This window comes from Onychomys torridus, chromosome 6 (assembly GCF_903995425.1).
Source record: "Onychomys torridus chromosome 6, mOncTor1.1, whole genome shotgun sequence".
NCBI classification, from domain to species: Eukaryota; Metazoa; Chordata; class Mammalia; order Rodentia; family Cricetidae; genus Onychomys; species Onychomys torridus.
Window position 1 is genome coordinate 92,857,329 of NC_050448.1, and position 72,089 is coordinate 92,929,417.

Sequence of the window (72,089 nt, forward strand, 5' to 3'; positions counted from 1 at the left end):
CTCTGACTAGCACCAAACCTTTTATATGCAGGCTCTTTTCATAATTTCTTGTTATGAAATAATTATACACTGCATGAAGATATATTGCTGTGATTGGTTTAATACAGAACTAAGTGGCCAATAGCTAGGCAGAAGGTATAGGTGGGTGTTCCAGGCAGAGAGGGTTAGTTGGAGATGAATCTAGGTGTGGGAGTCACCAGGAGATATGGAGAGGAAACAGAAGGTACAAGGTGGAAGAGAGGTAAAGCCATGTGGTAGAACACAAATTAATAAAAATATGGGTTAATTTAAGTTATAAAAGCTAGTTAGGAACAAGCTTAAGCTATAGGTCAAGCTTTCATAATTAATAAGAAGTCTCTATCTCATTTATGTTTTTTTTTTTCAAGACAAACTTTTTCTGTGTAACAGCCCTGGCTGTCCTCGAACTTGCTTTATAGATCAGGCTGGCCTCCAACTCACAAGGATCTGCCTGCCTCCTGAGTGCTGGGATTAAAGGCATGCGCTATCATCACTTGGCTTCCTTATGTTTCTTTACCTATAAAAGTGGGGTGCTACACCATACCTGACTCACAAGCTAATCTACATTGTCAGGATTGCTATCAAGCATGCAGTATACTTAGTATCATACAGCTACCATGATAAGCTTTAGAGAGACTAGTTCAGAAGAGTCGCCCAACAACCCTATGATTCAAGGGATGATTTCTAAGCTTAGAGTTGGGGAAAATGAAAGGTGATGAGGTCCCACAACTAGAGCTCTACCAGCCCTTTCTTACTTTAGTCTCCATGGAAAGAGACCCCAGATTGAAGTGGGTACCTTGAGTGCTCTTATTCATGTCAAGACTGGTTGCCATCTGAGTATGTACAGTTTGCCCTGTTCCCACAGCCTCTATCCAAGGCTGATTATATTGTAGTCAAAGTAACTGAAAATTAACAATTTTGATATCTACCACTTAACATTCTCCTAGAGGCAATGTGCCTCAAAGCCTACACAGAAGAATAATGGGAAGAAAGCTGGTTTTTGCTCTGTACACATATGCAAAGTTCAATTTAGACCTTGTATTTGTATTTTGAAGAGTTTAATATTAGCAGCCCTATAACTTGGCTATAGGTTGGAAGATGCTTGGTTTGTAGGAAAGTGGATAGTGCTTGTCAGAACCATACTGTGAGGGACTATGGTTCGAACATGCACAGCTTGGTTTGTCTTCCTCAATAAAACAACTGAAGGCTTTGAAAGATCTCTGAATGGCATTACTCATCATTGTGATGTTGAAAGACTTAAGACAGGGAACATATTTGAATTATGAATCCAATGAAAATGAGTAATGTATATTTGTTAATTATTTAACCAAAATTGATTTGGCTTGTAACAGGGGAAAGACAGCATCTTTGGGATGTAGTTGAGAGTAGAGCTGTTAGGATTTGGTTGGGCAGAAAATGGTAATAGGAAGGAATGTATTAAAGGCAGACGGAACTTTTCTTCAGCAGATATGGTGGGCATGGGACGTTGCTAACAAATTTGGGCATAGAAATCATACCAGGAAGTACATTTCAAAAGTATGAAATCTAAGATAATTATAGATGTTTAATCATAGCTACAAATCAACAAGGCAATATTTTTGAGCTCAGACAGCTATGGAGAGGAGAGGACTGGAGATTTGAAAATCACGTAAGGGAGGCTGGAGAGAAAGCTAGGAGGCAGAGAGCATTTGGTGCTATTTTAGAGGACCTAAGTTCAGTTCCCAGTGACCACATGGCATTTTACAACTGTCCATAACTTCAGGGATCCCATACCTCCACACTCACCAGGAATACAGACATTGCACGTACATACTTATAGACAAACATTCATACATATAAAAATAAGATAAATGAATCTAATTTTTAAAAAATTACCTAAGCATGGGACTGGGGAGATTGCCCATTCAATAAATGACTAAGCATAGCCAACTATACAAGCATGGGGACCTGAGTTTGCATCCTAGTACACAGTCTCTCTCTCTCTCTCTCTCTCTCTCTCTCTCTCTCTCTCTCTCTCTCACACACACACACACACACACACACACACACACACTTCTAAGTGCAGAATGCTTTTGCTTGTAATTCAAAATTAGGAGGGTGGAGACAGGAGGCTCCCTGAGGTTTACTGGACTATCTAATTGAATCAGTGGCTTCCAGGTTCAGGAAGAGTCTCTGTCAGACTCTGTCTCTAAAAAGTATGGTGGAAAGCAATTAAGGAGGACACTGGACATCACCTCTATCCTCTATACTTATACTTGTATGCACACCATATATGCATGCACACATACCTGTAAACACATGTGTATACATATGCCACACACATTTACATGCAATGTAGTGAGAGCTATGCAGCATCGTAAATGTATCATCCATAGTTTTCCATTCCATTCTCACAATTGCCCTAGCTATAAGAATTCTAAGCAGAGTGCTCCAATATTAAAGAAATATTAAAATCTAGTGTGATGTCCTACCAGAGAAGGTGGAGTGCACCCAGCAGGCACCAAACTATAGAGAAACCAATAGGTACTGCACTTGGATGTCTGATTTTGGCTGCTTAAGTACAGCAGTGTTTCTCAGTCTTCTGGGTTTGGTGTTTTACACAGTAGAATGAGAAGGTTCTGTTTACTTCCATTCACCTTCTCTATGAAGTCGACTATGGAGGTGGCAACATTTGAACAAACAACAAGCTAAATCATAAGCACTGTGAGAAGACAGCCTGTTCCGACAACTCTGATTTATACTATGTAAACACTCTTTAAAGAGCATGCTTCAGATGAGAAACAAAGAGAAAAATACAAATCATACAAACTCAGCTTCAAAGTTTTGAGGTGGATTTTTTAAAGTGGCAGAACTCCAGTGCTAAATCACATGGACAAAGATTTCTTTTTCTAACCTTTATTTTCATATTTTTAATTTACATGTATGCACGTTTCTTTCTGTGTGTATGTGTACACCATGTGTATGCTCAGGTGTCTGTGGAGGAGAAAAAAAAGATGGTGTCATATTCCCTGGCGCTAGAGTTACAGGTGATTGTGAGCCAGTTGAGGTGGGTGATGGAAACTACACTCAGCTCCTGTGCAAGTGTGGCAAGTGCCCTTAGCCATTGGACCATCTCTCCCTTCTAACATCTACTTCAAATTCTCCTTTTCCTCTATAGATAAAATTAGATCATTTGCTTACTTCAGTGAATTCTGAACTCAATTCTTCTGCCTTCTGAACACCTGTGGTGGTGGAAGCTCTTCATAAGGACCTTACAGTACACGTGTGATAAAAGATATATGCCTCATTCATCAAAACGATTGATGATATAAACTGTATGATCAAGAAAATTCACAGATCCTATCCAACAGAGACTTTTTTAGCATTCTCCAAAGGGTGGGGGTGGATAAATTCTTTGAGAAGAAATGTGTTTGGTCTTGTGTTCAAAGATTCAGTCAAAACAAATGAAAGACAGAATTCATTGCCCAATGCAATGGAGTGATGTAATGACCAGGGAGGGACTTAAATGTGATCAACAGACCATGTCCCTGTCCTCAGTGTCCCCCTGACACATGACAGTTGTGTAGATAAATAAGTCTCTCCCATATATTCTGTTTTCTCATGTGTGGAACATGGGTGATTACAGTATTTGTTCACAGAAGTCGGGATTTCTCAGGTCTTACCAGGTAGGATTAAGATATAGCCTTTAAGAGTAAAGAGGATTCAAACTGATGATATAACCATCAGTACTACACCTGTCTTTCACCTCCTTGGAGAAGACAAAGAATTTTAGCTGAGCCCAGGCCTCTTCCTTTGCTGCAAGGTGATACAGATAATGCCCATGGGGCAGACTGTGAACACTGGATGCTAATTATGTATCATTTTGAAGCCAGAGCTGCTTTTCCTTGACTTTATTCTGCTGGGAATTTGCAACAATCAGAGTGACCTTAGAAGTCATACATTAAAGACTGTGAATCCCTCTCTCTAAGTATGGGCTTTTTAATATCAAAATTACTTACCTCATATGATAGAATTATATAATATGTGACAGTTCTGTGTTGGCTTGTCTGCCTAGCTTTTAATGGCCAAGCCATCTCTCTGGACCTGTCTGATTATTTTCTGCATAAGTTCCTGCAGAATCATTCAAGTTAGATACATTTTTTTTAAAGTTGCAGAATAGTATTCCACAGGATGGATGTATAATGTTTTAACTGTTCACACATAAAAGGCCATATGGGTTGGTTTTGGTCTACTAATCATGAAGCATCTTTGAATAACTATGTGCCAGACTTTTGATGTGGAAGCACAAGTTTCCTTTTCTATGTGCTAAATGGACAAAATTATAGTTCCTGGTCTACATGGTAAGTATATGTTTAGCTTAAAAAGAAATGGTCTGTGGTGATCTGAATTATAATGACTCCAGTAGGCTCATATTTGTGAATTCTTGGTCTGTAGTTGGTGGAACTATTTGGGAAGGATTAGGAGATGTGGTCTTTTTGGAGGGCATGGGCTTTGAAGTTTCAAAAGCACATGCCATTCCCATTTAGCTCTCTCTCTCTGCCTCATGGTTGTTATCTCAACAGGTAAAGTTCTCAGCTACTGCTGCCATGACAATCCTGCCTGCTACCATGTTCCCCACCATGATGGCCATGGACTCATCCTCCAAAACTTTAAGCAAGCCCCCAATTAAATTCTTTCATAAATTGCTTTTGTTGTGGTGCTTTGTCACAATAGGAAAGTAACTAAGACATGACCAAACTGCATTTCAGAATGGTTGGACCATTGTTTTCCCACTAGATTAATTATGGCAACAATTTCACAACATATATGTGCTAATATATCAGACACCCCTGAGTATACCTTAACCACATACAATTTTCATTTGACAATTATATATCAATAAGCTATGCATCCCTGAAGGTGGGTGGAAAAGAAAGAGCTTATTCAAAATATGATAAGACAAACTCCAGGCTAGCAAAATACATTTTCAAATCAGCATTCAAAAATCTTAGATTTGAAGTATTTTTCTCATATTCTTAACACAAAGTTATATATTTTATATTAAAGTGTTTGAGTTCTTCTGAGACAGTTTTTGAAATTTCTGTCATTATTTAACTTAGTCTCACAATGGGGGAAACTAACCGGGAGGTGGAATAAACTATATTTTCCAAAATGCCAAGACAGCTACCTTATCTATACACCACAGGTTATCAGGTGGACACATAGCCACAGAGAAGAAGGCAGGGATCCTAGCTTATAGAGTGTCTCAATTTCCAAAAAAGGCATGGCCATTACTCCCTACAAAGCACCCTGAATTCATTAAGGGAAAGGGTGAATTTGTATGACTATAGAACATTCATATTTTTTCAGACTCATGCATTTAAATGTTTGTTTTACCATTTTATAAAGAGAACTTTAGACTTTTGATAGATTTTCTCATGGCAATGACAACAACATCTTAAAATAGTCAATACAATGAGATGAAATGGACACACTACAAGCTTGGAAAATTGGATTGGCAACAGAACTATGGTTAACCCAGTTCTCTAGTCTTTGACATCGCCTATGAGGCATGGATACACACAGCTAGGAACTTGTGACTTCATTTCTGGAGTAGTGAAATGGCTCCTCTCTGTATTAATGGTTCACTTAGATATTTTCTTGCAACTAGATGGCATGGTTACTAAAGAGTTCCTATAACTACATTTTATACACCATAAGCCACATACTATTACTGGAATCTATGTTGTCTTTTAACTGGAATGTTTGATCCTAGCATTTTAAAGCTTTCTACCAAATAAATGCAGGATACATCTTCAACATGCAGAGGAAATGAAGTACAGGGTCATAAACACGTCATTCCCTGTTCTGCAGGTGTGTTTCCCTCTTAGACAAAAACATTTCAATTCCTTTTGCTTGCTTTCAATGATATTAACTAGATTACTCTTGCAGCCACACATGAATTTTTGCGTTCCTTTGCTCTAGGGTGTGGACTAGAACACCATGAAGCACTTGACCTATATAAGAAAGAAATGATACCTGTGATGACAGCTCCTTAGGTGTACAGAAGCTGCTCACTTGAGTCCTCACAAGATGATGTTTGTTCTGGGGACATAACTACACAAATCACCTCTTTTGATATATTATATGGTAAAATGGTTGACACAGACTCTCAACATTCTATATTTGCTCCTTTCTCCTAGCCTTGTAGCCAAAGAGGGCAATAATAATTAGATATTTGAGCAGGCAATTTTCTGTTTCCACATCAGTAGTTTTATTTGCTGGGTAAAACAGTATTGCTAATCCACAGAAACTTATAAAGTTTTGTTGGATATTCTCAGAAATTCTTCAGAAAGCTGCTATAGCTGATTCAGAAATGTAGATTTAAAGACTCAAAGGAGTTTAAAACTGCACTTAAATCATTATGAGATAGACATTGTGGTTTGCATATTGTAAAACCAGAATATTTCCGTAATTTCACAGCAGCCTGCATTGGCTATTGTCTCTGCAGCAGTAATGATCTCATCCCTTGGTACCCATGAAAATGATTGCTACTGAACAGTTGTACAAACTTAGTGGCATTTCTAGATAACTGCTACTTTGTGTTCATAGAGCATAGTGCTTAAAGCCATTGGATTAAAGCATAAATCTTGGTTATAATCTAAACCTTGTATTAACAATTTCTAATGGGATATAGAGCAATAAAAGTCAGAGAGTGGGCACTTAAAGCTTGAAAGAAAATATGGTTAATTGTCAAGCACTTTTTAAAGAAAAACTGCAACATTTCTGCCTACAATAGTGTGAAAGGCAATAATTGAGAAGGCTATATTGACAACTTTTAGACATTAAGACCACTTGACTTTCTTATTTCAATTTTTATAGATTATAGTATTAAAGAGTGGAAAAGTATGTTTAAGTTCAAGAGACATCCCATAATAAGCATGGCACAAAAATTCTTTTTTAAAAAAGATCTATTTTTACTTAATTGTATGTGACTATGTGTGTGCCACATGTGTGTAGGTGCTCAAAGAGGCCAGAAGAGGGAGTGTAGTTACAGGCAGTTGTGAGGCACTTGTTGTGGGTACTAGGAACTGAACTCAGGTCCTCTGGAAGAGAAGGAAGTGTTGATAACCTCCGAACAATCTCTCCAGCCTCCTGAGATAAAATTTCTAAACAAACAAACATGTAGCTTGACAAACATTTCTTTCTTTATGCAATACTCTTTCTTCTCATCAACTATGAGTTTAACCAACTCATATTTATACTTTCCTTAGCCTTTTCCAAGTTGTTATCAATTCTTATTCTATCTGAAATAAAAACCCAAATATTCCAGTTTTGATGAAGAAATCTAATCTTTATTTCTATGATGTTAGCACAATATACTCACACGATAGCTTTGATCTGTACTTAACAAAATACATTTATAGCACTTTACAAACTTTATCAGTTTGGAAAACATTGCATAACATTTTATTAAACACAATACTTCATATATATTATATAGTCATAATTTTATTTACTTTAAAAAGATAATTAACTCTCTTTATTCAATACTTGGTTTTATCAATAAAGCACAGCCTAACAAAAGAAGAAGTGCTCTCATTAGCAAATAAGATAAATAGAACACTAAGGAGAGATAACACCTGCTAGTCTGATTTATTTTAAATTAAGGTACCAGTGGAATGTAAACAAATTTTTTGTAATTATTTATTTTTTACAAAAGATGTGTTATCAAATATACATGCAGAGGTCTGAATTCTAGTGTCTATCATTATACTTCCTTGACAATGTGGTACAATTTGTTAAGTCATTAAAAACTGTAGCCTTTGGCACTTTGAGTAGAAAAAAATATATCAATAGTGTGAAGAAAAAAATTCAATGACTAGAGAAGTACTTTAAAATCTTTTCGTTAAGAAATAGGAAAGGTTAGGAAATATCATACTGCACCTCAAATACTGCAGCTTGGTTTTTCTTCAGAGTACTAAAACCCGTCCAGCCTTCCCTCTAGGAACTGGCCAGGCCAGCAGGGACGTCCTGACAGTGTGATGTAAGAAGTGGGGAAGGCAACATTTTACTCCCACTTCCTTCTCTGAGAAGGAACTTACCAGAAGGGTTACTGTTGAGTCTGTATTTTATTGCCAGAGTTTTCAATTCTGCTGGTTTCAACTAAATTCCTAATGCCTTAGGAGGTGGAGTTCTCTAAAAAGCTCTGCCCTTTGCATGGAGAAGCTGATTAATGGGATGGAAGAATTCCTTGCTGGACGGCTGTTGTTCGCATTGGAAACTGCACTGAGTTCAGATCAACCAGCTCTGTGTTTTCTTTCTTTTTTCCCTCTTGGCAGTCATCAAGTGTACATGATAATCCTTAAGATATGGCATAACAGTGTTTAACACCAAATATTTCTCCACCCTTTAAATATCTAACTTGGAAAAACACTTCAAAATAATTTGTTGGTATTCTCCTTGCTACCAATAATATGGTTTCCTTTGATTTAGGCTCAAGGCTTTTGATTCAAGACAGGCAGCCCAAACTGCCAATTACACTCTAAGCACAAAAGCCAATGCCTAGTCTGGTATTTTGAAGATACACTTCCTTGATTTATACTGTGAGACATTTTGATTTATCAGTTAGCACTTGCCTAGATTCTTACTGTTAGTGTCTCATTACAGGTATGTCACGAAAGAGAGTCAAGCTCACCCCACTGTGGCTCCAATTTATTATCAGGATAATGCAAAAATGAAATTCTCTGGATCAATATCAAAATGAAATTTTGTGATTACTCACTGACATCATAACCTATGCCATCAGGTTGGAGATATCCTGAACTTGACCGACATGTCTGGCAACGGAACCCACAATCTCTCAACTTTTGGCTCAGATTTCTTGTTTATGACTTCACAGCAGTGTAGTTTACACAAGGAATGTAAATAGTCATTTTTGCTTTTCAAAATAGAAGAATATATGTATAACCTCAAAACACCCAATAAACCAAGGAGAAGCCATAAAATGGAAAATATAATTACAGTAATTACAAAATATTCTCTAAAACAATGTTTTAAGTATGCAAATGTACTCACTAAAAATACCAGAAATCAGCATTACCAATACTTAAATAAAAAGCAGAAAAATGGTGCAGATAACTAGTTATTCCCTTTCACTGAAAACATTCCTACAGAGTTTCAGATGTTGAAAAATGCATTTTTTCAAAGAAATGCTCAGAACCTTTTTCAAAACTTTTTTTTTTTTCACTGTGAGAGAGCCACTACAGGGAAGCCGAGGACGGTCTACTCTACCACATCTTCAGAACAAAGGAGCATTTCTCTGACGAGGGGTTGCACGCCACTATGTCACAGCTAAGTAGAGTTTGAGAGTTTACATGGTATATGAACTGTAATAATCAGCACCTCCCAGACTGCGCTTCTGGTGCAGATTCAGCAAAAAATGAATAATATATAATACTGCATGGCCTCTGCTGTAGGGAAAACCTGTGTGTTTTGGATTCCCACAGCTAATTATAATGAAAAAAAAATCGCAAAGTTGGCACATTCAGAAAGTTAAATACTATACATAGAAGGAGACCGCTTTGTCTTAATACTGCCCTCTGTGAAGCCTCAGTCTTAAGAACTGTTCAGGTGATGAGATTAGTTCTGGTCTTGCGTTGTGCTTTCCCTTGGTGTAAAAATGCCACGATTTCTGTGGTAGTTCAATGAGAGTTCCGGGCTGATGGTGAACAGTCTTCTAGTTGGGCAGGAAGGCTTTCCAAATCCTCCTGAAAAAAAAAACAAAATAAAACAAACAAACAAAAAACAAAACAAAAAGCACAGGTAGAATAAATGTGTGGTCTTGAGGGTGGTGGTGGTCCCCGGTATGATGGCAGGAAGGGCCATCATCGCTCAATCCTTATAAGCCCGCGTCGGGGACGTTCCTTTGTAGAAGATGTTTCTCGTGTTTTCAGGGCTGTTGCTTCTTTCGGGGATCAAGATAATGTTGCCCTTCCTGCGCAGGGTGGAGTCGCGTGAGGAGGACACCGACAGCGTCTCTGAGCCTATCTCGCTGCCCTCCACCGGGGTCACTCGGATGGTGGTGATGCCGTGGTGGTGGTGCTCATTGCTGTCGATGTTGCTTCTCTTGCGATCTCCAGAACCAAAGCTGTCTTTGAGGGACTCGCAGCTTTCCGAGTCCCTGTTGAGATCGTTGAGCTCATAGGTTTGGCGCAGGCTACCCTTCTCCGGAGCTTTCCACTTCCAGGAGCCGCTGCCTTCGCCCTCGGTGGATGGGATCTGGATGATGGGCCTGTTGTTCTCGGGGTGGGCCTCCACCCGCACGATGCCGCCTGGCTCGTGGTCCGTCAGGGTTTTGTAGCGGATGGAGCCCGTGCAGGTGACCGTGCTACCCTCAGCGTTCTTAGGGCTGCTCTGCAGCACGCCCTGTTGCTTAGACATGGCGATGACCTGCATGATGCGTGGCTGGCTGTTGCTCCTGTTACAGGCCACCGTCTTCTCTGCGGCTTTCAGCCACTTGGCCCGTGCAGAACTGCTCTTGGGCGAGGTGCTTATGTTTTCCTGGGTCTCCTCGGGGATGTGCACCAGTTGGGAGGAGCCAGGGCGGGACTGGATGGACACGCGTGGCCCTCCAGGCATGCTATTGTTGCACCCGGGGACAGTGCCAGGCTGGATCTTGAGGTACTGATTGCCTGGGACGTGGTGGTCTCCATTCACCCCCACCCTCGAAGGCTCTGAGCTGGACCTCATTTCTATGGACCTAGGTGGTGACTGCCCTTCTGGCTCAGTGTCCATAACCTGCAGGGACATCTTGCGGCTCTCGTTCTTGCTCTTCCACTGAGTGAGGAGCTGCTTGGACCTGGCAGAATCCATGGAGGCATGGATGCTCGCGTTTCTTCTCACTTCTCGGTCTTCCACCGAGGGGGTGTTGGCTCTGGGCAGCGTGTTGCTGAAGGTCACCATGCTCTCCTTCCCCATGGGACTCCGAGGAGTGATGATTTCTACGTCAGCATTGGCCCTCTTGAGATTTGTTAAGGAGCTTGCATCCCTGTGATTTCGGTTGAGGATGCCCTCTGTGTGAGCAATTCCATCACCGCTGCTACCATTTTTAGCTGATAAAACCCTGCTGGGGTCTTGATTGAGGTCTGTCAGTGACCTGAGGGCATCTCTCTGCTGGAGCATACTCTCTTCACTAGGCAGAAAATTCCCCACAGCATACAGGCCCTGGTGGTGGTGGTGGTGGGGGGGAAACAATAAACATTACAAACTAGAAGACGCAATTAATAAGTTTTCCCTTAGAATGCCCAAAGGAGCACGCAGCTGGGGTAGATACTGTGCATATGCCACGGACTAAGAAAACAACAACAAAAAAGTCCAATAACTCAAGGGTGTGTGTGTGTGTGGGGGGAGTAGCTTTCAACTGTCTAGCTCACTGAACTAATTACTTCGAAACAGGGATGATTCCATTCAGTCCCACCAGATGTTGTTGTCACACTCTCTGTGTTTTGAAAAGAAAAGATAGACAATGAGAGAAATAAGGACATTTTCCTGCCTTTGCAAAGCTATTCATTTTTTTTTTCTGGACTAGAAGCTTCATTTTGAGTGACAGCCCAAGAGGCCTAAAAAATTTATGTTCCCTTCCATTTTCACTCATACCTTCTGATGGCAAGCAGAGGAGCTGCGGGAAATAGAGAACAATGGACCATTCATAAAAATGCCGTGTGGGGTTTGGAAATGAGGGCAGGGACACACAGTCTTGCAAGTCACACGAACGCCAGCCTTGCCCATCTGCTTTAAACTTGACCTTCAAACGGGAAAGTTGGACTAAATTGCTGCTTTATTACAAATGTGGGCCAAATTTTATTTGATTTGCCTGCATACTTAGTCCACCGGTTTTTGTTTGTTTTAGATTTGGAAAAGGTTAAATTTCAGTTTCAAAACTGTTACCCTGGTTACAGGAGATCTAATGCCTGCTGGATTTCCAGAGACACAATCGTGAAGCAGGTGTCTGCCTGTGAGCTAATTTCAATTGAAGGTGGCTGGGTCTACTTTTTAAGTCTAAGGAATGCAATTTCATGGTTTCAGTATTTTACAGAATGCTTGACATTGAGGAGCAGCATATGCTTAGGAATGATAATGTTCCATTTTTGGGGCACAGTGTGCAAATGGAATAAAATAAATTCTCCCTCCTCCACTCTGCCGTGTGTGTGTGTGTGTGTGTGTGTGTGTGTGTGTGTGTGTGTGTGTGTATTGAGACAGGATCTCACTATGTCACCCTAATTGGCCTGGAATTTGTTATGTAGACCAGGCTGGCCTCAAACTTACAGCCATTTATCTGCCTCTGTCTCTCAAGTGCAAGGATTTCAGGCATGTGCCATCATATTTAGACTGATTTTTGTTGTTGTTTTTTGAGAAGGTTTCACTAGGTAGACCAGGCTGGTTTTAAATTTGCAATTCTGCTGCTTCCTGTAATTCTTACAATTACAGGAGTGATCATTGCCCTGGATACCCTACCTCTTAGTGTCTTCTTTTAAATACTGTCTACCGGTGCTCTTACTGCCAGGAGGAGCTTCCCAATGCTCTATTAATAATAGCATTAATTTGGCAAAATCTGCCACTGAACCTCAAGTTCTGACCCTGTTGTATAATATTTAGTGCTCAGAATGATGATATAGTTATTTAATTCTTATTTTGAAAGAAATATGACACAAGTGGTTATTATCTTTAATTAATTATTGTGGCACTGGGAATCTAACCAAGGGTTTGTGTACTCTACTCCTGAGTGCTCTGCTTCTCTTGTGCTTTGTACCTCCTCTTCAATATTTTTATTCTGTAGGCAAAGAATCAAGCTTCTGAGTGGCCAGGAAGAGTTGAACTTCATACATAGATCCTTTGGGTTGGTTGCAAAGCTCTATGAATGTCAGGGTACCATGGTCTTACAGGAGTGCAGTGGAGATGCACAGACTAAGTGGGGGATGCTCTTCTCCCTTTCTTTTGGAATACTCACTGTCAGTCCACACTCCTGTAGCCACCCTGGTGTATGTGTCATTGTTACCCACCTACTTCAGTGTGTCCCATCCCTCTCTGCTGAAGAAAGCTTGTAAGAGTACAATTTAAAGTTACATCACTAGCTCTGCTTATTTATAAAGAGGAACTCATTACACATAATCATTTGTTTTTGCAATTCCATTCTTGCAAGTACCAAGATCACATGATTGAGAACTATGGCTATGACAATTGACTTTTTTTTTTCTGCCAGCCCCTCTTAGTTTCCTTCTTGTTGCCTGTTTCTGTCTTTCACCTGTATATTGATTGACCTGGGATCCTTTGCACTCTGTGACCTGACAATTTTGTATGCCCTAAATAATTACAATGCTACTTCTATAAATAATGCCCCTGACTTCCAAAGTACTCATGGCTCTTCTGTCCTTCAGACATAACTATTTGAATGTCTATTAGTTTATCATGAACTCCTCAAATGCCTTTCTACTCAGCAACCTATTAGTTTCATAATTTTCCTGGTCTACTAATGTGCTCACCATAAGTCCACTCTTCAAGTTATTAATTTGGCCATCATTTCTCACTCCAACACTCCCCTTTCTGTCCAATTGCTCTTCCACATAGCTCTTTCTTTGTATGATAATATCTTCTCTTGAATGAGGTTTCTACTTTATTTACCTTAAAATATTTTTTTAAAGCATACCATTTCTAGAAAGGCTTCTTGATGTTCCTTTGGCAGTTTCCTATTCTCAAGGAACCACATTCCATCACTAAGCATGTTGTAACCATTTATGCTGATGCTTCTCATTACACTATGAGGATGCATCTTATTTTCCTTTGTTTTATAGTGGATAACAATGGGTAGATAATGAATAAGTAAGATGAATGAAAGGATGCATGCATGACTGAGTTCAATAGGCACTATTAGTTTCTTTATAATTCAGATACTCATCTTGGAGATATTTAGCATGTTTGAGAGATTTGAAAATGGTAAAATGATAAAAATTCACTGTTAGTTGGAACATAGATACATTCAGGAAAGTGATACATTTGTGTTGTCATAGCAACTTTCACTAAACCTTCACTATCCCTCCTTTTGCTTATATCCACTTTCCTCTTGTGTAAAATTCCAGTAAACATGGTATTTCTCTCTGTGTGCTTTCTTTAAGATAGAACAATTCTCAGACCAATTTTGGCTCATAAGAAGAACTCATTAAATCATTTTATTGAAAGTAGAGTATAATTTGGCTTAGAATAATGATGCACCCTAAGATTTTCTCATGAATATAAAGTACATCATGAGTAACTTATTAATCTACAAAATATTCTAGGCATGCCTTTCTGTATTAAACTGCACTTCACTAAATAGTAATAATGTTATTTACCAAATACAGGGCGATTCCTCCTCCTATTAAAAAGCCACAATAGACATCGACTGGGTGGTTCTTATACTGAGTTATCCGTGTTAGCCCGCAGATGATTCCACAGATGATAAATGTGAAGACCAAGAGAGGTTTCAGGAGCTTGGAGGAATCAGTTAATGTGGAATTGAAGTACATCTTTAAAATGAAAGACGTGAGTTAAGCATGCTGGAAAGGCCATTGTGTTAGAAAAGTCTAAGCAAATAAAAATTCAACTCAAAAGTCTGACTGATAGACCTGACGTAACTTTCACCCATTCCCCTTGCCATGGCTAAGTTCTCAACCTGCCAAGGCGGAAAGCACATTACAATATCCATAACATCAACAGCAGAGCTCTCATTTCATTGCGGGAAAGTTTGAAAAACATTGAAGCAATAGATTTGGCCAGAGCATCTGAATATCCCTCTTATATACCACAAAATCTCAGGACATTTGTCTCACAAAAGACTGCTCAGGCTGTGGTGTCAGGCAAACACAAGGACTCTTCATTGTCTAACACTTATCAAATTGACAGTGACCTAGAACTCACTGTCGTTACATAAACCCTGAAAGCTGTGTTCCTGTCTGTGTTTTTGTACACTTCCTTGATAAAAGCCCTTTGATTTTTTATCACATTCATGTATTTCATAAATATCTTCCAACAAACTATTGCATTAAAATGGTCCAAGGTTAAGCAAGTATTATGACTCACTGGGGAAAAATTCTTTAGTTCTACCATTTTTTTTTTTTAGAAGTAGCATCTGATAATTGCTTTAGATGCTATGGTATTAAAGGGAAGCAGACTAAATTATAATCTAATTAGTCACCTGGAGAAAACACTCATTCCTTGGCTTTTCTATAGGTCACATTTTACAACAAGGAGCCCATTACTTACCGACACATATACAGCAGCAAAGGCAGCAAGGGTCGCATGTTGGGATGGGAATGACTTTCTGCCAAAGAAAGACAGCCACATTGCACATTTTAGTTTGAATGTGATGTCAGCAACCATCTCAAGAAGGCTGGGTAAGATGTTCAACTTAAGGCCACAAAACAAGAAGCCGTAGCCTTAATTTATATTTAGTTTACTGAGAAAGCCAAAGTGATTTGAACACTGCTGGTCACCATTAGCATGAAAGAATAGCAGTGATGTACTTTTCAGTAACAATTAAAATGAAAGGAAGTAGAGAGTAAGTATGACATTGTCAAAGGAACATGTGATGTCTGAAATGAGTTGGAAGACAACTTTGTTTTATATCAATTATGTTTATAAATTATATCAATTTCTTGTTAAAGTTCATAAAATGTAGGGTTTTGATGTTTTAAACATTTTTATGCTCCAAAATAGTTTCATTACATTAAGTAATGAAGTTATTTCCCCATACCAGTAGATCACAATGCACTTTCATACTCTAAAATATATAGAAAAGTCCTGTTTTAACAAGCTGCTTCTCTGCTTAGCTCACTTAAATATGACTGTCACCTCTAAAATCTTAAGGAGCAAGATTCATTTGGAACACTGGTCAGTAGAATACACACAGAAAAGGACACACAGAAAAAGGACTAGACATTTCTTTCAGTGGAATAAAATCATGGAAAAAGACTCATTTATATTATTGCTTTTCTAATTATTTGATACTTGCTATTCAACACAGGGAAGAAAATATAGAAGTATTGAGAAAGATTATAGGACATGGTTCTTCAACATAGATTCAAAATTACTGAATGGTCCATGGGAATTTGCTTGGTTAGGAAGTCATTAATAACAAATCTAGTTTTCACAATAATTATTTAGTGCTCTGTTATCTCTCTACTTATTTCTTTTGAGCTTCTCAGAAACTTTCTCTTGTCTTGTAAGTTTATTTTACTTTGTTGGTTGAAAAAATTAATGTTTTAGTAGTTTCTTGGGTTTTCGTGTCCTTAATTTTCTGAAATGTCAAGTCAGGAGCTGTTCAACATTTCTGTGTTCATTCAAAGAAAAGAGATGCAACTGTAGGCAGATGCTACTTCTTTGCAAACTTGAGCAAAAGCAAAATTTACATGATTTTAAAATAAATGATAAAGAAGTGATATAACACAGATTTTGGGTATTTGACTTAAGTGAGTCCAATGCAGCTGTCAGCTATAATGGGATGGATCATTAATGTCTTAAATTAGTTGTGATAGAACATGAAATATAAGTTCAGTAAAAGAAAGGCTTGTAGCAAGAATGTGAAATTGAAATTTGGAGACTTCAAGAGAAAATTTTGAACAAGTTACTAGCAGATCTCTGTGTTATAGTCATTCAATTGATTGTTGCATTGAATATAAAAGTAAAATACAGATCATTATGACTGAAATGGCATGGTTGGATAGTGCAATGATTATATGATACAGGTATTGGCATGGAATAGTTTAGAGTTTTGTTTTCAACCTGCCACTGTTGATAACTGTAAGGTCAGATCCTGAACAAATATCTTCCACGATGTAGGAATTTTCTTTGCAGGATACATTCAGAGAGGTGTAGTTTGGCTTGCACACAGTCAGAAAGTATGGTGCCTGATATCCTGTGGACAGCTGTATGATATCTGTAATGAGAGCTGTGGAGCACAGTCCAAACACATGGACACCTAGAAGCAAAATGGAAAATATTGTTACCTACTTGATGGCTAAATCTAGGTTTATGTCAGAATTAAGAATGTTTATTGCATACTAATATGTTGACCTTATAATGTGCTGTCATTTTCTCTAAGATAATTTGAGAGGTAATACAGAAATTTTCTAAACATCTAAGTTGTTATTTAAGAGTAAAATAGTACAATGAGAATTTCCCAACTAGAAAGTATACTATAGTCACTCTTGTTAATTAGGGTAAATTTTTATATATAAATATTTACTTTTAATTAAGTGTGTCTCTGTGTAGGTCTGTACACCTGTTTGGACAGATGCCTGCAGAGTACAGAAGACAGTGTCAGAGTTTCAGAGCTTGAAAGTTACAGGCAGTTGTGAGTGGCTATATGTGGGTACTAGAAACTGAACTTGGGTCCTCTGCAAGAACAGTGTGTGTTCTTAACCGATGAACCATGTCTCCAGTGTCTAAGGTCAGTTCTCAACACGATTTACCATAGGTCACTTGCCATCCACCTGGGGAAAATTGAGGAATGGTTGGAGAGGTACAGAATATGAGAAATGTAGTAGAATTAAAAATGTTTTTTACATTAATATATTGTTGTTTTGTGATCAACTGAACTTATTCAGGGCCATCTGTGTGATCATGGGTTTGAATCTATTCATTGGAGTTTGGTGGTTTTGGAACTAAGACAATGACTGCCCCCCCCCCCCCCCATCCATCAGTAGCTGAATAGTTCAGTAATCTAGAAAACAAATTTTAAGGAAGAGGAGGAGCTGACAGGGATGGGGAGGAGATAAAAGTGAACAGGAGGTGAGAATAGTCAGTATGCATTACCTGTATGTATAAAATTGTTGAAGAACAAATTTAATAAATGTTACTTAAATTTGTAATAAAATGCACACAACACATTTTTTAAAATAATAATTTAAAAGTTCTGAGCATTTCTGAGTTGTTAGGACTCTTTTCTCACCTATTTGCTATATACATCTATAATGCTAGGTACAGTTACTAAACCCTACAGAATCCAGTCTCATTCTCTATAAAGCATAGTACTGCTAAGAGTGCTAATTAAGCAAAAAAGGGGAAAGACAGGATTTGTCATAACAACCAAACAACACTTACAGCCTGGGTGACTGTGGGAGCTGCCTTATTTGGTGAAGATGTTCTTTTATCTCCTGCCAAAATTTGAATTTTATATTCTGGAACCAAGCTTAAATTACAAATCCTCAATCTCTATGCATGTTTGAAGTCACTTGCTTGGCTCATCTTGTGAGTAGTTCCTTCTAAGATACAGATGATCTAGAACTCGCCTACTCTTCCCCTGCTGTCTTGACTCCCTGCATTCATTCTGATTCATGAGACACCCACAGAAATCATTCTGAGAGGCACCCCTTCACCATCTCCAGACCAAGAGTGTCACATTGCACTGATTTTCATTTTTCTCCTCTGGTGATTGTTCCTTAATCATCACAGCCTCAGTTCATTTTCCAATTACACCAAGGAGTTATGGCACAGAAAGCTGATCTTTGCATTCCAGTTCCTAGATGCATGCATAAGGTCTATTCTTTTTTTTTTTTAAATTTATTTACATATAGGTGTACGAGTATGCACAGTAGTGAAAGGATATCCATAGAGAACAGGGAGAAGGTGTTAGATCCCTCAGAACTGGAGTTTCAGTCAGCTGTAAGCTGCTGAATGTGGATTCTGTCTGGAGCCAAACTCCAGTCCCCCTGGAAAAGCCACAAGTACTCTTAAACATTGATCCACCTCTCCAGCTCCCCTAGAATTCACTCTTAACATGATGTAGCATAGATCACTGTGTGTAGGACACAAGAAGCAGGCAGTGTGATCTGAGATTTGCATGGTCTATGTAAAGACCAAATAAGAAGGTAGTCAACTTATTTTACCTTTGGAAGATGAGACTCTCCAGGCCCAGGGAGGGTGAGGTTGCTGATAGCATTTCGGAGTATACACTCCTTCTTCCATAGCATTATATTCTATTATGGAAACATTTCTCTGTGTTCAGGTTTTTATTTATTTATTTATTTATCTATCTATTTATTTATTTATTTAATTTTTTTTTGGTTTTTCAAGACAGGGTTTCTCTGTATAGCTTTGCGCCTTTCCTGGAACTTGCTTTGGAGACCAGGTTGGCCTCAAACTCACAGAGATCCTCCTGGCTCTGCCTCCCGAGTGCTGGGATTAAAGGCGTGTGCCACCGCCGGCCCGGCCTGTGTTCAGCTTTACATCTTGGAGTTCTATTTCCTTACCTCAAATGTTGCTATGCTATGATATTACCATATCAATATTGTGTTAAGAAGATATATTCAAAGAGCAAAGTTTAGGGAATGATGCACAGCCAGTCATGGGAGAGAAAATTTAATGTAATTATTTGAGATATTATCTGAAGTTACCAATTTCTTTGTGCTGATATGCTATAGGTAAACATAACCTTATATTGACTTACCGGGATGAATGTAAAACATTCAGGTTGGTGTCTGGTATCGTAGATGACCATTTAAGTCAGCGAAAAAAGTAAAAAGAAATCTGTGGCTCAAACTACATTAAGATGGTCTCATGCTAATTGTGACTTAGGAATTAGTATGATTCAGATATTTTCTTAGTCAGGGCTGTAGTTTTCTTACAGACTTCATTAAAAAAATGTAAGGTGTGTGTGGGTGGCATAAAGAGTCTAACCAAGAAAACAACCAGAATGCAGCAGTCTAGGGTGACAGTCCCATGCACGGTATCTTTGGCTGAAACCACAAAGGAACAGACTTACTTAGGTGAATAAAATTAATTTCTGAAGCATTGTCAATGATGGCCTACTGACATTTTTCTCCATTGAAAAACAAAACAAAATCGAGCATGGTGCTACTCACTTGCAATCCTAGCACTTGGAAGGTAGAGGCAGGAGGCTGAGGAATTCAAGGCCAGCCTTAGCAACATATGAAGTTTGAGGCCAGCCAGGGCTACTTGGAACTTGCATCTACTCTTTCCTTCTTCCACAGGGGGGAAAAAAAACCCCTAAAACATACACTTTGTGAAACAATTTTAAAGTCAATTTATGCTCCAACCAGCATTTGGAAAAATGCCCTGAAATGTGCGGTGTGCTAGCTCACAGAACCAGGGCCATGACTCTAAATAACACATTTTGATAGAGATCCTAGATTCTGTTTTGGAACAAGTTTCCTGTATAATGTAAAACTCACCACATACTGAACGTATACATCTAAATTACAGCTTTAAGGGTTTAATATCTGTAATTAGACATTGTATTTCTGCGCAGAAAAGCATTTCCTTTCTTTTTGGCTCCTCACACCCACCAACGAATCTGACGGCTCTTCTGAGAAAGGAGTTGAAGTTGCAGCCCCCAGCATTGATGTTGGGTTCCAGGCCAGCCCCATTTCTTCTTTTGGAAAGGCAGCAGTACAGAATCCCTTCTCCCAGCATGATCTGCAAAAGCCACATGGTGTCAGCAAGAGTGTCACTATACCTACACACTGACAAGCATAAGCTATCCATCATCCCCTCACACATTGCCGGTTGAACAAAGAGAAGAGGTGTTTTTTCTCAGTACTTCAGAGATGTAAGCAATTTATTCTGGAGATTGAACAAGTGGTGCGAAATAAGTGCTTGGGACACTGTAAAGAGGTCTGGCTGTATCTTGTCTACTCCTGCGCATGGGTCAAAGGTGTGAAAATATCTAAGAATTCAATTTGATTACAACAATCACCCTTTGGCATTTTACCCATCACACCCAGTAATTCAATCAACCACACAGTTGCTGATTCTGCTCTAAGTCTGATAATCTTGACATCAATCCCAAGATGCCTTAGAAAAATTAAGTAAGTATAGAGTTAGGATCAGGGACATTTGACAAGCAGATTTGGTCAACAAAACCATTTTTAATTTAACAGAAGGAAAAAATGCATGAAAAGCATGTCTGAGAATAAAAGCACTGTTGAATGTAGCCATTCTGCACATATTTCTGTAGGGATGGAACTATGTTTTGTGTTGGTTAATATGGTAGCGACCACTCACATGTAGCTGCCAAGAACTCAAAAAATGTAGACACTGCAAATGGATTGAATATGCAGTGTTAATTGTACCATATTAAAAATTTAAAACTAAATAGATTTAGACTTGAAAAAGCCACCTGGTGGATCGCTACCTATTGGAGAATGTGATGACAAGGTAAGTAGGTAGTCTTCCTGAGACATAAGCTTTCAGAGTACATCTTCACAGTAGATAAAGAACCACACTGAAGTAGTTTAAGACATAAACCATGGATTTTGCTTTGGGACTCTAAGAAGTATAACATCAGTGAAGGGATTTTATTTGGGTGTCATTTCATTCAAGAAGTTTTTAAAATTCTGTTACTATGCCCTAACATGAATTTCATCACCTTCCTTAGTACTGTGTCTTTTCCTTTGAGCAGCTTTTTGAATTGCACACTACACATTCATTTGATGATCTCTCCTTACACTAGGGCTCTCCAAGACAAGAGCCACTTCACAGTTACTCTCCTTTTTAGATGGGAGTTGTGTTTATGATTTTCACTTTGCTAACTATCCTAGAAATCTGAGCTGCTACTCATTCTGTATAATACAGGCAAGATTTGAATTTATGACTTTTATTTATCAAAAAGATTTCAAATATTTGAGAGTATTAGTCCTAATAAATTTCTGTCAAATTAGATAGTGTTTCACAAATGCATAGAGTTGAGGAAAGTCAAGTTTCAAGAGATTAATAGTCCCTCAGATACAGTGGATCATGTCACTGTAATGATAATGAATGTACTTAGGATTGAACAATGGTTGAGGTTAGATGTTTCTGGGTGAGCTTCTAAGTTCTCATTAAAAATCTTTTTACTTGTTTTACAAAGTGCTTCATAAAGTTAGTTGTACAGGTGATGTGGTGTGTATATAATTGTAATGACTTAATTTGTTCACAAATTTTTGATATAATATTCTTCGATGAACTCTGAAGATAAGGCAAACATAAATATCACATGGTATGATAGTTTTTTTTTTTTTTTTTTTTTTTTTTTTTTTTTTTTTTTTTTTTTTTTTTACAGTCAATCAGTACAGAAACCATAGAGGGGAATTTATTTCATATTATCCAATGCTGAATGAACTATTCATTCTTTTTGACTAATGTTTTTTGACATTGTTACTTCAAATGAGACCTGGAAATGCACCAGGCTCTCTGTTCTGTGTAGTTAGCCCCTCTCCTCACACCATGCTGCTCGAAGAGCCAAGCCCTGTGAAGCCTGAGTTTGCCTTCTTCCCAGGAATCCCAATTTTGTACCAAGTTTATTCAGCTACAGAGATGAGAAGAAAACTGGCATCTTTGATGGTCAGAGATTAGAGTCTGTTAATTTTCATTCTTGGGAAATGGCAGGAGTTACAGAAGCAACTTTTTTTGAGACAGGGTTTCTCTGTGTAGCTTTACGCCTTTCCTGGGACTCACTTGGTAGCCCAGGCTGGCCTCAAGCTCACAGTTACAGTAATGTCACAATGACTCTGTGTGCCACAGAATCAATGCCTAGAAGAGCTCTTATTTAGGGGAAAGGCCCCCCAAAAACAGAAAGAACAATGACATGAGAACAAAATCAGAAGAACTGTATATATTTGGAGAGAGAGGGGGTCAGATACTATCATATGTCGACAATGCTGAAGCTCATCTGAACACCAAGTTGTTCTCTCAGGTCTATGAAACTGCTGTGGAAGAAAAAAATGTCACTGATGCCTTGAAAGGTTTCAAGGGGTGAGGTAATATCCCTAAACACAAACAGTTCCTGATTTACTTCTCTTTACATCAAGAGGCACATGGCAGGATGGAGGCACTACAGAAATGCCCCATGGAAGGATGTGGCACTGGGTTCTGCTCAGTGGAAGGAAGAGGTGGTGGATCATCATTAATTTCCTAGGTCTTCAAGCCCTAATGTCCTACCTAGGAAGCATCCTTATCCTGTGTGTTGAGACTTTGTGACGGGACTCAAGGGATTCAAAAGAAGTAGGAACACTGTGATGATGCCAAGGTCATTGTTCTCAATACATGCAACAATGTCAAGAGAACAAGCATCATGTGCTAAATGCTCCTGTTATGGAACATAACAATGAGATATTTTCCAAGTGACTTGTTTATTTGCTCAGTTTATTCACTCATAGCTTAGTGAATAAGCCCTTTTGCATCTATAAAATGTGAGTTATTCAAATGATTGCATATAAACACTCTTTTTACCAGAGTCATTCACATCCATGGAGTACTTTATGCATTTTATTCCAGATGTATCAATTAAATCCATATACTGCACTTTGGCTGAGACATGTTTTCTGATGTGATAGGTTTTTTGTTTGTTTGTTTGTTTGTTTGTTTGTTTTGGTTTTTCAAGACAGGGTTTCTCTGAGTAGTTTTTCCTGGAACTCACTCTGGAGATCGGGCTGGCCTTGAACTCACAAAGATCTGCCTGGCTCTGCCTCCCAAGTGCTGGGATTAAAGGCGTGCGCCACCACCACCCAGCCTAATGTGATAGGTTTAAAACAAATACAATAGTTCTGTTATGGTCAAATGACTAATTAAAATGACAGGAAGATGTTACTATTTGAAGAAATATCACCCATTAAGAAGTCTTCTCTGTTTCCAAGATCCTCATACATATTTCTAATCCCCTACCCCCAGAATTCATTGGAGCTCAAAATACCATTAATTTACAAAGTGAATAAATTAGGCTTCAATTATTTTATCCAAATATTTTATTAAATGTATTAATAGTGTAAATAATTTATTATTATTAACTATAGGATGGTACTTTGAATATGAAGTCATGGCTACATGAAAGCATAGAGTTTAGAAAGTTTACAAAGAAGCTTTTTAAAAACTGTTGTACTGAAACTCAAAAGGCCAGTGCATCAGAGAATCTTATAAAAGATCCATTTAAGTGTGCCTTTTAATTTAGCGTCACTTGTTCAACATTCTTGAGTGTGATGAAAGAGGTAGAGACAAGCAAAGGCTCCTTCTGGCATAAGCAAACAATACCACCTTGGAAAACGTGTTTCTTGTCCTTTAGGGTAGTAGTGTCAGGGCAGAAGAAACACTAAGTTTTGGCTAACCTTATTTATTAATGGATTTACATGAAACATGCTACTTGTGGTGTGTAGTGACACATCAAAACAACTGTTTAGAAATTAAATACCAAGGAAATAAAACTGGCAATGAACAAATAGACAAATGAACTGTTCAATAATTTTCAAAAACAGAAATATAAACAGCTAATAACTATTCTAAAAAGTGCTCAGTATTCCTAGCTGTCAGAAATATGAAAATTAAAATTACGTTAAGATATTACCTTTCCTTAGTCAGAATGGCTATCATCAATAAATGTCACAAGAAATGGTGAAGAGGGTGTGGCAAGAAGGGAAGCCTTATTTGCTGCTGGTGGAGGCAAAAATTAACACAGCCATTGTGGAAATCATTTGTAGACTTCTCAAAAAAATTGAAAATGGAACTACTGTATGACTTTAATATTTACTTTTGGGCATATACCCAGAGAATTCTGTACCCTACTCTAGAAATATTTGCACCCTGATGTTACTATTCAGCTCTAAAGAAAAATGCAATCACGCAATTTGTAGGTAAATAAATGAACTTACAACGCACAACATTAAGCAATATTTCACATTATCTGAAAGATAAAACTGCATGCTTTCCCTTACATACTGAATCTAGTCAGCAATACATGCATGTAAGTAAACAAGTATGCTTGTTGGTACAGGATGTCATGCAGGAAAGAGAAAAGAAAATTAAATATCAGGGGATCGGGATAGATTGAATGCAGGCAATTAACATGCATTCATTATGAAAGAGGATATAACCCTGCAATGGATTTTCCATTTTGGGTTGTAGATAAGTGCATATACGCGTTAGTAGAAGTATAAAATAAAATGTGAAGCTTCACAACTTCTGTATAGAAATTCACTGTGTTGTATAGTGTTTATCATGGATAGTTTTAGCATGTGATTTTCTTTTGCAACATTTTTTATAGTAAAGTTTAAAAATAAAAACAACTGTTTTAATTAATTTCTAGTAGATTCATACATGTTTTAAAATATAGATACCTGTTGTGAATCTGAAGGATCTCATTCTGTATGACTATCCATGTGCATGCATACGCATGTGTGTGTGTGTGTGTGTGTGTGTGTGTGTGTGTGTAGTATGCATGCACGCATGCATGACCAGAAGGTGAGTTTTGAGCTCTTTACAGTTGGTAAAGCTCATTGCTTATAATAAGCATAAAGTGCTACTTTATTTAGTAAAACTGAATCTATAAATGTTATAAAAATAATTTTTGAGGAGAGGGTATATATTTGTTTATTTTCAACTCCCTAGAATTCAAATAGCAAGCAAACACATGAAAAACACATCAATTAAAAGTATATCAGCAATAACATAGTACTCATTAAGAAAAACTGTATAAAAAAGAATAATTGTGTAATTATAAACCCTTTTTCACAATAATGTATAAATACAAATGAATCATTTTTGGAAATCGTATAATTTTTTAAAACTTTGAATGCCAACAGTTTTAGGCAATCAACTACATGATAATGTCAATATGTATCCCAAAGACAAGATCTTCCCAGTCCAAGGGTTAGAATTAATCTTTTTTTTTTTTTTTTTTTAGCACACTTGCTACACAAACTGGATCATCTTTTGTTCTCTGGGACTGAACAATAAAATTTGGGGGTCAATTCTTACCGTAATTGCAGGTCCAGCGAAAGCCAAGCTAAGCAACATGAGGAATGGAATGGCCTCCTGTGTTGGCTCAATGTACGGCATGCTAAGACTCCGGTCATAGCAGCTGAATCCAGAGTGCACAGGTTTGAAGACATCTGTGAGTTCCAGGAAATAGAGGCTAACCACCGATGATGCCAATATAGGCAACTGGGGGTGAAAGACACAGGAGACAATCTATTTTTGTAAATGGAACAAATAGAATTAGTACATCTTGAAGCTGTAAATCTGTGGAATTTTTCCCTTCTGTCATGGCCCCTCTGTGGGGCAGAGTAAAATGCATTCTTAAAGTGCTGTGGGTTTGACATTCACAGATTGCCTCTTAGTTATTATCTACCTTGCCAGGCCTCTCTCACCTGTCACCCTTTGCCTAGGCTTTCCACCTTTCTCTTTACTTACCAAAGCTCTCATCCACTTCGTCACCACTAACATCACAAGGAGACTTCTGGAAATATTCTAACTCATTTCACGTCCCACCGTAAGCGTCCTGTTGGTTGCCGTTCTCACCTGAACCAAATCCAAGTGTCTAACATGAACAAAAACCAAGAGCTACAGCATGGAATGGAATTTTCCTCAATGTCTGGCCTTTGTCCCAGAGTCTGACTCTTGTTCCACACTCTATCACTCCTCAGCACGCTGCTGACCACACTCACATTATTCATGCTTATCCTGTGAGAGTGAAATTTACTCCATCCCATGCTCCTTTACGTCTGTGCCTCCTTCTTCCTCTCATGTCCTTTCGCTAGCTCATGAGGGACATTTCTCTACCATTAATGGGACTGTCCTGTACCCTCTAGCCATGCTGGACTTTGATCCATCCTCAACTGTGCCATCTACCTTTTTCTTTCTCAATAGCACTTATTAATCAAAATTACTTTGCAAATTAACATTGTGTTAGCAAAACTAACAAATAGCTTATTTAGTTTTCATCTTCTATAAACTATTGCTGCAATAAATACTTAAGGAAATAAGAATATGTCAATGTTATTTATTTCTGAGTCCCTGGAGCATAAAACTAGTACTAGCACATAGTAATATCCAACGCATTATTTAGTAGTTTTTAGTGGCCAGTAACTAGTTACCAAAAAGTGACTGACTGAATAAATGTGTAAACCTTAATGTATGACAGTAAGTATATTGGAGTTACCAGATTTATCAAAAAAAAAAAATGCATGCTAACCAGTGAAATAAGAATTTTAGGGTTGGGGATTTAGCTCAATGGTAGAGCACTTGCCTAGCAAGTGCAAGGCCCTGGGTTCAGTTCTCAGCTCCGACAAAAAAAAAAAAAAAAAAAAAAAAAAAAAAGAATTTTAGATTGTAATGCCTAACTTTTCATTGTAAGAATATCCCATTCAATGATTGATAAATACACTGAAAATTATTCATTGTTTATCTGAAATTTTAATTTCATTGGCTATCTGCTTGGCTACCCTTAAATCAATCACTTTGTAGTTTCTAACTTTTTGTTTTATGTTCAACCTATAATGCTCCAGGTTTTCATCACATAAATGTTAGGTATCATACAGAGAACATGACATATGCTTGGCCATCCAGGAGGAAAAAGATCCAGAGAGTGAACTACTCACAGTCTGCAAGAAAATGTGAGTTCTTTGCTCAATAGCAAACCTGTCAGAGCTACCATTACAGACTTAGGTATCATTCAGAAAAGTTTAGTTTGGCCTTGAGCAGATGGAGCAATCATTATACTGCTCTTTCTGCATATGTGAGGATCTGAGTTTGATCCCCACTATCCATGCAATAAACTTGCCACACAACACCCTTAACCCCAGAGTTTGGGAGGTAGAGAGAAGAGGATTCCTGAAGCATACTGACCAGACAGTCTAGGAGGATTGATGCAGCTCATTTTCAGTGAGAAACCACATCTCAAGAATAAGGTGGAGAGTGAGTGAGGAAGGTACACATGTCAGTCTCTTGCCTCCATGGACAGCCCGTCTCCCCCCACCCCCCGCCCCGCCCTTTTTTAGTTTAAGGTTTTGATGTTTGTGGAACACAGAATGTTTACATAATCAAATATGAATTTTGTTTTTGTTTTTGTTTTATTTTTTGAGACAGGGTTTCTCGGTAGCTTTGGAGGCTGTCCTGGAACTCGCTTTGTAGACCAGGCTGGCCTTGAACTCACAGGGATCCACCTGCCTCTGCCTCCTGAGTGCTGGGATTACAGGCGTGCACCACTACCACCCAGCTGAAATATTTTTTTATAAGAACATGATTAACCAGTAATGATTTCTGGCTACTTGTTTAAAAATTAAATATGCAAGATAGAATTACACTTTCTATTTTCAGAAAGTCTTTTTTTGTAATGAAGTGGGCATTGGGTTTATTGAAAAATTAGAGATGAATGGTGATTAATATGGTTTGTTTTTCTGGTTTTCAAGTGGGTGGTTTTTACAGAACAAAACATTCATTGAAATATGTATGGTTTTTATCTTATCCACTATCATTGGATGGCTCCAAACAGCTGATTATTTCTTCACATTCCTTCCTAACCTGGTATACAGTAATAGTAGCTTTCCATCATGACCTATAAAACAGTTCTCTCTGGTGTATGCATGTGACTGAAATTTCCACTTGAATCTACACTAATACATTTTATCTTTAATTTAGTAAATATATCAGCTCCTACATGCCAGATAATTTTCTGTTTTGGAAATTAATGTGATTCACTGATTTCAACTTAATTTAAATCTTATTGTTCGACAGATAGGTCATATTGTTGTCCTTGTTTTTTAGGTGATAAACATTTATAACAGCAAGTGGTAGTTAGATGATGAACCCAGCTCAACAAAGTCTTATGTATTAAACACTATTCTATCCTCCTTTCCAAAAATTAAACAGAAATAAATGGTGCAGATAATAAACTAGCATCAATTTAAAGGATTACTGTTAGCTTGTGGTTGTTCTGTGTTTATTACTCTTCAGTTAAGATATGCATTAATTAGTAAAAACAGGCTTTATCTTAAATTGTGGTTTCTGTAAAATTGGAAAGATTTTCTCTATTTCAATGCTAAATGTTTCACCTTTAACCAGATTTCCCCATCTACTTTCTTTTTTTTTTTCTGGAAAATTTCTTGTTTCTTCTGCACATATTTTACACATGGGAGTCATATTTGAGATCTGAGATCTTTAGTGCCCATCCAAATAACATTTGATGATCCCCCTTTTTAAAAACTCATGAACTTACAAATGTACAACATTTTAACACAACAATCAATCTGAAAATGAAGTTAGCCTTCCTTAGCAGAGACATATTCCCCATTGAATGTTTGTGTCTGATCACGAGTAGACCATGCTCAACTGTGTTAGCAAAGACATAGCCAAAGGATGGAGGTAATATTTTTAGTGCATGTGTGTGGGGAAATGAGAAAGAATGCTTAGAAGTTTGCCAGTGTGGTAGAAACAGTGGAGTCGGATGGCTTTCAGGTGACTAGGAGGTTCTAGCAACAGTATGTTCATTTGTACCAGAGATAACGTTGGAAGTGCTTCTTAAATTCAGTTTTCTTATCTATGAAATCGGCTGTGTTGGGAGTGCTTACCACCGCCAGTCAGTTGACAAGAAAAAATACACTAATACAGTAAAGAAGATGACATAGTACCTAGAATAGAGATTAGTACTTTGGTCCCCTTATGAACATTTTTTTTTTCAGTCTGTGACTTAAAAATACTAAGCAGAAAATCTATGGATAAAATGCGAAAGCTTACAACAAGCTTTACTATAGGATGTGATGATTGTCCACATTTATTATTAGTGCTGCTAATCTTTCACTGTGTCTAATTCCTAAGTTAACCTTATCATAAGCCTGTGTAGAAAGAAAAGTGCAGACAGGGTTTCTAGAAACAGCTTCAGGTAGCCTCAGATCTTCCTGGAATGGATCCTCTGCAGATAAGGATGGCTGCTGTCTAAAGTTGTCCAATGTCGTTGTATAATGTTAGCAACATACTTCTCATACTTCTTGACGCTCACCTTAATTCCCTAGAACTTTTTCTTTTCTTGAGGAAATTATTGCATGCTCCTTTTTTTTTTTTTTTTTTTTTTTTTTTTTTGAGTTTTCTAGAATTGGTATATAGAATGGGTCTGATGCTTTCCCAAACTAAAATCTGTAGGCTGTGGTCTGATCATACTTTCTATATTGCCATTAGTGCTCGCTAATATAATAATGACATCCAAGGAGATGCACATGTGTTGGTACACAGAAACAATGAGTTAACATGTGATTAAACTAATTTCTATTACTAATATCTAGGTCTTTTTCTCTTTCTCACATTAGTCAGTTTTTATAGCTGAATAATAGTCATCTGTGTTTCCGGAGAAGCCTGTTTCAATACCTTACTTGTTTTTAAGATTAGGAATGATTCTCTATCCCTTTGATATCAGTGTCTTCATTTTTTTCTTAAAAGGTCATTTATCTTCTTTCTGTGTCATCAATTTTTGTCTTTTAACACCCAAGTACACTGGATTAAATCACAATTTTTTTCTGTCATGCTTATCTTGAGAAGTGTCTTTTCATTTCTGAGATGCTTAGCAACAGAAGTTGCTTTTGAATGTAAGAAAGTTAGCAGATGAGATGTGCTAATTTGGGAAAACATATATAGAATTTTATATGCACATAATAGGAAAAGTCACACATATTTTTGATAGCATTTAAAATGAAATCTTGAAGATTTAAAACTGTGCACATAGGCAAGTATAGGTATTTTATTCCTTAATTGTGAGCCAACCTGTTTTATGAGCAGTACTGAGAAGTAAAATTACCCAAACAGTAGAAAAGTGGTTTTCAAAAGAACAGATTGATTCTTATAATTACTATGTACGAAGGAACTTGTATGATAGAGCAATTTAAAAGAAAAGAAAATGGTAACTTTTGGAGCACAGAGCCCAGGGAAAGTAAGTTATTTTAAAAGATCATATTTGCTGTGTAATGTTGATTTTTCTCATGTCAGTTTTAAAAATAAAAATCTATACTTATGTATGGGTTTTAGTGACATATTGGTGCAATCTACCATGGAATCTTATCTAGGACAGGTAGCTTACTTGCTCTCAGCAAGCCGATATTAAGGACATGGTTTATCCCCACTGGGGAGCGTTCACTTTGCTTTCCATCTGGTAAAGACATGCTGGTTCCTGTATTGGGAAAATTTCATGGCCATGGTGGATTCAGAATCCTAGAAGATCCTCTTGAGTCTCCACAAAGGCCCACTCAACATACACAGCACTATTGGATGATTTGCTTACTGTTTGCTTTAATAAATATCTATTGAGAGTCCACCTGATCATACAAGTCAGTGTTCAGGTTATGATTAAACAGAGACCTTAATGTCATAGGTTTTTTTTTAGATGAGGAAGGCAGATTAAAAAAATTAAGAAATAATATTGGAAAAACTACATTGTCTGAAGAAGAAAGTGGTAGTATTTCAATGCCTGGATTCCCTGCACCTTAAGCAAGACCTAGCTTAGATGCAATCTAATTGTATGCAAGTAACCTGAGATGATGTCAGAGAGGCAGACACAGCAGGGAACTGGAATCAATGGTTGGAGCTCGGATTTTACGCAAGGAAAACTGGAAACATTTGGAGAGATGGAACAGAGGTAAAACAGAACTCACGATATATGTTTTACCAAGATCTCTCTGGGTGTGAAATTGAGGATAGACAGTGGGAATCCTAAGGTAGAGGTACAGTGAAAATTTGAATGTCCTTCAAAACTTAGCAAAATGTGTATTCACATGTAGCAGGTGCAAGTGCATGGCTCAAACTAAACACAGGAAGGAAGAACTTTCCAATTCAAATGGCTTGAATTCCAGCGGATACAGAGTAGACCCAGCTGTCCACGAGAGGAGATGACCGTTAGGTGACCCAGAACTAGAGCTATAGAGAACTCACTAGTTATGGTTATAGTTGTGGAGACATGATAGGAATCCTGTGGATGGTCACTGAAGAAGAGAAAACAATAAAGGTTGGTTTCAGGGATGTGCAATCCAAGTAGTAGGGCCAGCAGGGCCATTTCCTAGGAAGAAGAATGCTGGGAAAAACCTGGTAAGGAGTGATCAAAGATTCTGTTTTTCAACTATTCAATTGATTCAATTGAGATGTCCTTTGGTTGTTTAATCACAGCTGTCCGGCAAACAGTAATGTGTTATTTGGAGAGTAAAAATTATAAGGAGGAAGGAGAAAGCTCCATGGCCATAGGATTGTTTAAACATAAGCAGTATCCTCACTTTTGAAGAGCTACACTTGATAAAAAAAATTCAACCAAGTTATCTTGGTTTTGCTATGAATAATGCCACAAGAAGTCAAAGAACATAATTACGCAAATTGTTCAAAAGAATATTTTTAGATTAATAAGAAATTTAAAAGGGAAGTCTAAAAGCCATTTTGACAGATATCCCAAAATCATATACAAGGGAGAATTTAGGGCTGAGGAAATGGCTCAGCTAATAAACTGCTGAAAGTATGAGGACCTGAATTGGATCCCTAGTACCCAAGTGAAAAATAAACTAATGTGGCCTTTGCTGTAATCCCAGTGCTGGGGTGGAGAGGGGAGAGCGGGAGAACTGATGCCTTCTGATCAACAGTGTACCTCCTGGCTCACTGAGAGACCCTGTGTGGTATTGTGTTCCCCCAAAGTATTGTTCACCCTAATAAATTTATCTGGGGTCAGAGAACAGAACAGCCACTAGATACAGAGGCTAGAAAATGGTGGCACTCACACCTTTAATCCTAGCATTTCAGAGACAGAAATCCCTGTGGATCTCTAAGTTCAAGGCCACATTGGAAACAGCCAGGCATGATAACACATGCCTTTAATCCCAGGAAGTGAGGGCAGAAAGAGAAAGATATATAAGGCATGAAGACCAGAAACTAGAAGCTTTTGCCTGGTTAAGCTTTTAGGCTTTTGAGCAGAGCAGTTCAGCTGAGACCCATTCGGAGTCTGAGGAAACAAGACCGGCTGAGGAACTGGTGGGGTGAGGAAGCTGTGGCTTGTTCTGCTTCTCTGATCTTCCAGCGTTCACCCCAATAAGTGGCCTCAGGTTTGATTTTATTAATAAGAACTTTTAAGATTCCTACTATAACCCTGCCTCAAAAATTAAAGTGGAGAAGCTGGGGATATTGCTCAGCAGATAAAACACATTCTGAGCAACCAAGAGGATCACAGCTGGGATCCTCTGTGAGTCTCATAAAATCACATAGAACCCACATGAAAGCTGACTGTATTAGCCACCTCTCTAATCCCAGTGATCTGATAGAGAGATGGGAGGCAGAGAAAGAGGAATCTCTGGAAGTTCTCATGCCTCCTAGGCAAGGTCCCAAACTCTACACACAAGCGCTGTAGTACATGTGTACCTGCATCTACACACATAGTCCACATACACACAAAAGAAAACAGGCAAATGATGAAGTGGAGAATGAAGAACAAGACTGATACACACTTCTAGCTTCCACATATAGGTACACGTATATTCATACACACATGAACACATGCACAGAGTGTGAGATTTCACATAGTAATACATTTGTTGAAATAGGACTGACCATTGAGAAAGCTGTCAAAAGGTAATACACTGTGATGAGGACATTTTCTCTTCCCTGTTATATAAACTTTAATGATATTCCATGGCAGTTTCTTTTCTGTGTAGACAATATTTCCTCAAAATTTTGGCAATAATAGTGTCAAAAATATAGTATAAAGCTTTATGATTTCTAAAACCAATGTTGCTTTAATTACAACATATTCAGATGAATAAATGAAACTCAAGAATGGGTTATGAGAATAAACCAACATTTTCAGTCTCCAAGAAAGAACAGGTGAGAATGAATATTTACTATACGAAGGTCCAGAAATCTGAACTAGTTTTCACACAAGAAATGGGATGTGTTTTCACACAAGAAACAGGACAGCGGGAGCATGGGAAACCAGTGCTGGCCTCAGAGCCCAGATAAGCCAGCTTCTTCCTTCATTTAGTCTACAGTTTTGAGGGTTTGGACAAGTTCTCAACTTGTTGTGCCTTTGTTCATCACCAGTGAAATAAGGAACCCTTCCACAGCTATCTGATTCTAAAATCTTCCACATGCCACGTGATGAAGGACGACCTCCTCTCGCCTCCTTCAGCTGTCACCACCCTGAATAAGAGCATCAAGTTTTCCTGTCTCCATTACTTTTTCACACTTTCTTTTCTCCTCCCCGCTACCATGGCTTACAGATTGATTTTCATAGAATTCACATCATGTAACTAATAGCACCCTGCTAAGACCAAAGCATGTGAGGACTTTTTAGAATGACATTCATGACCTTCATGACCTTCCATGTATGACATTTCCTCTTTTAAAAATGTTGACCTATGTCTACACATCACATGCTCTGCAAAATCTTCTCAGGTTCCCATAATGCTTACATGTGAAAAGTGACATTTAACTTTCTGCATTAGTACAGTTTCCTTCTTCTCCTCCTCCTCCTTCTCCTCCTCCTCCTCCTCCTCCTCCTCCTCCTCCTCCTCCTCCTCCTTCTCCTTTTTGGTTTTTTGAGACAGGGTTTCTCTGTGTAGCTTTTGTGCCTTTCCTGGATCTTGCTCTGTAGACCAGGCTGGCCTTGAACTCACAAAGATTCTCCTGCCTCTGCCTCCTTAATGCTGGGATTAAAGGTGTGGGCCACCATTGCCTGGCTATCTTTCTTCTTTTTAAACAAATATTCTTTCATATCTTTTTCTCTGTAATTTTTCTGCCCTCTGTTCAGAACTGAGGCTCCCGCTTGCTACATTTCATATAAAGCTTCATTAAAAGACTTGTTAATTTGCCTCTGATTATAAATGTTTGTACCTTACCAGTCTTATGCTAAATTCAGGAATCTGAAAGTCAGATCTCTGTACAAATCTCTGTTTTGAATGTGTTCACTAAATGAACTTAAATGTGTTCACTTGACTGAAAGAAACCAGGAAGTTACTATCAAAGAAAGTGGAAATATCATTGTTTTATAATATTTAGAATGTGGTGAGGACTGAGGCACTTAAGCCAGGTACTGTGCTGATCTTAATAGATTGTAATATTGAATTTATACTTTATGAAGTCTATGTATTTGTTGGTATCCTCAACTTACGTATGAAAACTGAAGTGGTGATAAATTATATAAATTGTACAACCATCAGGAAGTCAGTGAGAGCACCAGACTACTGCTCAGCTCCCTAAGTCCAGGGAAGTTGTTCTGAACTGATTTGCTTGTTACTTTTAACTTGACCCCACCTCAATTCGTGTATAACAATGACTATACTTCCCAAGGTGAAAATGGGTCTTGTAGGTAACTTGTATGTTGCAGAATATTTGTTTAACTATGCAAAGATGTATTACATTTGTTTAACTATGTAAAGATGTGTTGCATTTGTTTATTCATGTAAAGATGGGTTGCTGGTTTACCTTGCCTACCTAAGGCACCTGATTGGTCTAATAAAAAGATGAGTGGTCAATAGTGAGGGAGGAGGTATATGCAGGACTTCCAGGTAGAGAGAGTAAGAGGAGGAATTTAGGCTTAGGGGAGAAAGAAAGAGACCAAGAGACACCAGGGACTGGCCAGCCAGACATGGAGGAAGCAGGAAAGTAGGACATACAGAATGCAAGAAAGGTAAAACCCCCAAGGCAAATTGTAGATGAATAGAAACTGGTTAAATTAAGTTAAAAAAAAAACTAGTGGGACAAGCCTAAGCTAAGGCCAAGCTTTCATATTTAATAACAAGTCTCTGTGACTTCATTTGGAACTGTTGGCAGCCCAAAGAAAATTCCAGCTACACTTATGTGCTTTGAAAACAGGCTACCCTTTTGCTTTTAACTCTTAAACTTTCTATATTTACTTCTTCCTTATCAACTAATCATGACAAGTGTTTCCCTTGCTCAAGTCTATGATCTGTCCTTGATAGATCACACTGTAATTTGACTTAAAACAGAATTTATTGAGCGTACTCATACTTAGAGAGGTGTGGACACTGATTTTTATTTTGAGGTCTCCTCCTACTTGTCGGATTTAATTTCAGTTACTTCCTTGGGAATCTTATGATATATTTTAGAATAAAGACTCTGCCCCAGATACATTAAACAGTGTGCTTGAGGTCTGTGTGGCAAGGCCAGTAACCGAATCCTGCTCTGTTAAGTTCCTGGAATCCTGTGCCCCCATTACATCTTACTGCTGCTCTGTTACATGTTGCCATCTGGCATTTGTCTGATGCTTTTCAGGAAAAGTAGCCCCAGGAGTCAGTGGCCATGCCAGCTCAGAGGACAGAAGGATAGAGGGAGCCATGTGTGCAAGGGACTTGAGCAGCCCCAAGAATGGGGGATGCTGGATATGTTCAAGCTGCAGTCCTACTAATAAAGCATTCAAAAGCCTTAGAGGTTCTTTGTGCAGTTTCTCCAAAGCTTTCCTTGTTCTTATTTATTTTGGTGATACCTTAAGAGTTTTAAATATTTAGGATTTGGGATAGTTTTGTCTCCACTTTTATCTTCCTTAGTGAAGTGTTCTTAGTGCATCAGAAATTGAGCACATTTCAGGCTATGAAAGGTTTCTGGCCTTTGGTGCTTCTGCAGGATTCCTGTCTCAGGAACACTGTGGTGTTCTGCGGATGCCTGAGTCACAGCAGTCATCATTCATTATTTGGGATAAAAATTGCTCATTAGTTGGTCTCTCCTATTTAAACAACAGTGCCTTTTAGAGCAGAGAAACTGTTCTGCCCTATTTAATTACTTCTTTATTCCTGATACATTGATAATCCTCAGTGTAGAATAAGTTAATGCCTATGTAGATTAGAAAAGAGATGACATATACTTAGGCTATTTCTGTTACGTGAAACACATACACACACACACACACACACACACACACACACACAGTGTAGTCTTATAGTGTAGAAAATCTCATACTTGAAAGCCTTATTTATATCAAACATACACACCAAAAGAAATATTTCTTATTTTGAAATTCTAGTGATTTTGTTAGCATTCAAGAACATAAGAAACTTCAACTGGATCCTCCCAATAGTAGTGCTGGTTAATAGAAAATAATTACCACACCTAATATATATTTTATATCTAATGGGGAAAATCTGTTCTATGCCTTTATGCCTGAATATAAACTATATGTCTATAGCTCTAAGAAGACTAATGACGGCCACTCAAGGCTTTATTAGTAAAGCTTAATCTAATACTTAGTGGCTGCTTTGTTATCTGAACATTGATGTAACATCGGGCTTGGGGGCTGGGCTTTGTGAGCATCGGCCTTAACCCCTGGCACTGAAGATTGTTTTCTTATACATGATTAGACACTGAAGTATGTGCATTGTCTTGGAAAAAATTTTGTTCTTGAAACCAAATTAGAGATGAAGACCTGAGGCTGGGGACCAGTATTTCATGTGTTGAAAGTAATTGCTTTGTAAATCCTTTCTTACAGGCATAATTTCTCTTTCCCTGTAATATACAGCTGATTTTCAAAAATATGGTACTAACAGCAATTTAATGTTTCTGATATTTGACAGGTACTATTTAAAGGACTTTGCATATTTGAGTTTAGGCAATCTCCAAGACTGATTTTTTTTTTTTTTTAGGAATATGCTACTATTACAGATGTTTTATGGATGAAAGAACAGAACATGAATAAATTATAAGATTTTTTTAAATGATTTTTTTGTAAAGTTTTTCAGCGTGGTAGCTGGATGACCAGCTCAAGGCATCTGGCTCCTGAGTTCACCTTTGTAATTGCTGTATATTATTTCCTTTCTTTGAAATAGCTACCTGTTACCTACCCTTTTCCAAAATCACTGAGGAATTTAAAAATTAAATATGGAAACATTTTCCTTTGTATATTATCTACTGAGTGGTGTTGATCAAAGAAAACAAGATGAGCATTATGTTTAGATAGAGTAGCGTTTTCATTTCTAAGTATTGATTTTATTTCAAAAGAGAAGCCATACAGATATTCTGGTTTGCTTTCTGTCTTAAACAAACAGTCCATAGTATTTTCCCTTTAAATGATAAAATAAGTCTAAGCAGAGTTTTGAATGAGGGCTCATGTGGACCACAGACATTGACACTAATCTCCAGTCTTTCAATGATCTAAAAGACAGGCCAATGTTTCTGATATACCATTCACTTTATAGTTAAAAATGTTGACACAAACTAAATTTGATAGTTACGGAAAAGCTACAGACTGGAGATGTAACTCTGTGGTAGTTTTTGCACAGCTGGGTTTGATCTCAGTACTAGGGGAAAAAATTGAAATGGAAAGCAAATGTTTCTACTATTAGCCTTATTTTGTTTCATACATTCAATAACAATTTACTGAAAATTTCCTTCCTGGTAGGAAATTTGCCAACAATGCTTAGATATTGTTTCCATCCAACTAACAGAGGCACATCATAAGCAATCACTAAATGATGTATTTAATGGGTAAATCGATGGTCATAAAATTATAAAATTAATCAACCCCAAAGCACCATTTTAACATCTATTTGACATAGTAACTTGGTCCCATTGGGACTTTGTGTATGAGGAACCAGTGTCTGAATCTGGAACCTTCTGAGGTGGTGGTTTACCTGTAACTAGTTCCAAAGAACAGGCTTTTGGTGACATATTGCTGACAATTTGTTCTTGAGTGTTACTGTTCCAATTTTTAACAATCTTTGTCTGTTACATATACTGATATTTTTCTTCACTTTTACTAAAATTACATTTATTTTAATCATGAATATTTCTTCTTCTTCTTAATATGCCAAATGGGTTGGCCAGTTTTAGAATAGTCAGAAGCCATTTTGTTACAACAAACAAGAAATTATACTTTCCCATGTTGATTGGCAATGTTTTCTGACTTAAAAACAACCAATCAAACAGTAATGAACCTCAGTGCTAGTTGATTCAGGGTCTAATTACTCACAGAAAAACACATCAGCATTAATTATATCATAATTAGCATTTTTAGCCTTGGCGTTCAATATTTCAAAACTCACTTGACCAGAAAGAAATTATTTCATTACATAGTTATCTAGAATTTCAGTTCTAACCTACTCTAGAAGATACCTTATAAAGCTGAGATGCTCATGGACCTCATAATTAAGACAGTTCATAGTTTAAATGTAAATTGTGTATTTCTCTATGACAAGATGAGAGAACATCACCGGCTAATTTTTTTCTTTCTTTTTCCATTCTCTTTCTTTGGGTCTCTCTGTCTCTGTCTCTGTCTGTCTGTCTGTCTCTCTCTCTCTTTCTCTCTCTCTCTCTCTCTCTCTCTGTGTGTGTGTATGTATGTGTGTGTGTGTGTGTGTGTGTGTGTGTGTGTGTGTATGCAGATGAAAATGTGTATAGGTGTGTTTGCATCTGGAAGCCAGAGGTTGCCATTGGGAATCATCTTCTCTTGCTCTTGCACCTTTTTCATTGAGACAGGATATCTCAATCAAACCCAGAGCTCACAGATACAGCAAGTCTTGCTAGCCAGCTTGCTCTGGGGAATTCCCTGTAGGTTGGCTATCATTCCCACTTGACATTTATTTGGGCATCTAGGATCCAACTCTGGTCTTCACACTTACTGGGAAAATGTTTGAACTTCTGAGTAATCTCTTCAGTCCTAGTAGTTGGGTTTTAAGCAAGTCCCTATACTTCCCTGTATCAGTTATTTAACTAGTAAATAAGAGTTAATATCTGCTCTTAACCTGTGCTTAAGAGTTAGGTGAGATGAAAATACGTTTGTAAAAATTACACGAAAGAATAATGGTAAATTCGCTTATTTTATAAATATTATTGTGAATCACAATCTTACTTCTTCCAGTGTTTCCTTTCCTCTCTGTAAGAGACTCCATTTATATCGAGTGAAGAAATTATATGTGAACAGTTTGGTAATGGGATGGGAAAATATATTTTTTTACTATTTTCATCTTTCAATTCAACCATCTCCACCAAAAAAAGTGGTAACAATTCAGAAAAGCAGCAGATCCAGTGCTGACTGCGTTTAACATGACGCCACGAAAGGCACGGGTGGATAAAAACCACAGTTCATCTACATGCTGAATTAGCATGACCTGCATGAACTGTGATTCAGACCAGAACATTCTCTTATAAAGAATGAGAGCATGGTGGAAGAAGAGGCAGAAAGGTTTTATGAACTGGAAGTTGGGGAGGACTACTGAGAAATGGTGTCTTCTAGACACTACAGGGCTACTCACTCCTGAGCTCCTACAGCTGCAGTTACCTGCAGAAGACCAAACCAATCAAAATCCCAGCATGGATTAGGACCACAAGGAGGTATTGACTGTTGATGGCCACTGAGGGAGGGTTTAGTCAGTTTTCTTTAGGGTTGTGGCTCCTAGTAGGTTGCTTATGCTCCATACGGGAAACACTAACTCAGTATGTTATTTATTTATTTATTTTTGAGGCAGAGTTTCTCTGTGTAGCTTTGCGCCTTTCCTAGAACTCACTTTGGAGACCAGGCTGGCCTCGAACTCACAGAGATCCGCCTACCTCTGCCTCCCGAGTGCTGAGATTAAAGGCACCCGCCACCACCACCCAGCTTGTTATTTTTTAAAAAGAGAGATAATATGAAGCTAGGAAGGGGATGTAGAAGGTAGCTAGGGAGAATTGGAGGTGGGGGTGAGCATGATCAAAGCACACTGTATTCATGTATGAGGTAAAATATAATTTATCTTAAAATAAAATACATTTAATAAAGGAATTCTAGAAATCATAATAACCAGGAAAGATTACTACAGCAGAAGTCAGGAGAACTGGTCCTATGCCTGGTCTGCTGTTAACTGTACAAATCTTTAGTTAACTCTGACTTTTGAAAACAGTTTTCTTCTACCTGACAGAATTTAGTCAGAGCAGATGTTCTTGGATGATGGAGTTCATTCTGTAACAAAAGTTCCTAATTTCATATTTTATACAAGAGTGCTTGCTTGAGAGATAGCCTGGGCTTTTATATGTATAATATATACTCATTCCAAAAGGACATTGTTTTGTCAATGACATTCGTAACACATTTCCAGCATAAAAAACAACCATTGTGCCTCATGGAGGTCATCTTAGACAGCTTGATTATCTAAGAGATCTCCAAGCTTCATTCACAGAGTAGGTCTCCAGTGATCTCACATGCACTTCACTCCTGTGTTCAGTATTCTTTTTTTTTTTTTTTAATTGGGGTAAAGGGTTTATTTGGACTACATATCTTACACAATTCCAGTCAGTTTTTTTGCGATGCCTCTCCCAATCCTGCTTGGCTTAGCCTCACTTTGTCTTTATTTACTAAGAGTCATTTCTCCAGTTCCATCACTTTATGAACTCATCCTATCCATTCCACTTCCTTAAACAATGAGTTCCAAATCTTCCTTTCCATCCAGTGCACCTGATGAATGCCATTTGCCATTCTGCAAGTGAACAATCATTATAGTTTCAAAACATCCACGCTGGAAGGAAATCACTTACCACTGAATAGGAATAGTATCAACAAAGCCAAATTCAATAGTTAAATGCACAGAAAAATTCTATTCCTCAGCTCTGACAAAAATCCCAACTAGACTTACCTAAGCGCATGACCTCCAATACTATGAAGCAAGCCACATGAAAGAGAGGCAGGTCTCTTTACTCACCAAATCCAGCTGGAATCAAGTGTGATGCACATGGTGCAATCACAGTGTGTGAGCAAAATGGGTCTGTACTCAAATCTTGGCTTCTTCCATTAACTGTAATACATCTCTGGTAAGACATTTATCTATCTGATCTACAATTTTCTGGTTTAAAAGAAAAAGATAATAATGCTTTGTTTGAGGGTAGGCATAATTCCAGCACTTGGAAGGCTAAGGGCAGACAGTCCAAGTTTGAGGCAAGCCTGGGTCTATAAATTGAGACTCTATCACAAAACAGAAACAAAGGGCAAAACCCCCCCAAAACAAGAACAAACTACCCCATTGGAGTGGTGGTTCAGAGGACTAATGATAATGTAGCCAGAGCTTCTGCCGCCCAAAGAACACTTGAAATTCATAATACTTTATTATTTTATGATTAAGATCATTGTCACCACCACTATCACTGCCACTACCATTACAAATCTCTGAAGCCAATGGACATGAAGTAATCTTTTTTCCTGATATAAAAATATAGGAGAGCTTTACTCATGGAGAAAGACGGAGATTGTGCCTCAGGAGAGAAGAAGCGCCGAGTTGCTGACAGAAGGTTATGTGCTCCATACTTGGTGTTGCAGAAGTGCCACCATTTAATTCTGTCCTTATGACTAGAAATCTATTCTCTTCTCTCTTGACTTTTTCTTTGCATCATTTTGTGGATCACAACCAACTGGGAGGGGTGATTTGCAAGCTCATCTCACTTGGCAGGCTTTAGAGTAGTTTTTGAGGAGACTATCTCTGTCTAATCCAGAAAAGGAGGGGAAATTCACAGTTACTATTTTGGTACATAGAAATGCAGAAATGTTATTTTTCTTGCAGATATTAATGTTCATGTAAAAACTGTATTTCAGAAAGATCAAATAAGCTATGTAGACTTGAAAAAAGATGATACGAATACAGAAGTGTTGTGGATTCATGGTAGTTAAAGTTAAGGTATAAATTTTTTGAAACAAAACTTTCTTAAAAGAAATAATTTAATTTATTTTGAGGTTAAAATACTGAGGTTACATAATGTTTCTGATTCTGTTTTATATGCCAAGTGGAGAAACATGATTTTTTTCACACCATCAGTGTTTATATGCATCTATGTGTAGATTTTTGAGCATGTGTATCTATTTACCAGAAACAAAATATTTCAGTCTTATTTTTATGGATATTCCTGCAAAACATGTGAATATACATTAAATATTTCTTCTGCTCCCATAGGTAAGCATTATCCCAGAGATTGGAAAGTATGCTACAAAGTTGAACAATGTTTAAATAAAAAGAAATCTATGCCCCATTTATTTTACTTTCAGAATTTCCATTTTGGGGATTTTACAAAAGATTTATCATGTGTTTATACTACATATCGAATGATTTTTGAGCAGTGTGACTAATGAAAAAAAATATGAGTCTGAGAACAAGGGGATTGTTATAGTGCTTAGCATAAAGGGGATACAACCAGACTATAAGCCTCATTGAATGTAATGCTGTGTGATTAAGCCCCTAAAGCCTTAGGCTAATACTAGCTGTGCTTTAGCTGCAATTACCAACATAGATAGATGAGACACCTATCACTTGGAAAGGACTTTGCAAATTAAAATACAAGAACATTTTGGTCTACTTTGGTTTAATATAAGGCTGCCCTGGATATAAGCTTGGTTGAGGGTCCTTCCATAGCTGACCTTTCTTTTCTCACATTGAACACTGAAAAACTGAATCATCCAAATTTTCCATAAAGTAGGGTGCTATTATAGAAGCTATCTTGTTTTTCAAACTACCATAGGATGCTACTGTCAACCATGAACCTCTTTCTCAGCTAAACCAAAGATAAAAGAGGAAACATTCTGCCTATTAATTCACTAATGAATGTGGTGATATACAAGGACAGCATTACTTGAACTTAGAAGCTGAACACTGTGGCTTGTGTCTACAGGATTATAGAGGTACTTTACCACAGTAAGGGGGCTGGGCCATCCCTACTCCTTGTCTATCCTGGGGACACTAGCTCCTGGCTAGTGAGACAGTGTGGGTAGTTCACACTGTCTGCTAATTCTTTTGCTGAGTGTCTTCCAGTTGAGGACTACTGAGCTGAGGAAGCATGTCTTCCTCTCACCTTTGACATCTTCCTGTTTGGTTGTTACTTGTTTATCTGCTGTTTTACTTCTGAGTCAGGGTCTCCAAAGTGCTGCTGAGGCTGGCTTCAGACTCCTGGGCTCTAGTGATCATCCCACCCCAGCTTCCCAGGTGTACCAGTCTCTGTGATAGTGAACATGAGTCTGAATTGGTGCCCACTCTGCCTCAACTTTTGTTTGGTAAACTCTGCTATGTTATTTAATCTTTCTTTTTTTAAAAAAAGAATCTAGATAACAATGACCTCTTTCATTTAAAAATTAATTTATTCATTTTGTGGTTTTATATATATATATATACATATGTATACATATATATATATATATATATATATATATATATATATATATTCGTGTTACACATTATGATATAGAAGTGAAAAGGCAACGTGTGGGAGTGAGTCTATCCTCTCCTTCTAATCCTTCTACCACGTGGGTGCTAGGGACTGAAGTCAGGTCACTGGGCTTGAGCCATCTCACTGGCTCATTGGCTTCTTTCTAAAACAGAACCACTGAAGACTGAACAACAAGGTGCATTTTCTTCTAAGGGCTTCATAAATAATGGTCACATTTCCTCTACAAAATTAAGAGCACTCCATTGTCCCTACGCATGACCAATATTACAGATTGATTCCATGGAACCTGTGAAATTCAAACCCCTTCTAGAAACTTGGGGAACAGTGTGAACTAATAAGTAGATCTTGTCCAGTCTAGCAGTGAAAGAATCCACTTCAGGTCAAGGGTAATTGTAAAAGAGAAAAGGAAACAACGCAATGTACCCATCTTATCACAGGCCTGATGCTTTAACCGTGGAGTATATTCCACAGCTAAGAAACAGGCATCTTATTTTCTATTATAAAAATTTCATATATATTTCTATATGAGTATTCATATTAAGCCTACATATTTTTTATCATATTAAAAGAAATGTGGAGTAAGAGAGCAAACATAGTCAAAATTATCAACTACATGGCACAGGTGATTTTTGAACCAGGTCAATCTATCTTTAAGGTCCATTTTGTTGCCAGTCAACCAATTGTTGCTATTTTCCTGCCAGAATTGCATCTTAGTTGATTTTAACACTCTGGTCCAAGTCAAAAATTCCCAGTTAAATTCCTCTGTGTCACATAGGTATTGTAAATAGCAATCTAAAGCAACCAAGTGTCATGAAGAAAGACAGCTTTGTCCCCACCATCACAAGATTCCAATACTCCCCCCACCCCAATATTGATTCTCTCACACACTTTTTCTTACTTCAGTTATGATAGCTAGGCTCTGGGCCTGATAGGTGATGGAAGGAGAGTTACTTGTATTTTGCCATCTATCTTAATCCCTGGGATCTTGGAAGGACACTATGCTCCAAGGCCAGGTGCCATTCTTCTAGTGCTTTTTATTGACATGTTAATTCAGGCTCTGTTTATTCATCTTGCAAAAGAGACTCATCCTGCGAAGATTCATCCCACAAGCTTCAGAATGAGTCATTCCTAAGGAACTGGGTAGTGTTTCATGCCAACTACTAAATAGCTGGAAAACTGATGCTTTCTCCCATCTTGTGCCGTCTCTTTAGCGGTTCATCATGCATTTAAGGTTAAGGGAGATAATTTGCAATCCAAATTTGCAGCTCTCTATTAGAAGTCTATTATTCCCCAAATATAGTGCTATAGATGCTCATTTAAAATCTGTGAGGCAGGCACAGGGGTGCATGCCCACCACCCGAATATGTGGAAGGAAGAGGGGCAGGAAAGTCAGGAATTCAAGGCCTGTCTTGCAACTAGTTAGTATGAAGCCAGCTTGGGCTCCATGGAATCCCATTTCAAAACATCAGCAAACAAAAAGCAAAACACGAAAATGAATGCAAAAACAAATCTTATAATAAACTCAATGATTGTCTTCAAGCGATCTTTCTGTAACTTGTCCTGCTAAGGAACTCATAGAGGGTGTTGGAGTGGGTCAAAGTGAAAGCAGTGATTTCTACTGAAAAATACATGACACTTTAAGATATTTGTTCCCAGAGACACGACTGCCATGAATTATAAACACCTTTATGTTTAAAATCCTAGGTTAAAGGGCATGTATTCCATAAAAGCTTCCTCAAAAGTCTGTACTTCCATTCCTTAAGGGAATAATTAGGTTTTTTGGTTTGTACCCTCATTCAGGAAGCCATACAGTTGTGTTCTGGTGTACTCACTTAAGTGAGTATCTCCTAGAGACAGACCCAACAATTCATTAATTTCTTCCCAATAAATATAATAGATTTAGATGTGATTGAAAGTGCTTTGGAAAGAAACACCACTAAATGGATTAGCAATGCCACAAGTGGTCTAACCACTGATCTGGAAGGCAGGCAGCCTGTTTTCCTACTCCTTCATTCTGTTCATGGAATCTTCTGGGCCCACAATTTTCAATCACCCAAGCGATAGCTTTAAGATTCCTTGTAAAAAGAAGGGCAATAAAGAAACAATGATTTTAAGAGACCAGGGCTCCCTCCCCCTCTCTTTCTCTCTGCTTTATTTCTATAGGCCCTAGATAAAGGGGTCACAGGTCATTTCTCTGAAACTTATGCAGGTCACATACATCTTAACATTTGAATCATTTAAAAATATATGGTACATAAAGGAAACTTCCAGATGTATAGTTATCTCTAAGGGCAAGCTTGACACAACATTTCTTCCCTAAGTTTCAAGACAGTGGCTCTTGTCCAATCCAGATAAGCCTCCCAATCATCAAATACTGAATCTGTTCTTAGAAGTGAGAACCTCCATGTTTGGCTGAAAAGACAACGAAGGGAGGCTATTTATAATGCAGCAATAGTTGGAAAATTCTCTATTCGACCTGAGATGTAATTACAAGGAGCACAGTTTTACCCTTAAAACTATTAGATTTTTCCTAAATTTATACAATAATCCCCTCTCCACCTGTAATTTAACAAACCCCTTGCTTAAAAATGTCTTCCGAATGCAATGGATCACAGTACATGGAATCCTGTACCTGTCAATCTTTACACCCCTCCCATAAACTGTTCCTCCCTCAAATGCTGCATTAGGTAAGTCAGAGAGGTTCATTATGAGTGCAATCCCATGTTAATTGCTTAACTGTGATACTGCTCAGGTCAGAATAAAAGCACAGATACAGATCGTGAACTCAGATGATGTCATACATTTAAAATATACATTCACCCGTTTTTGTATGTATCTACATGTGCTGTATACATATGTATGGATATTTGTCTGTGCACACACCCACACACCATGGCAAAAAGGCCAGTAGATTGGTGATTGACATCTAGAAATGACCCAATTTTAGAAGCAGATGAAGTACCATAGCAACTGTAGTAGGAGAAGGGTTTTGAAGGGTTAATAGAAGCCACCAATAATCCTAAAACCACATAAACACCTCTGGTTCTATAGTCCAGGCAAAGCTGTATGCATTTGAATTCCCACCAAAAGCTCACAGAGTTCTAGATACCGTGTCAGCAAACCAAAAATTGCCAATTCCAAAATATAGGCATCATGGCCCCTCCGGGGCACTTATGGACGCCGTGCACACTGGCGCTACAGGGCCAAAACTAGACCTATACTCTCACAGGTATCCCTTCCCCTAATGCCACCCAGCAAGCCACCCCTAGTGATAACCAGCTGGTGTTGGCAGGTGCCCACAAGCAGACTCAGGGGAGCTCTGGAGAAAAACCTGTAGGGGGAAAGGGGAAGGGTCTAGCATTTGGGGACAGCGGCGCACGCCTTGGTGGTCCGGTGTGGTCACCAATCTTTCCCAGGACCCAAATTCGCTCCGGAGCTGTCCGGAAAGATCTGCATTATGCCAGGGCTCTGGGCCAACTCACCTCAACGAAATAAAAACAGGGCAGGAGGGTGACGCTGTCCTTGATCACTTTGCCCTTTGGCCTCTCCTTCGCCGACATCCCGGCCGCCTGCCGGGCTCCGCGTCCTCCCCCGGGCGAGGTGTGCACCGAGCGGCCGAGGCGAGCAGCCTGCTCCAGCCGCAAGCGCCCGGCGCTGCTGATGTCACATTCCCCGCGGGCACCGCTGGAGCCAGCGCGCTGCATGCAGCGCCCCCGCCTTCTCCCCGCCCCTCTTTGCAGTAACCCCGCGGTTCCCCGAACCCGCAGGTCTCTTTCTTCAGCGCTGCGTTGCCCGGGGTTGTGTTGGCAAGGGATAGTCAGTTCCCTCCTCCAAGCTGTTGCTGCTATGGCTTCCCTCTCCGCCACTCTCCCTGCGCTCTTCACCGCCCAGGCGAAGGGCTCCTCCGCTGGCTGTTGGAGCTTGACGTCAAGAACAGGGGAAAAAAAAATCCAAAAAAACAGGGGAAGCACTCCTGATTTCTGCAGAAGCAAGGCTGAGGAACCAAGGCACCTGGTCTCAGATAGTCTATCTGGTGTTCGTCTTGGCTTCCTGGAGAGCAGAAATCTGCACAGCACCCATCCCCACAGCAAGAAGAGCTACCTCAACCTGTGCAAAATTAAAACTCGGACTTCATACTGACAAGTAGGCCATGGGGGGAATTCACTGGGAGCTGGCTGCTACCCAAGCGTGACAGCCCTGCCTGGAGATCTCTAGGGAGGTGACTCTCAGGGAAGAGCTGAGGAAAGCTTTGACCAGCTGGGGAATGAAGTGTTTCCTGCATCTGAAGACACAGGGTGAGGGGGTATCATCATGGGCCCCAAAGGCCAGGAAAGGCTCTAAACTCACTCTTCTTTATTTATTAAATTTATTCATTTATTTTACACCCCGAGGGCAGTTTCCTCTCCCTCCTCTCCTCTCCTCCCATCCCCCCCCCCGCCCTCCGCCCCCCCCCCCCCCCCCCCCCCCCCGCCCCATCTAACCTCACTTTTACTCCCTAGCATAGTGTGGGCATCACAGCAGTCACAACCATAAAAACATGGCTCCAAACACTGAGGTCTGAGTGAAGCCCTTTACCTGATGGGCAGCATCCATGGTTGCTCTCAACTTCGTGATTCTCTGACCAGCCACCAGAATCAAGTGATACAGAAGGAACACTCAATGGACACAAAGTAACGCATTGTGCAGATAATCACCCACTTGCGTGACTATCTTTTCTAGGTCATTTCTAGCACCTCCAAAGTCTCCTTATCAGCCACATGACTTTGAATCCCCAGCCCACTATTCAGCTGCCCTTTTCCATGCTGCTCCAGTGGGGTTGTGGTGATTTAGGGGCCACATCCACTCACGATCATGTTTCACTACCCATGCAGCATCCTGTCCCCACTCATTCCTCCAGGATTAGGTTTCCGAATCCTACAGTGCAGTTGCTCGTTTCCCATCCCCATGTACCATACTCACTTAGTGAAACTACCCCCAGGTAAACCAGATGTCTATCTGAACAGCAAACTACAGTAGAATAAAAAACAAAACAAACAAACAAACAAACAACAACAACAACAAAAACACATGATCTTGCTTTCCCTGAGACTTGGGACCATACCTTTAAATCTCTACACTCTGCAATCTTAATGTTTCCTTCTTAGTTGCTCATGGTTCCATTCATTGGCTAGGGTTCCATCCATACCTTCTCCTACTCATCCAAGTCCACATAGGCAGTTGACTTCAACTCAGAGAATAGAAGCTGTAGAAAAGGACTATATTATCTTACAAAATGGAGTACTCGCTCACCTCCCACAGCCACCACCATGTCTTGCCTTGACTGGCAGAAAAAAAAAAAAATCAGTCCCTACAATCTTCAAGTCATTCCTTACCCCCCATACAGTAGCCAAAATGTACTTCTGAAAAGCAACTAATTATTTCATTTCCCTGATTAACCTTCTAGAAGCTTCCCACCTCATGAAGAAACCCCCAAGCTCTTTATTTTATCTTGAAGCTTGATGGCCATTCTGTTTGTTGGACTTCACTGATTGTTCTGGGCCTGAAGGTGAGGGGACCCAGTTTAGCTTTTCACTGCCTCAAAACCTTGGTACCTACAGTACCTATATGTTCACAAATGCAGTTCTGTCAACATTGCAGTTAACTGCTCATGCACTTCATGCTTCTGCTTAAAAATTGGGTGCTTGGCAAATTTTTCTTTGGCATACAAATAACAGTTACAATCCAAGACTTCCATTCCTCCTCCTCCTCTTTTTCTTCCTCCTTATTCTCCTCCTCCTCCCTCCTTCTCCCCCTCCCCCTCCTCCTTCCTTCTCCCCTCTTCCCCTCCTTCTTTTGGTTTATTTATCTATGAGAGCTTTGCCTGTATGTACACCTACACACCAGAAGAGGGCATTGTATCTCATTATAGATGGTTTGTAAGCCTCCATGTGGTTGCTGGGAATTGACCTCAGAACACCAATGCTCTTAACTGCTGAGCCATCTTTCCAGTCCCCTCTTCATTCTTTTATAATATTTTATTTCATTTTTAGAGCTTACCACTATTTTAGTAATTAATTAAATATTTCATCCATCTAAAGCTTTAACTTTCACAAGAGGAAACTGAGTCACTGTTTTAAAATGTCCCCCCCCACACCTCATGGGGAGTCCATTCCATTTCCCAGCACTTTCTCCTGTCAGAACCCACCCTGCTTCCCAAAGCTACATGATCAGTTCTCTTGAAGACTTTCTCTTTTAGAAAAAGGTAGTCAATTCTCACACAGCCTTTTCAAATTCTTTGGAATAGGCTGATGCCTTGGAAATAATATTGCTAATTAAAAATTAAATAAATTTTATGACCTTACTTGTAAATGCCACCCAAATAACTCAATAAGAATATTTATTAAGAAAGGGAAAATGGTTAGTGCTTGACTATAGGAACTCAAAACCAATATAGAAACTGTTTACTACTTTGTTAGCTGAGAAATCTGACAGATTGAATAATGATGTCAAGTGTATTTTGAGGAGTTTTTCCAGGTTGTTGGTGCTGTGAAATATTCTGTCTTGAAATGTCAGAGAACTGCCTTTTCAGTGGTTGCCCTTTTTCAATAGAATAAGATTTCCACTGAAAACATTCAAGTTCTGGGAAGCATATTACACTGCTTCTACACAGCACAGCTATTGTGATGAAGATCTCCAATTAGCATACTTTAAGCAACTTCTCTTGTCCCAGATGAGAAATATTCACATGGTAAAAATGGGTAGAGAATAGTTCTTAATATAAGAATGTTTCCTGGTGGCCTCAATGTTGACAGTGGCTTGTAAAAATGGTTTTGTTTTTTTTTTCTACCAAGTGCTATATAGCTGGTCCTAATTTTCTTTTAGTTTGCAGTTAAATGTTATGTTAATGTATTACTTCACGACTGAAAGTGTTGAGAAACACAAGCACATAAATTGTCCATCTTTTTTTCCTTTGTTACTACATTATGCAAATGTTTCCCATATACCTTACAGCAGAGTAGAAAGCAGAAGCTAATTAAAGTATTAAATGGCCACATCTACCCAGTTCAAACATCCCATAATTCTTAAAATTTCTCATACTTAGTCCCCAAATCTTCTGACTTTCTAATAAAGTGTTGCCCTTGTGAATTATTCTCTTTATATTTCCAAAGGCATCAATTAAATTTTGGCTTCTGACATAATGACGGAACCAGTTGACGTGCCAATATGGATCAGGAAGTTTTTCAAGGCCCCACCTTGATAAAGAGCTACAGTAGATCAATGGCTGCTGAAAGAGGGTGGGATGCACATATGTATACACATATACATATCACGCATACATATGTGTGTTTATGTATTGTGTGTAGGTGATATATAGGCATTATATGTGTAGTATAAAATATCTATTAATTTATGAATGAAAGTATTGAGTATGTGTGTGTATAATAATAATAGGGAAGAAGACATGAGTCTGAGAGGGAACGGGGCACAGGAAAAGTTGTAATGGAATAGGGGAGTAGTGAATTTGATGCAAATTTATTCCTCATGCACAAAATTAACAAAAATACAAAACTGAAATAAAAGTCTTTGATTTTGTTTTTTCTGAGGAGTCCAGCCCCAAGCTCTGTCACCCTCTTGTGGAGTTCTCTCACGAGGCTCTCCTGTCTCAGCCACCTGCTGGTTTCTCACTCCGTAGATGAGTGTCTTTCCCTCTGATCAGTCTCTTTGAGCCAGGTGTGTGCGAGGTTTATTTTGCTTAAGTGAGTTCCCACATGCCATTCTCCCAGACATGCACTGGGATGCCGCATATATGAATTCAATCCACTCTCTTCCAGCTCTTAGGAACCTCTCTTTCCAAACACCACTATTTTTCTCAGCTTCACAATTTGGAACTTGAGTATGAACGGCTTTATTTTACCATGTATCTTCTTATACTTCTAATTAAAAGAGATAATTAGAAAAGTGATAATTTTCTTCTGTCCATGATAGGGGAATGTTTTTGTGTATGCTGTGAATATGTGTTGCTCTGACTGGTTGATAAATAAAGCTGTTTGGCCTGCGGCAAGGCAGCTTAGAGGCAGGTGGGAAATTCAAAGAGAGACAGGAAGAAGGCAGGGAGAGACGCCATCCTGCCGCCCGAGGAACAACATGTAATAAGATGTAGGAAAGTCAGGGAACATGTAGCAATACATAGATGAATAGTTATGGGCTAATTTAAGATATAAAAGCTAGCTAGCAAAACGCTTGAGCCATGGCCATGCAGTTATAATTAATATAAGCCTCTGTGTGTTTACTTGGGGAATGCGAGTGGGAGAGATTTGTCCTGACCGCCAGCAGGCTGGACACAGGAAATCTCTGACTACACGTCCACCTCATCTTTTTCATTTCTCTTGCTATTTTGATCTGTCATCAGCTCCATGATATTGGAAAAGCCACCTATTTAACTCCCCTGATTTCAAAATTTTCCTTTTCTGATCAAGCCTGTAATTTTGCATCAGGAAATTTTTCCCAAGGTTCAGTAATGACTGATTTGCTCCTTCAGGCAAAATGTTCAAGAAGGAGCTGAAGAGACAACTCAGAGGGTGAACCACTTCTTGTATAAAATCTGAAGTCCTGGGTGCAGATTCCAACTCAACATAAAAGCTAGGCACTGCAGCAGGCATCTGTAATTCTGATCCTAAGAATGTAGAGACAGGCAGATCCCCAATAGCTCCCTGGGCAAGAGTCTATCTAGCCAATCAGTGAGCTTCCGGGTCACCCAAGAGGCATTGTTTCAACAAATAGGATTAAGAGTGACAGAGAGGCTGGGCGATGGTGGCACACGCCTTTAATCTCAGCACTGGGGAGACTGAGCCAGGCAGATCTCTGTGAGTTCGAGGCCAGCCTGGACTACCAAGTGAGTTCCAGGAAAAGGCACAAAGCTACACAGAGAAACCCTGTGGCCAAAAACAAAACAAAACAAAAAAACAAACAAAAAAAGAGAGAGTGGCAGGAGTATATTCATCATTGACTTTGACTAGTCACATACATGTGCATATATGAGTATGCACACCTTCATACACATGAGCATATAAACACATTACACACAGCACTCTCATACACACACAAACAAGTATAATACAACACTATGTCCTGTGACTTTATATTGCCTGGGAAATTACACTTAAGTAATAAGTGTATGTAAGGTCATCCGTGGCCTAATTTCCACCTGTCTTTGCCTCTTATCAACCATTCTCTCTTTGCAAGCACTCACTGAAGTGGAGTTGAATAAGCCTTATTCTCTTGAATTAAAACCTTTCATCAGGTCTTTTTTTTCTTTCTGTTTTCCATTCTAACTTTTGAATCTGTACCAACTTCCTTATAGACTTTCTTTGGTTTTTCATACCTCTGTGATATTTAGGACTTTCTTTAGGCATCTTTGGTAGATCCTGTTTCATTATGCCTTGTTTTGTTTCTTATAAATATGAAAAATGTTTGTTTTTTTCCTTTTGAACCATTAGCATAATATTTTTCATATGTCCAAATTTCATTGAATAATCATTGAATATATAAATTCCACAATTTCTACCTGAATTCTTACCTGAATTGTCACAGTGATGTTTATAACATAGGAACAACATAACAATTCTGAAGGAACAATTTTTGACTAATTTAGGGTTTCGGTTTTTTTTTAATTTTCTTGAGATAAGTACTTTCTTCCCCCTCCCCCCCCCAAAGTCTTTGCAAGCACTTTCAACTCCCACAAGAAGTGTTAAAAGAGCCTGACATCTGCAACTGAGAAGTTATTTTAATTAGCTCAGAGTGGCTCCTGTTCTCTCCATCTTTCAGTAATTATCCATGGGTTGGTAGCTAGAAGTTGCATTATAATTAGTCCTACATGAAAGTTGTGAGCATCTCTTTGGAGCTGCTGAGAAACACGCTGTAATAAAGTGCATCTATACCCCCTCTGCACTTCCCAGTGTCTAGTTATCACATATTTTTGTTAATGTTGTGATACAAATTATCCTAAATTCTACTGAGGAGTCATTGCTCTATGAAAATTTCCAGGGTGGTCTTCATACTCTGAAAGTTTAAAATAATTTCTATACTGTATTTGTCATTTTCTCCTTTAATCTCTGTATATCTTTGTGCACATGTAGCTTTTCCAAACTTCTTCCCACCTGTGGACTACTTAGCTGGATAATTCTTTCTTGAGCTGCATCTCTTAATTTATTTTTCACACTAAATTATAACTCATGTGATTATTTTGCTTTACTGTCATGGTGATAATCATTATGTGTCATAACTAGTTCTAAGAAAAAGCAGGGAAGAAATGCAGCTGGTTTTTGCAAGGAATTCATGAAATATCCCTATGGACATGGTACAGTAATGGAAAGCTGTAGTTGGAGAGCTTCTCTCCAGCTGCCACCAAGCCCTGTTAGTCCGACAACTCACTTATGAAATAAACACACAGACATTTATATTATTTAAACTGCTTGGCCATTAGCTCAGGCCTACCATTGTCTAGCTCTTACTCTAATATTTAGCCCATTTCTATTAATCTATACTTTGCCATGTGACTCGTGGCTTATGAGTACCTTATCTCTTTCTTGTCATGGCGGCGGCTGGTGGTGTCTCCCCACCCCAGCCTTCCACCTCCCAGAATTCTCTTCTCTCTTGTCCCGCCTATACTTCCTGCCTGGCCACTGGCCAATCAGAATTTTATTTACACAGAGCAATATCCACAGCACTTCCCCTTTTCTTTTTTCTTTTAAGGAAGGCTTTAACTTTTACATAGTAAAATTACATATAACAAAACAATTATCACGCGAGAATTACAGTTACAATATTAAAGAAGATATCCTATCTATCTTATATTTTTGAGTCCAAGGTTTTATATCTAACTTATCTTTTATCATAACTGAGAAAATTATAACTATTTTTTATTAGGTAGTATTATTTCCTTCTTGGGTCTCTGAGGGAGTTGAAGATCAGTTAGTTTTAGTTATAATTATCTTTGTTAAGGATTTCAGAAAAACTCACTAAGAGCTGTCAGTGTATAAATTTGAAAGATGTTATAAGACAGTTCCTTTAGTAATATAAGTTAGGATAGAAAGTGAATCAGGTATATTTTGGACTTACCAAAATAGAATAGATAATGGAATTATTTTCTCTGTATTTGTCAAATGCAAATGGACTAGACATTGTTTAGGTATTTATTGTTTGTATATATGGTATATATAGTTATTGTACTTTTGTATATAGTTTTTCTTATATTAGTTATAACTTTTTTCCTTTTTTTCTTTTTATTAAAATAGAAAAGGGGAAATATAGTGATATTTTATTTGTATTGAAATGTGATTTTATTTGTATGTTAATAAAGTTGCTTTGAGGTCAGAGCAAACCAGAGAAGAAGCTGGATGGTAGTGGTGCACGCCTTTAATCCCAGCACTTGGGAGGCAGAGCTAGGTAGATTTCTGTGTGTTCAAGGACACAGCCAGCATGGCAGACACACACCTTTAATCTCAATACCAACCATAGAAGACCTGGAGGTCTGTACAGACAGGCAGTGATGAGGAGGTCATGTGGCTGGGTTTACAACCAATGAGAAAACAGAACAGAAAGTCTATAAAAATGATAGGACGCACAGAAGTAGGTCTCTTGTGGAGAGAAAGGAGAGCAGAAGCAGTGAAGGGTAAGGTTTTCCGCTCTTGCTCTGACCTCGTGGTTTTTAACTCTGCAATTGGTTCTGTGTTTCTTATTTAACAAGCCGGTTACATCTACAGAAAGCTTTGTTGATGCTCATCCTCCTCTATGTATGCAGCATGTCTTAGAAAGTCTTGTGAGGAGGAAAGGGGGTTCAGGGAAGTATGGACACACAGTAGAAGGCCTTGTGAGGAGGTAAGGGGGCATTTAGGGCAGTATGGCCACAGACTAGAATTATGATTGAATAATACAATATATCAAATACCTAAAAGTATATGTTTACATTATTTACCAGTAGTTATTCCATCGATAGCTATGCATTAAGAGTTGAAAAGAATGTATCCTTGTGGATTCCTGCAGAGCTTATTATGATGGACCAAAGCTACATAGACTTGACTTCAGATGGATGTCAAGTCATACCAGTTAGGATCTGTTGTGCTCACTTAACTCAGATTCATTGACATATACCAACACAACTGTGTCTAATAAATTTATAACTGAATTAACTTATATTTACAAAATATTTTTGAGTTGAGAGAACTTGTCCACAAATATTGACTGATATGAAGTCCCAGAAAATGGGAACACTGTCTGAACTCACAGAGCTAATAAAGGGCTGAGTGCTGAACTGATTGAGGCATCTTATCAGAGTGGCAATATCTAATGGGCATGCACCTTTGTTCAGAGATGGTCATAAAGTTAGTGTAACCTCTCAGAAGCCTCATATCAGGGAAGAGTATTCTTCTATTTTGGTGATAAGGCTGTACAGATGTAACAACTAGTTGCCTGGTTAGCTCAGTTGGTAGAATATGAGACTCTTAATCTCAAGGTCATGAGTTCATGCCCCATGTTGGGTGCCACTTGGTATGAGAGTCTACAGAAGTACATATATAAATTTATTAAGGGGTGTGATGGGGAAACATACTCACTAATACAAAGCAAGCTAGACATGATGGTGATCCACTGATGATCCAGCTTCCAATCTCCTCAAGACCTGACCCAGTCCTCTCACCTGAAGAGAGAGAGTGACCCCCCCTCTATCCTCTTAAGTGGTCATGTATGCAGACAAGACCATGTCCATAGAGTCAGATACCCCCAAAGTCATAGGTTGAATGGAATAAATTCCTACAACAGTTGGTCATATTTCCTTCACCAAAAGAAGAAAAAACAGAAAAAGAAAATAGTCATAAATGGATAGATGGATAAGAGTTATGTGATACCACAGAGTTTTAGTGCCTGAATAAAATTATTTACAATTACTCCCAAGGCTCAGCTGTGTGCATCAGTAAACTCTTCCACTAATAAATTTTATGTGTTACATTTCTTTGAATTCCTGTCACTCATCAACAAGAATACTTGTATAATGTACACTATGTAAAGCACACAAATATAGAGAGTATTAAAGAACTTGTAAAGGTTTCTCTGTGGGAGTAAGATATGAGGTGTCAGCAGTCACAAACTAATTCAGCCTCAGTGCAAGTCACATATTAGTGCTTAATTTGGAGCCACCCATTAATTGTAGTCAGGAGTGATAATAAGGATGTCCATCACACCTGTGTCTGTAGTGACTCTTGAGCTCCATTCGTGGCAAGAACTCTTCTTGCCCATGTGCATAAGTGGGAATAACTGAAGCTGGTGTGTTAATTGGTGAATTCTACATGCTGTGTGTTGGCTGTGTCAGCACTAGAAAGGTAGTGCTGCGATGGACATATATCAGTAGAACATTGGCCGTCTAAAGGAATCAAGATGCAAAATGTTGGCTCCATTTACATTTTGAAAAACAGAGCTTGGAATTTAGAATGACTAGTATTTCCAGAAAAGGCTTCTTCCATCTGAATAAGATGACCTTGCACCTGGTTAACAGCGGCTTTTAAGCAGGGTAGAAGATAAGTCATTGTGGAGCAGATCATGGAAAAAGTGGCAAATGACAATAATTAGGTTCTACTATCCTTAAGGAAGGGTGTATCGGTTACATATTTGCTGTTTTGATAAAAATATCATGACCAAAAATATCTTAAGGCATAATGTTTATTTTGGCTTACAGTTCCATGGGGTTCGAGTCTATCATGATGGGACACATATCAGGAGGTGGTTGGAACAGAAAATTGTCTGGTTATATTTAATAATACAAGAAGCCAAGAATGAACTGGAAATGGAGACCGAAGATAGGCACTCAAACCCCTCCCCAGTGACGTGCTTCCTCCAGCATGGCTCTACCTCCTAAATGTTCCCCAAACAGCACCACCAGATGAAGACCATGTGTTCAACCACCTGAGCCTATAGAGGACATTTCTCATTCAAACTACCCCAAAGGGCTTCACAAAGATGTGTATTCCAGTAAGTTGTTTCTCTATCCCTCTGGATGTGGAGAGATGAATCTGTCTTACAAAAAGCTAAACACTTTTATGCAATGGACCCAGAGTCTAATCTGAATAATCTTAATTTTAATTAACTGATTGAAAAGTTAGAGGAGCACTCATGTCACCTAACTAGGCATGAAACTAGAGGTCTTCTGGGAAGAGCTGACAAATTATTAAAAAGCAGAACTCACTAGAAACAACAGCAGCAGCCCCAGGGTGGGGGTTGAGAATCAGGATGAAAGTCTTTGTTTACTTTCTTTCAATGTGTTAAAACACCATGACCAAAAGTAACTTGGAGAGAAAAGGAGTTATTTTGCTTACACTTCCATATCACAGTCAAGGAAAGCCAAGGCAGGAACCTGGAGGTAACTGAAACAGAGACCACGGAGGAACACTCCTGACTGGCTTGCTCACCATAGGTCATTCAGCCTGCTTTCTTATATACCCCAGGACCAACAGTTCAGGAGTATCATTCTAATAGTGGGATGGGCCCTCTTAAATTAATCCTTAATCAAGAAAATGCCCTAAAGGCTTGTCTGCAGGCCAATCTGATGAAAGTATTTTCTTAGTTGAAAAACTTACTTCCCAGGGGACACATTGTTTGTGTCAAGTTGACAAACATCTAACCAGCGAAATGACCTCAATCAAAGAGCCGAATAGTCTTGGAAAGATTAGCTATGGAGGAATATATAACTGGGTTTAAAGGCTGTCTGCGCTTTGACCCCTTTGCATGCCATGTGTTGAGAATGAATGAGAATGTGACTAAATACTTTTCACCATCCTCAGGGGAGGAGTTCATGAAGCTTTGATTCCAAAGGAATTGCTTATCTGTTTTCTCTGTATGTTGAACGATGAAATGACTGAGTTCTGAGCTAACAGATTAAAATCTCCTGCTGCTGCTGCACACCATGCTACCTCACAAGTCAGTGAGGGAGTCCCAGCAGCTTTGAGCTAGCCTGTACTGTACCATGGAGGAACAGCATATGCTTGAAAATGGACCAAAATTGTCCTGGGGGGGGGGGGGGGGAAGCTTTTCAATACTCTGTTTTCTGGTTTTGGAAGTGAAACACTTCAAGCAACAAGTAAGCTCTAGTGGGGTCCTATCGAGCAGTGTCTGAGGACCAACCCACAGAGCACGTTGTCTCAAGAGCGCTCTTGGATTACTAAGGCACCCACATCTTCCTGTGCTGACCATCGCTGTTTTGGTGCTTAAAGACAAAGTCAAATAGCTATGACGCAGACGACAAGCTCACAAGAATTAGAATATCCACTCTTATACCCTCCCTAATTCTGAATTTTAGCCTGAATTTACTCTACACCCATATGGTTGATTTTGCTGTTTCCAGAATGAATCTCTACTTTTCCCTCATATTCAGTTTCTAACAAATCTGTCATGACTGAATTCTTCTGCAACAAATAAGGCACAACGTCTAGTGCTTGGTTCTGACCATCGCATTCTATGGGTATGAATTTACCGAACCCAGTGAACCCCTGGCACCACTTCAGACACATAGGAGGAACATAGGCACAAAATACAGCCTAAGTTATTATTTTTTTTTAATCAAAGTTGATGGAAACAAAAGAATATTCTCTAATAAGCTGTAAAGTGAGTAGAGTGATACGTTTAATGTGACATTTAAATTTCAGGCATCTATTTGCCTTTGCAAATATTCAGAGAGACTCTTTAAGCCTTAAAATGTCATGAAATGGCAAAAGCCGCATTATACAAATATCTTTAATTTGCTCAATCTGTGCTGATTTCTTTGAAAGTTATGTAAAATGGCATGCCAATCAGAGTAAATTAACCAATATTTCAGGAAAAGCAGATGGCACCTTGGTCTTCTTGCCATCTAAATAGTGAAACCAAAGGCTGAATTGATCAGAGAGAAAGGGGATTTGATTTATGGAAATAAAAATGTTTTGCATTGTTGACCCTTATAACATAATATAATTAAAAAAATAGTTTTGGTATATATGTACATATATTCAAACATAAATATACAGGCATACAAAAGAAAGAGGTAGCTCCTTTCCAGTGTGCATATTTAATAAAATTTGGGATAAAATAAAATTTTAAAGAACTTTACAGACATTAAAATTTTTAAAAGATTTATTTATCTTATTTTGTGTGAATGAATGGTTTGCCTGTGTGTAAGTATGGGCACTGTGTATGTGCCTGGTATGCAGGAGTTCAGAAGTGGGCACTAGATCCCTGGACTTGGAGTCATAGACAACTATGATCCTCCAGGTGAGTTTTGGTGGTTTTACAAGCAGTGGAAGGAAACACCATTCAGGTGATACATTAATTCCTGAAATCCTGAATCATCAGGCTGAGGCGGGAGTTTTGTGATTAAATTCAGGGCAATCTGGATTAAGTAGGGAGAGCCTGTCTCAAACAAACAAACAAACAAACAAATAAATAAACCTGCAAAAACAAAACACTCAACCCTCCTACAAATAACCCCCAAATAAAAAGCAACATATATCCATTACTCTTTTTAAAGACATTATATAGAGACAACAGAAAAAATACATTCTGTGGTAAACACAAACATGTACAGGCACATATGCACACACACACACGTATGCACACACACACACACACACACACACACACACGGGCACCATTGCCTTAATGACTTAGACATAGTTTTCTTCCTACTGTTAGAGAATAATGACAGTTTTATTTCTTTAATAATTTTATTTTCTATTTATTTCATTAAATATTGGAAATGCAGATGCTTTGTAATCTGAATCCAATAATTCCATCCTTTGAAATTCAGAAGTTCTTATTGTTTGCAGTGGTTCTTGCCTTCAGTATCGACTGAGCTAAGTGTTCTCTCAGTGTATTAGTCACTGTAATTGAAACACTGGTGTTTTTGAAATACACTTACAAGTTTATTTTTAAGATAAATTCTGCCACGGGGAGGTAGGATTCCTTCTGCTGGGCAGCACTGCTCACTTGAAATCACCTCAGCTGAATTACACGTTGAATTAGTCAGGCAATTAATTTAAAATAGGTCTGCAATGGCATGCAAGGGCATTCTATTTCTGGTTCAACTTGACCCTGGGGATGTGGTCTCCTGTAACTTAGATCTGGGGGAAAGAGGGATGGCAAACCTCACCAGATGCCTGGAGTCTGTCTCTGCTGCTCATGGGCTCCATCAGATAGGTCTGAATTCTGGTAGAAGGCTGTGCCCTACAGATACTATAGTGCTTCTCCCTAAGCATCTCTCTGGGCTCTTCTTCCTCTGTTAATTTTGGCCTAGTCATTAATCTTTAGCTCTCCAGCAACTTTTCAATGATCCTGCATTCAGGATACAACATACATGCACACATGAATGCACACGCACACGCACACGCACACGCACACGCGCACACACACACACACACACACACACACACACACACATACACACACACTATGTAAATACATATTTTAGTCCTGCTTTCTTACTTTGAGTTGATTTAGTCACTAGCATCCTCTTCTACAAACAGGACAAAGACATAACTGCAATGGAAATGGGGTGATGTGTCCAAACCGAGCACATTGCCTTATCCCTAAAATTCACAGTTCTGATTTTTTTTTTAAATAAGGAATTGACTATTTCTACCAATTGTTTTTGTGGGTAATCTGTGAACTCTCAAGAAACAAGTAAATAACTTTATCTAAAACAGAGTTTCTCTGTACATCCCAAGACTGGCTAACACCCATTTTGCAGGTCACTCTGGCCTGGAATTTGTGATCCCTGAACCCCAGTCTCCTGAGTTCTGGTATTGAAGACCACACCCAGTTGGCAGTCTTTAGTCTTTTTCACCTTTTATTCTTTTCTTATTTAGTTAGTATATAAAGTAATAGGCCATCTCTATTTTTCACCTACCTTAAGATCACTTCCTTCTCTTTCTTGACTGCTTTTCTAGTTTTATGACCTACATCATATACACATGTAAATACACACCCATGTAGAAATATGTGTTTATAGTTTTAAATTAATAGAATTAAATTTGGATTCTGCATATATGAAAAAAGATGTAGTATTTGTCTTTCTGAGACTGGCTTGTTTTGTTTTATATTATGATTTCCAGTTCCATCCATTTTCTTGCAAATGACATTACTTCATTCTTTGGTGTATAAAAAACTCCATTGGATCTACATACTACACTTCCTATATCTATTTTTGTACTCACAGATTTTGCCTAACTTACCCACTGTGAGTACTGATTACAGCAGAAAGCATGGATGGACAATATCAATATAAGAATACATCTCTCACCTCAAAGCTCATAAGAGATAGTTTATTCTGGAGCCAAATATGAGTGGCCACTGCCTGGAAACACAGAATCAGGTTGCCCTGAATTACAGGTTCTAATATGGTAAGAATTCAGTGGGAGAGTTATAGAAACATAGCTAAGAAATCTGTAAATCAATGTGTTTTTAAATACATGGATGACAACACCAGACAGGTGGGTTACAACACAACCAGAAAATCACAGCTGCAGGCCTGAGATCCATTAAACCTTTTGGTCAACAGAAGCCAGGATTTTGTTGGTTCATTCTTGTGGTGATATTTTATTTGTGCTGAAATGTGGTTATATTGTATTTGTGCTTTAATAAATAAAGCTTGCCTGGAGATCAGAGGCAAAAGCCAGCCACAGCACAGAAGTCATGCAACGTTAGCACATGCCTTTAATCCTATCACTTGGCAGGCAGGATCTCTGTACATTCAAGGCCACACTGGAAACAGAGCCAGGTGTGGTGGCACACACCTTAAAATTCCAACACTAGTTAACCATGGAGCTCTGGAGGTCTGTACAGACAGACAGGAAGTGACAGAGCTGGGCAGGAAGAGGAAGTGATATAGCTAAACACAGAAAGCAAATCAGATGGCAGAACACCAAGGCATATAGGCATGGGTAAACAGAAAGTTGCACCATTTGGAAGCTGCAGAGCTGGTGAGGTGAGGTTAGCTGTGGCTTTCCCTATTTCCCTGATCTCTCTCAGGCTTTCACCCATATATCTGGCTCTGTGTTTTTAATTCAGTCAGACCGTTTAGAAATTCATCTACACGTTCTGAAAGGTTTTACAGGGTATTCATAAGTATGTTAACACAGAATAGAGATGGTCAAGAAAGGATTATTTGTGGGGCTAAAAAATAGGCCAATATAAATCATAATTAGGATCTGCATCTGCAGTGTTTCAACCTCTTAACAATCACTGAAGTTGTATGAACCATAGCCTTGGAGGAGTTCCAGTATATGGTAGGTATGGTTCTGTCTAGGAACTGTCCCTCGCATCAAGTATCTCTGGTATTCTGACTAACATGTTCTTGGGTGGCATATACTGTGGAGTGAAATTATAGGGTCATGTTGTTATATTTTCAATTTTTCTAGGAATTCCCATAATAGTTTTTATAGAGGCTGCCCCAGTTTACATCCCTATCTGCCCTGAGTAAAGGCTCTTCTTTCTCCATATCTTTGCCAACATTTCTTGTCATTTTATTTCTTAAACATGTTTTCTTTGAGAAATTGTCAATATTACTCTGAGTAGTATTTAAAAGTTGGCAGGAAGTTTACCTGGGGTGAAGATACAGTTTTCACCTTTAACTTTGTTAGAAGATGTTAAGAATGGGAATTCATGCCTATTTCAGACTTCAGAGTTAGAGAAATGTGGATAATCAATGATAAAGAACTTAGCACATTTTCAGAAAGCATACCTATAAAAATGAAAACTAAGTGACAACATAATGCAAATATACCAAACTGAAAATTACAACTTTTTTTTAAACATTGGGGTGAATGTCTTATTAATTGAGAAATAGCCAATACCTTTACTGATGCTTTATCATCCCATATCAATTAATCGGGCCCACCCATAAAAAGCTGACAAATATAAATTCCTCCTCCTCAGATTGGTTTCTGACTCAAGCTACAGTCTTGTATCAACAGGAAATGGAGGGGCTAGGTCCTTTATCTGAAATCCTTGTTTTTTATGGTAAGATGGGTGTTTCTACCTATATTCTATTCAGAGACTACAATTCCCAAAAAGCAACAGGGAGAGAATTGCCGTGTAGCATTGCCTTGAATTCTGGAACTTATTTCCTCAAGGTGAAATACTGTGAGTAGAAGTAAAGAAAATCTGAAAAACCAGATAAGAGTGCCTGCTGAGCACTGCAGTTTCCCTGAGCTACTTCATGTTATTATGGGAAAGACTCAGAGAACTCGACAGGTGAAACTGCTCTGTACATAGTGCAGACAGCAAGGTGGCTGTGAGATTGCACTAGCTCTCCACTCATTGTTCATTCAACAATTACTGACGTTTTGCTACACGAGAACAGTCTAGGCATGGGCTATTAGCAATAAGCAAAAACAACTCAATTTCTGACCTTCAAGGAGGAAAAGGGACGAGCGTAAAAGTCAAGACATTCTAGTTATTGGAGATGATGGAAGAAAAGTAAGTCTAAAGAGAAGCCAGAGGGTGGGTGGAGCTCACGGAGAAGGGGCTGCTATAATTGGGGAGGACAGGGATAGGTTATTTGGTAAGTCACATTTAAGATGACAACTTACAGAAATTCAGCAGTTCCTGCCTGCTTTTATCCTGAGAATGAAACTGAGTGGGTTAGCTCTATCTGACAAACTCTTCCCCAAGCTGCCTATGTGGTGTCTTTTTTACCTCCTTAAGTTTTAAGGAAGGAAAATGAGATTAAACAAACACACACACACACACACACACACACACACACACACACACACACACACACACACGATCAGAGATGATAATATGCTTCAAGAAGCACAGAGTGCCCATTGTTAGGGTCTGGAGGGTTTTGCATTTACCAAGCCAGTTCATATACCCATAACTTAATCCCCAACACAATGACATTTAGAGATTAGACCTTTGAAAGGTGGTTTTGTCATGAGGTCAGAGCCCTCATGCATGAGACTGGTGCCATTATAAAAGAGGCCAAAGGGACTTGTCTTGTCCACCATATGGTGATATAAGAATGACACATCAACTAAGAAATAGTCCCTTAGCAGACACAAGACCTGACTACTTTTTAATACATTTTATAATCTCCAGAACTAGGAGAAATAAATTTCTGGCTTGTGTGTATATGATGTATGTGTGTGTGTGAGGTATATGTGTGTGTGCCTGTGTGTATGGATGCATTCACCTGTGTGTATGCACAAGTAAACCAGTGGTTCACATTGGGTGATTTCCTTCATCATTCTCCACATTGTTATTGTTGCTATTATTATTGAGACAGGGACTATCATTGAACCTGGAATTTGTTACTGGGGTTTGAATGAGAATGGCCCTCTTAGGGCCATATATTTGAATGTTTGGTCTCCAGTTGGTGCACTGTTTTGGGAAGGATTAGAAGGTATGGCCTTGTCGGAGGAGGTGTGTCATTGGGGTGGGGATTTGAGGTTTTAAAAGCCCATGTGAGGCCCAGTCTCACTGTCTGCCTGGTACCTGTGGATCAGATGTAAGCTCTCAGCTACTCTTCCAGCATCATGCCTGCCTGCTGCCAGGTTCCTTGCCATGATGATCATGGATTAATCTGAGACTGTAAGCAAGCTCTCAATTAAAGGTTCTCTTTTATAACTTACCTTGGTCATGGTGTCTCTTCACAGGAATAGACAAGTAAAGAAGACTGTATTCTATATCCTGATGAGAATTAGAAAGTGAAGCTCCTTCCTGGCCATGGTGGGAGAGTCTAATGCTGATAATCCAAAGTTTGATGCCCTGTTCAATGCTGTCCTGTAGCACTTTGTATGTACGTTTACAATAGCACCTATTTCATTGTTATACAGTTGTTTATAGGTGTATTGGTATCTTTCATTAGATTATAATCTTAGATTGAAGACATTTGTTATTTCTTCCTTACTCTAACATCAACAATGTCTACTATGTGAGTCTACATATTTCAACAGGACAGAAAATTTAAGTTTCCAGTTCTGGAGTCTGTGTGTTATTCTTCACATGTATTTCTAAGTCTGCCTAAGGTGTGGCAGAAAACCATTTAGTACCAGTTGCTAGAACAACTTCACAACAGATTTCTCCTGTTTACAGTTTTCTCTATCAGTTTATAGTGGTCTTCCCTTTTTAAGGTATACTTCCCAATGGCCTTACATCTGGGTTAAGTAGCCATTCTTTTAAGAGAAGACAGCATTATAACAATGACTGTACATCTAACTGGACACAAACAGTCCAATACCGCCCAAAGCCAAGGAAAATACTTCCCAAGCTGCTTGCCAGATCCATTGAAAGTAGACGGTTTGGAAGCAGCTTCCCCATTTCTTCTCTCATCCCCTTCTTCCTCCCACCAAACACATTCTTCCCAAGTCCTCTTCTTATTTCCATGTCTTTTGTTTCTGGTTCACTACAGTTAATTAGGGTCACACACATGAGCCATGGTGGGGGGGTATTTACTCAAGTAAGGGCAATTAACCTTTGCATGCTTAGCACTTTCCAAGGCTCAGGGAAGAGTTTTTCCATATCTATTTCCATAGAACCCTGAAATTAAAGTTGGGCTTCTAACTAAGGTTTGTGTTATGGAAATCTATGTATGACTTTGTCAAAGTCCAATGGAGATCAATTAATAAACAAAGGGTCACAAATGAATATGTGTTGTGCTACCCATGTGTACATGTAAAATACAGATAGCACTTAGGAATTAGATTGAAGAAAATCCATTTAGCTAAAATCATGGAAATTTAATGAATGAAAAAAGGAATTGGCTTGTATTCAATATTAATCAGAAAAGAATGGGCCAACAGAGAGAGCTGCTTGGGGAAGATAATGCCAAGGTCAGAAGCATACATTTGTTTGCAAGTGTTAGGAGGATGAATTTAGTCAAAATCAAAATCCATCAATTATAGATGTTTGGTAGAATAGTGTGTTTATAGACTAGTAACTGGGGTTTAGGTAGAATAGACCTGATGTATCCATAGATACAATGTTCTTGAGGACTATCCAACATCATCCCAAAGTAAACTGGAGATGTCCAGAGAAAAGCTTAGGAAAAGTGAATAAAACAGATATTATAAAGATAGATTATTGGAGTCTGCTCACTTAAATGGTTATACTTGTATTGTCTGACTGGAATATTTCCTCACATATTTATGGGGTTGAGATCTATAATTAAATGTTTACTTCTCTGAAGGAGACATAATATAGATTTATTTTATTTCTACTTCTAGCGATTTACCCAAGAACATGCAGATACAAGAGCATAGCCTTTATAAACCCAGACTTCATGTTAAAAATAGCATTTAGCTGGTTGATCAATTACTTTTAAGTTTCAGCAAATGATTCTTTTCATGGTCTTGAAAGGATGTTTTTTACTCTGCAATGTTCAGACTCTTACTTAACCCTCAGTTTCCAGAGTTTATGCCAAGCCCAAGTCTCAGTGGGTAATAGACACTAAGCCTACTCACAGGAAGCTGGCAGGTGGGAACCAGGAGATAACTGCCCAGGTAAATCATTGCTTGTTCTCTGCTGAAAAAGGACATGGCAACAGTAGATACATGGATTGAGTTATCTAGAGAAGTGACAACATAAGGCAGGAAAGGCGGTCTAGTCAGCAAAGCTATGAATCAGTGGCAAACCTGAAGTTTGTTCCCAGGCAGAAGTGAGGGGCAAGCCTTGATGGCCATGGGTGGCTTTTGAGAATTTCTCACAAAGTGAGACGGGAAGGCAGGGAACACTATAAAGAAATTAATAATTTAAAGTAAGGAATGCTTGGAATTAGAAAGTATCTTTCCTTGGTGGGGGGGACAACCTCCACAGGACTAAAACATCTCAAGTATTAAGAAATGTGCTGCTTTTGAATGAGGCCTTATCCATTATTGGTTTTACTCTTGTTTACATTCTACCTTGTTGCTCAGTAAAGCAGCCACATGATGGTATTAACTAAGTGATAGAATGTCAGTGTTTGTTAGCAGCTAGACTTCTTCAATGTACATATTTTCTCTTCTAAATGATAAATTTCTTTTTGTCACCAAGTGGTTTTATGTGTGTGTGTGTGTGTGTGTGTGTGTGTGTGTGTGTGTGTGTGTGTGTAATACCAGCACTTTCCATGGAATCCTTTGAAATGTCAAATTTTCTTTCCTTTTAATGGGCATCTTCATTTCTCAACTTGGTCTGAATACCACATCACACCCTCAAATAAATATTGTACATTATTCATCAAATAAATGTTAGATTCAGAATCTGAAGGAGCTAAGTTACTTATTAGCTGTATTGCCTTCAAAAATAACCCTTTCAAACTTCTCTTTCCTAATCTGCAAACAATTGGACTAGGGATTAGATTCTGTGCTACATCTATCTCAGTAATTACTCCTATTATTAATAACCCAGTGAACTTTAGCTGTTACATTATTAGCTTATACTGACTTTATGTCTACTTTAACTCAAAGATTTTTCTTATGAATTGTGTCCAAGCTAGATTCTTTATATCTTGCACTTTTGTAATTGATTTTTTAATTTCTAAAACCAGGAATTCACAAGTTTCCCAGCTCTATTTTGGTTTTGGCTGTTAAACTCACATTTACACTCTGTCTAAAAGTGTATAGATATTGATTTATCATTTTCTAAATTGGCTATTCTTGGAAGCATTCTGAAGTCTTCAAAAATCTTTCTTCAATGCCCATGTGTGCAATGTCTTCCATTTGTCAAGTAGCAAAATTGTATCTGAAACTCATGAGCTAGAAAAGCAGAATTTAAAATAAAACTGTTTTATAAGTGATATAAATATGTTGTTAACTCAGTAAATATTAATCAATTTACTCTGCACACAGAACTGAATTAAACATCTTCAAAATATTCTCTACTTATCTTTACTTCACCTTATCTGGTATCAATTGTTATTATTATTATTATTATTTTATTATTATTATTAAGAAATTTTCTATTCACTTTACATACCAACCACAAATCCCCCCCTCTTCCCTCTTCTCAACTCCCCAGCCTTCCCTCCTCCAACCCACCCCCCATCCCCACATTTCCCAAGTCAAGGTCTCCCATGGGGAGTCAGCAGATCTTGGCACACTCAGCTGAGGCATGTCCAAGCCCCTCACCCCCATACCAAGGCTGTGCAAGGTGTCACACTCTAGGCACTAGGCTCCAAAAAACCCACCCAAGGTATCAATTATTATTATGTATAACTTTAAATAAATAAAAAGGAGACTATAAGACTAAATCTAAAATGCCTTTTCTTAGTCATGAAATCTTAAGATATTAGATTTCTGTTGCTCTGAGGGAAAATGGGAAGGAATGGAGTTTTTATTATAAGATCAGAGTAGCAACCTCATATCTGATGTGATGGTTAGCCTCAATTAGCAATGAGCTCTAGAACCATCTGAGACATAGGCCTCTGAGCATGCCTGTCAGGGATTATCTTGATTAAATGAGGTTAAACAAAGTGTGAAGACCTGCCCACTGTGAGTGGTACCATTCCCTGGGTTGAGATCCTGGATTGTACAAAGAGGCAAAAATAAGCTGAGCATAAATGTTCATGTCTCTTGCCTGATTGACTGCAGAAACATCTGACCAGAGGCCACAGGCTCCTGCTGTGACTTCTCCACCATGGTGGACTGTAACTTTGAACTGTGAGCCACAGTAAACAGACCCTTTACCTTTTTTGTTGCTTCATTAGAGTATTTTGGCATAGCATCAGGAAACTGGTTTAAATGTTTTTCATTATGTTTCAAATATTTTTCTTGCTTTAAATAATGCGTTTGTATGTCAGTATATACATTTTAAACCATTTAAACTCATGCATGCATGCATGCACATGTCTGCACATTCACATGAACACATGAGTACTTCCTATGAACTTGTATCTGTGTGTGTGTGTGTGCACGCGCGTGCGCGTGTACACACACACACACACACACACACAGATTCAAGAATATCTATTTCTCTAAGTATTATGATGAAATCTTGTGCTGCCTGGTTTTGTCCTGCTTGGAACATGACTCATCCCAGTGTCCAGTGTTTACATTCTGTATGCACTATACACTTGTCAATCACTCAATCTCGATTACCAGGCTGACTGTTGAAGTATCACAATGTTTATGTTCAAGTAACCTTACATAAGACCCCCAAACTAAATCAGAATGCTTACATTATTTCCTTCACTTTGTATCAACATGTAGGCATTATATCATCTCATATGATCATAAAAGAAGGGTGGATATAGTATAACAAGGTATTTTTAGACAAATACAGGACATAGAGACACAGTAAGACTGAGAAATAGAGAATATATTTACACAACTTCTTTCACTGTATATTATTTTAATTGATCTATTCAGCTATTAATTATAAGTTTCAGTCTCTTACTGTGCCCAATTTATAATAAACTAAAGTTCATTAATTAGTATATAAGTATAGAAAGAAACAGAGTCTTTGTATATTTTATTATCTGTGTTTTCCAGCATCCAATGTGGTTATTGAAGCATATGAAGATCTTACTATCATTTATTGTTACTCTCCTCTGTCAGTTATCAAAAAAGAACACTTGATGGTTTGGCCACTAAGATGGTCCAATGGGTAAAGGCCCTGGCCATCAATCTTTGGCAACTCGAGTTCAATCCCCAGGAGTGATGGAAGGTCATAACCAATTCCTACATGTTGTCTTCTGATCTGCACACATACACTGTGTCATACACGTCCCTCCCACCATGTGCACAAAGTATATAAAGTGTAAATCCTCTAGGACTGGGAAAAAAGAATGCCCAACACTTGTTGAAATGTAGAGGTATTTGAAGTTCAGCATTCCCCTCATCAAGGACTTAAGTCCTATTTCAGAGGAGACAAGACAGGAGAGCAGTGTTAGATTGCTCACTATAAATTCCACCTAGGAAACAAGCTCTAACTACCCTCTTTGTTCTAAGTTGCACAGACCATCTGTTTGTGTCTCAAGATTTCTTTCAGATTAATTCATTTGAAGGATGGTTTTCTTATTTTCAAAATATATGGCATTTGGTGCTGCTTTGAGTACAGTGAACCAGATTTTCTCTGCTAGCAGGCTTCCCTGAAGGACCAAAAGGGCACTTCAGGAAGCTCCAATTATTCTCATTGCCTATTAGGGCACCACTCCAGAAACTGCCTCCAAGATACTCAGGAATGCAGAGCGTTTATGGCTGAAAGCAATAGCTCATATGTGGTATCTCAGTGATCCTAACTTGCAGATGGACACAGCTTGCCTTCCAGCTCTCTGTCTAGGAGCCACGCCTCATGATTTCTAGAATGGATCCTACTATTAACTATTCGTGTGGCTGTCGACAAATTGTCAAATTTCCCAGTTCTGTTTCTGCATCTAATGTGTAGGAGTATTGGAACATTCTCAATCCCAAAGTCCCACTCGGTTCCCCAAAGCCATAGTTCACCACATCTTAGCTTCAATATGTAGCAAAATCAAAGGATATATTGAATGTTGTGTTTTTGTGCAGTTTGTGTGGGTTCTAAATATATTATCTCAGACAAACTCTCTGAAAGACACTGCAACTTCACATTATCTTCCACAACACATTTCTATGAATTTGTTCTTGATTTCTTGCCAATAGAAAGTTCTTTTATAATCATAAAGCTCAGAAGTACTTGATTCTAATTGATTAATAAAGTTTTGAGGTGCATGACTTTGGGACAGCATTAATTATAGGTTGTCTGCTAAACTATCAAAACAACATCTAGGCAGACTGTCCCCAGAGTGAGCCAATGAGACTGCCCAGGCCCAGAGAGATAGAGCACAGGATGCTACAAGCACACAAGCAAGTAGAGGTAAGAGAGCAGGTTATTGGAAGTAAGCATGATGATTGGCTGTTGAAGCCAAAGAAACCGGACACCTGCCGGATGAGTTGAGATTCTCTATGAATGTCATTCTTGGAAACTTGCTGAGCAGAAAACAATCTAGAGGCAGAATCCAGCATATGATGTAATAGGACTCTAATGTTCCTGACTTCAAAGCTCAAAGGGATACAAGTCAGGAGCACATTATCTTCTACTGCAGCTACCAAATTGACTTTCCCCAGCACAAATCCAAGTGAGGACCAGGAAGACACAGAAAGCATAACCAAAGCAGAGGGAAAGCAAGGATGCTAAAGCAGAGGACACAGACATGCAAAGCACGG

At 38.6% G+C, this 72,089-nt stretch overlaps 1 protein-coding gene across 1 annotated transcript; it reads right to left on the minus strand.

Moving 5' to 3' along the window:
* Nucleotides 1-9,232: 9,232 nt before the first annotated feature.
* Plppr4 (phospholipid phosphatase related 4) lies at nucleotides 9,233-48,063 on the minus strand. The gene is made up of 7 exons (XM_036189946.1): nucleotides 47,412-48,063; nucleotides 25,774-25,959; nucleotides 20,337-20,466; nucleotides 16,813-17,008; nucleotides 15,295-15,352; nucleotides 14,385-14,558; nucleotides 9,233-11,223 (listed from the first exon to the last, which is right to left on the minus strand). Exons 1-7 carry the CDS (start codon nucleotides 47,631-47,633, stop codon nucleotides 9,892-9,894), a joined length of 2,298 nt encoding a protein of 765 aa, XP_036045839.1. The 5' UTR covers nucleotides 47,634-48,063; the 3' UTR covers nucleotides 9,233-9,891.
* Nucleotides 48,064-72,089: the final 24,026 nt, after the last annotated feature.

Excerpts from the sequence above, each read along its gene's own strand:
- Plppr4 (XM_036189946.1), bottom strand. The coding sequence starts at position 47,633 with ATGCAGCGCGCTGGCTCCAGCGGTGCCCGCGGGGAATGTGACATCAGC. Across the intron at positions 17,009-20,336 it reads AAGAGCCGTCAGATTCGTTG|GTGTCCATGTGTTTGGACTG; the intron begins GTGGGTGTGAGG and ends TTTTGCTTCTAG. Across the intron at positions 15,353-16,812 it reads ACAGTTATCAACAGTGGCAG|AAAGTCATTCCCATCCCAAC; the intron begins GTTGAAAACAAA and ends TTTCTTTGGCAG.